Source organism: Anopheles marshallii, chromosome 3, assembly GCF_943734725.1.
Source record: "Anopheles marshallii chromosome 3, idAnoMarsDA_429_01, whole genome shotgun sequence".
NCBI lineage: Eukaryota > Metazoa > Arthropoda > Insecta > Diptera > Culicidae > Anopheles > Anopheles marshallii.
The window spans coordinates 58,016,133-58,067,363 of record NC_071327.1 but is presented as its reverse complement, the minus strand read 5'-3'; the positions used below and the strand labels follow the sequence as shown (position 1 = coordinate 58,067,363).

General features: G+C 44.3%; 6 protein-coding genes across 6 annotated transcripts in view; 2 read left to right on the top strand and 4 right to left on the bottom strand.

Moving 5' to 3' along the window:
* Positions 1-16,181, bottom strand: part of LOC128712908 (protein eiger) — a 17,220-nt gene extending 1,039 nt beyond the window's left edge. The window contains exons 1-6 of the mRNA XM_053807773.1: positions 16,023-16,181; positions 14,610-14,705; positions 1,634-2,076; positions 1,387-1,543; positions 1,081-1,224; positions 724-984 (exon numbers count right to left, since the gene is read on the bottom strand). Of these exons, the coding sequence (XP_053663748.1) occupies positions 724-984; positions 1,081-1,224; positions 1,387-1,543; positions 1,634-2,076; positions 14,610-14,705; positions 16,023-16,181 (1,260 nt within the window). The remainder of the gene's footprint in view (positions 1-723; positions 985-1,080; positions 1,225-1,386; positions 1,544-1,633; positions 2,077-14,609; positions 14,706-16,022) is intronic.
* Positions 16,182-18,570: 2,389 nt separating this feature from the next.
* LOC128711155 (probable lysine-specific demethylase 4A) lies at positions 18,571-20,048 on the top strand. Its single transcript, XM_053806020.1, has 3 exons — positions 18,571-18,684; positions 18,768-19,720; positions 19,799-20,048. Exons 1-3 carry the CDS (start codon positions 18,571-18,573, stop codon positions 20,046-20,048), a joined length of 1,317 nt encoding a protein of 438 aa, XP_053661995.1.
* Positions 20,049-22,841: 2,793 nt separating this feature from the next.
* LOC128712906 (uncharacterized) lies at positions 22,842-23,541 on the bottom strand. Its single transcript, XM_053807772.1, has 3 exons — positions 23,103-23,541; positions 22,953-23,019; positions 22,842-22,851 (listed from the first exon to the last, which is right to left on the bottom strand). Exons 1-3 carry the CDS (start codon positions 23,539-23,541, stop codon positions 22,842-22,844), a joined length of 516 nt encoding a protein of 171 aa, XP_053663747.1.
* An 18,138-nt stretch (positions 23,542-41,679) lies between these two features.
* On the top strand, positions 41,680-43,610 carry LOC128714868 (diacylglycerol kinase epsilon). Its single transcript, XM_053809750.1, has 5 exons — positions 41,680-42,340; positions 42,410-42,957; positions 43,033-43,198; positions 43,261-43,421; positions 43,491-43,610. The coding sequence occupies exons 1-5, from the start codon at positions 41,680-41,682 to the stop codon at positions 43,608-43,610; spliced, it is 1,656 nt and encodes a 551-aa protein (XP_053665725.1).
* A 1,420-nt stretch (positions 43,611-45,030) lies between these two features.
* LOC128711564 (NAD kinase 2, mitochondrial) lies at positions 45,031-47,636 on the bottom strand. The gene is made up of 4 exons (XM_053806446.1): positions 47,600-47,636; positions 45,689-46,389; positions 45,219-45,618; positions 45,031-45,137 (listed from the first exon to the last, which is right to left on the bottom strand). Exons 1-4 carry the CDS (start codon positions 47,634-47,636, stop codon positions 45,031-45,033), a joined length of 1,245 nt encoding a protein of 414 aa, XP_053662421.1.
* Positions 47,637-49,531: 1,895 nt separating this feature from the next.
* Positions 49,532-50,273, bottom strand: LOC128715966 (nascent polypeptide-associated complex subunit alpha). Its single transcript, XM_053810889.1, has 2 exons — positions 50,132-50,273; positions 49,532-50,037 (listed from the first exon to the last, which is right to left on the bottom strand). Exons 1-2 carry the CDS (start codon positions 50,262-50,264, stop codon positions 49,532-49,534), a joined length of 639 nt encoding a protein of 212 aa, XP_053666864.1. The 5' UTR covers positions 50,265-50,273.
* Between the last annotated feature and the right edge of the window lie 958 nt (positions 50,274-51,231).

Here is a 51,231-nt window from a genome sequence, read left to right as displayed (position 1 = left end):
TATTGAGTAGGTCCTGGCTTTTCGTTTCTGAATGTCGAAACCCAAAGCCACATTCGTTTTCATCAAGTTTTACATTTATTAACATGAGAAGAAATCAATAAAGAGACAGGGTTAGGCGTAAATATTCAAAGTGATTTTTACGATCCTTATGTTTTTTTTTGGAATTGTTTTGTAATTTGCGGATTTAAAAAACCTTTCTGGAAGGGAACGTTTATGAGCTTTTCCATGGTGGAACAAATTGCCGATGATTAGATTGTTGAGCTAAAATTATTCCAAATCTGTTTGGATATCCCAGACTGGTGTACCAAAGTTGTAAAACTATTGTCATAAACCATCTCTCCAGTTCATGTGATACTTAAAAAAGTTAACAAACAGGCTTGAAAGGAATAAAATATACATAATGATGATTGATGATGTCACATGGAGTTGAACCCATCTCGGTATCGTTTCTTGACACTGCAGGAAATGTAATACTCCAGCACACAATTTGCACCTTCCTGGAACCAAACAATCATGACTATGGTTGGTTCCCATGGTTGGAAAAAAAACCATTTTGTGCACACTTCCAATGCGCCAGCCTTCCGAACGATCCCAGCCGAGCTGAGCGTGTTGTTTATTTTTGGAAAAAAAACGCTACCACGAACACTCCTTATCTTGCACTTTGCGTCTCCGGTCCGGTTCAATGTCCGGACATCGGAGAATCTTCATCCCATTTCCACTCACCTGCGCATAAACGTAGTACAGGCCGGGCTCGTTGACGGTAAGCTGCTCACCGTCGAAGGCAAACGTTTGACCCGACTGTATGGCCTGCTTGCTCGCGTCATCCTTCGCGGTCCAGTCGCGGTGGCGCGTGTTCCGGTGGAAAACGCCGCTGCTGCTCTGCTTTACCAGGTGCACACCCTTCGCCAACGGTTCGCCCGACTGGGCAGCGCCGGTTTTGCGCTGACGCAAACGAACGCGTGATTCCGGTGCCATTACGATTTCCTGTGCGGAAGGAACGGCGTAGCGAAAGAGAGAAGCGAACGGATCGTAAAGTGGCCGGCAACATTGTAGCGCGTCCGGTTCCGGTTAGTAACTGACCTTCTGTGTGCCAGGATTGCCAACCACCTTGGGGAATCGTTGTGTCTGCTGGAGCTGTTTTCGCATGGTTTCACCGGTTGCCTGGACGCGGCTCATTCGGTTCAGCATTGGTGCCGGTGGTTTGGTTGGGTTTCCGGCATTCAGCTAAAGGAGTTGGTGGTGAGGATAAAAATGAGAACATCACTAGTGAATAACTGATGATTCCTTGAATGATTTCCAAAAATTCCCCTAAGGGTGGCCTTAAACTGACTTCTTCGAATGTTACATTAAGCACATTCTCGTGTGTAAATTTCGTGTGCCCATTACCTCGTTGCGTGAGTGATGTCTTACGTCCACACGTGATCCATACGCCACAGGCATCGGTGTGGTGCTGTGATGCTCTCGGTGGTTGTGTATTTCATGCTGGTACGGTCTAATGCTAATAGAGCCGTACGACTGCTGACGGGAGGCTGTGTGAGTTTTGCTGCAAATAAAATCGTGCCCATAACACAAAGACATTGTAAGGTCGGCCAAAACCCACGCCACCCCACGGTCTTCCCCTCTCGCCCCTTACCGATTTTCGACGTCCCATCGGAACATTTCCCCCGAGGGCGGCGGTGTGACCAGCTCTTCCGGCCGTTGGCGCAGTTGCTCGTAGATCCGGTGCGGATGCCGGGTACGGTTCCGCCTCGGTACATACGGTTCATCGACAATCGGCACACCCTGCCGTGTAACACCGGAAATGGATCGGGCCCGACGGATGCCACCGGGCACACTAGTGTCCACACTGTCATCGATGATAATATCGTCGTCTTCGTTCGTTTCCCTCAGATCCTCGAGTCCAAGGTTTTCCCGCTCCTCATTGTCCTCCATCTCTTCGTCCTGCATACCACTGCTCATCAGACCACTGTCGTTCGTTTCCTGCTCCCGGTGGCCATCGTCGGACACATCCTGGTCGAGGTCTTCCTCCGGTTCGTACGCGTACTCGTCCGCATTGTCAAACAGATCGTTGTCAAACTGAAAGTTGAAGAGTAAATAATTGCTCAATGATTAATGTGGATTGCAGCAAAAAGAAAGAAAAGGACTAAAAGGGCAAATGGTAAAATAAAAATGGATATCCTTTTCGATCTCATTCAATCAAGACCGCCCAAACACTGCCTCCATGAAGGTTGAGTTCATTAAAAGTTTCCCTTAGCGCTCTTGACCGTCCGTGACATCCAAAACCCTTTTATTCGGGTTCATCCGAAACAAGGAAACTGTATCGCCCAAGTGGGGCCTTTCGGATCCTTTTTCCCTGTCAACCCTGCTTTTTTACCTCAAAATAAAGTAAACGGGAAGAATTCTTTGTTTCTATGCCATGAAGCACGCCAGGGAAATAAAATACGTTTCATCCTCTGTTTGCCTAACATAATAACATAAGCAGTTATGTAAGGTAAAGCCGGATGGAAAGCTTCGAGGCGTATTTAAAATATCAAATTTATGTAAATCATGACATGCTGCGCGTGCTGGAAATTGTCTTTGGGGAAAGGCATCGTAGCAGGCGCAGAAGTTACATTGGGAAGATGGAAAGATGAGGTTTGTTCGAGCTTGACAGTTATTCTGTGCCATTTGACGTGTAATTTATATTGGAACGACATAGTACGTCACTTTAAGAAATGATAAAGGGGCCGTTCAATTATTACGTAACGCAAAAATTGAGAATTTTGGACCCCCTCCCCCCCCATTGTAACAAAACGTAACGCTGGAATGAACCCCCCTCAATTAATTACGTAATATTATGAAACCTCCCCCCCCCCCCCCCCCCCCCCCACTAATAACCAGTAATTTTTTTTATTTTACAAAAAAAAATCTACGACATTTTAACTTCCATTTTTATTTCGAACATAATACTGAAAAAAAAACATCAAGCTACTGATTTTTAAACGTTTTACTTTTAGATTACAAGTTTTGCCAAGTGGCTGCATAAGTTGGGACATTGACATAAGTCAATGCTGACGATTGGGACAGCATCATTGTTTACAACCCAAATCTCAAATCTTCATCATCTGAACCCAACCATATATCCTCCTGATCCTTGATCGTAATCACCTTCTTTTTACTTTAATTTACGTCGTGTTTGGACACTGACGACGATTCTAACAACCGATCTTTTGTGGAATGAATTTGATTATGTTGGTTCAGCATAACATGTGAAGCAAAATATATTTCGCAAATTTTACAAACTCTGCTTTGTAACACCTTTTGTAATGAAGGGCAATATAGGTCATATGGCAGCTCTTGTTGATGATGGAAGAGGTTTAGGTAGGATCTTTGCAGTGTTAATCGAGTTATTAAGGAAGAGTGAAACAAACGATCCACTCGTTTCGGACAAACTTGGGTACACGGCTTTAATCCCATCTGCAGTTTGATTGATGCGAATCGGAGCAGACATTAATTGCGTTGGCATTATATCGAAATAGCTGCTTCTGGGTGTGCTGCAACATTTGCGATTTGTACATTTCACTATTTGCAAAAAGTACTGTGAAGTGCATGTGATGAACACCATTCTGCATCACAGCTAAGTATGAAATCAAACGATAACTCAGGGGAACTTGGGTCAATATAATCCGAAACTACGGGGAATCCACCGAATGTTATATCGTTCCATATTTCTGCAGCTGTTTCACCTGCACACTTAAAATTCTTTTTCTCTAATTCCAAATCAATAGTTCGAAGTCTTTCATCATGGGTTCCGTAATAGTACCGTAATGATCATGAGGTAGAACAAGGCCTGACAATTCTCGAGACAATGGCGCCATTCTTCTTTCCAAATACAAATACAAACAAAAATGATACAAAATGAAGAATCAGAGACTAAATTTAAAGAGAAATTTACACTTAATGTATAATGTATAAAGGTGCGAATACAAATCACACAACTAAAATAGACCCAACCAGTGAGGTCGAAACTATGCAGCAGTGGCAATGATGAATGACGAAAAATAGAATCATCAATAATTTAGCCATCTAAACAACATATTCTATGTAACGTAACATAAAGTTGAACCCCCCCTCCCCCTATGTAACAAACCGTAACGTTTGAAGGAACCCCTCCCCCCCCCTAACAGCGTTACGTAATAATTGAATGAACCCAAACAAAGCAATAACAAGTTTCTTGAATGATTTACATATAATTATATCTGTGGCGGATCAATCCCATGGAGGCCATGGATCAATCCGCACTACTGTCTCACTTAGAACAAGTTGGACGAGAGGGGAGGAGGGAGGGGGGGGGGGGGATGGGTTCTGAACATATTTGATAACTGTAGACCGGAGAAGACGGGAGGAGAGGGAGGAAGGGTATCAATTTCTCCAGAAGATTTCTTCCCTGTAGCATACGAAGAAAGTTTAAGTGACGCTTGTCGAGCCCATTTCTGACATAATTCATACACTTTTCCCTACTAAACAGCATCTTTCGGGGTCCTTCACATGGTGAGGCCCAAGGCGGCTGCCTACCCCACCCACCGTTAGATCCGCCACTGAAATATATGTACGATCGATTGCTTAATAAACTAATGTGTAAAAAGATTAATTACAAATGAGGGAAAATACTTCGAATTTGTTTGCTGCCTCAAAGATGTGCATTGATTAATAGCTTCGTGATCCTAGAATATGTTTGCGATGTTTCAATAAATTATCCGCAGCTTATCAAAAACACCATTCGACACCGTCGTATGTGCCGAGCGTGTTTTTATAGTCGAAAACTCGATCACGCTACTTTCAATAAATAACTGCCCTGCCTGAAAATGTGTTTGGGAACAATTTTATAATTTTAACGCTGCCATCAATCTTCTAACGCATTAGACGGGAGCAGGTTAAAATGGGGAGGGGGGAGGGAGAAAAACTCCGTTTAGAACATTTACCGAGCGTACGTCAGCACACCGTAATTCAAGGTAGACAGACCCAACGCAACATGACCTTGCTGCGCAACATATGCTTCTCTGTTTGGCGGGTTAGCCGCTCGGTGGGCCTTGTGAACATGGTCATTTCATTGGTCAGCGGGGGTTTTCCTGCCGAGTGGCGTAACGAAAAAAGCTGAAGAAAACCGTCCCTTTTTTCTCCTTCATTTGCATATCAACAGCATACATCATTCGCAACGGTAGATCATTCTTTGGCGGGCAGAAGTATGCGTACGTGTATTAGCGTCGTGATAAATGACACACGCGACATTAATTCACTCGACGGTGGGGTTTAATTTTTCGAGCCTTTCATAAATATTTTCTCATTGCTTTCGCATTTCGAGAGAAACAAAAAAAAAATACGCAAAAAGCAAGAAAACACATTTCAGTGTGCACCAGCCGGTCGCCCACCAGCAGCATTAATCATGTGCAAATGATCGTGGTGCAAATTATAAACGTTTTCGAAACGGTAAGCCACGCTGTTTCTTTTTTTTTTGTTGTAGCGTCTGTCCCCGTCAGTACATCTGCGTCATTTTGTTGGTGAAATGGACAGGCGACCGACCCCTCGGTCGGTGATCATTTCACCAGTGGATGGCTTCGCTTTTTCGATTTTAGATCGAACAACTACAAAGACCCTCGCTAATTAATGGAGAGTTCGGAGAGTGCTTTGCTGCTAAAAATACAGTAAACTTCGCTGCCTACCGCCAGCGCTGCACTGCCCAGATCGGTCTGGTATTTTCAGCGTTCCAGGCATCAACCACCTGCCGTTTAATGAACTCGGGAAGCTGACAGAACCGACCTGATTCAAACTGTTTCGCCAACTATGCTGACCCAACATTCTCCATTTGCACGAGCCAAGAACAGAACGTAGCTGGAGGAACGGATGGCGTAAGGTACGAACGGTGGGGGAAGGGGGAGAGGGGGGGCGTTGTTTGCTGACGAACGTTTGTCCCGATTTGGTCCGGAAGGCAGGAAGCGCAAGTTCGAGCATAAGATCAAATTAGACGCCGTATGGTTTCCTTTTCTATCGCCAATGACGAACTGAGCGGGACCGTAAAATAAGGAATTCCATGCAAGTCGCTGGGTTTTGGGAGGTTTATGTGGAGCGCTGTTTATGGTGGCGAGTTTTTTTTCCCTGCCGATCGAGTGAACTGGCGCCAAAGTTTGGATTGAAACTATTTGAAACACTTGAGATTCGCTTGGTGGGGAGGAGTTGGTGGAGTTGTTTTTATTATGCTTTGAGATGACCAACGGATATGTTACGGCCAGTGGCAGATGGTACTGTGGATCATGAAGGAATTTTAATTGACCGTCCTGCTTGAGTAGAATGTATGGAAAAGAGATAAATTTGTGCTTTTTTTAGCATGAGCAATTTTTTTTTTAGCAATTTTATGCAAATTGTGTTAACAATTCTAGTGCGAGTAGAAATACACTGGTGGATTCAAATACCAATTGAATTTGTGAATGAATTAAAGTAACTAAAATAAAACTAAAATAAATATGTATAAATAGATAATTAATACAGTCTTTTCCTGAGTTAAGCGACACTCGAATTACGCGAATTCGAGAAACGCGAATCCCAAAAACTTGACAATTCGTGTAATTTTGTATGTGGAATTGAAGTTTGTATTTGTGAAATTCCAAATTTTCCCAAAAATACGTTACATTTTGATTATAAAAAAGATTAATTTTGGAAACAAATTTAGTTCAATTTTCGAAATGAACGTAGAAATATCAACTACTAATGTGCTTCGTAATGTGAAAAGAAGAAATCGATCATTGAATACCAACTATAAACGATATTCTGAAGGGAATCCGAGTTACGCGAATTTATCTGGCACGCATTATTCGCGTAACTCGGGAAAAGACTGTATAATAATACAAAGATATATCATTAAAATAAACAAATAAACAATAATATCAAATAAGGTGGCACAAAGTTTCTTTAAAAATAACAAACAACAGCCTATAATGCAACAAGGGAAAGAAACACCTTAGCCACCCTTATTTATGATCCCTTACCACAAACTCAACCCTACCGCAGGAGTAGCAAATTTATGCACATACAACAAACCATCATGTTTACTGTCTTGCGATACCACGACCTATGTTTACCAGTGTCCATCATCCAAAAAATAGTGTTATTTGTACAACACATCAGCCATCAACAAGGATACTATTCCTCACTCCCTTTGCATTGGAGCAACTCCTGATTGAACAAACAAAAAAAATGATCCGTCAGCAGTAATAACTTTACCGAAACGAGTCAGTCCTCGACTCATGCTGACACTGATGGGCCTGACCCTGTTGCAGTTGCGACCGGCCCGTGGAAGAACACTGACTCGAATAAAAATTAACATAAAAATTAAAAACCTACAAACCGCGCGTCCATGACCATCAATTTTACCGGTTTTTCTTTCGCTTGGTTCTGCCACACTATCTATGGGGTGATGGGAGCAATAGGAAAAGACACAAAAACACACAACCCCCCAACACACACACCCACCGGCTCATTGAGCAGTGTCAACCACTTGCTTCTGGTCGCTCATATTCGATTAGTCGGCGACGCTACTAACACGTGCCCACGGGCTTAAACAGTACGTCCGGACAGCAGTTTGTTACCAGAGTTTTAAAAATAAGACATCAAAGTTTTAGCTACACACTTTGCCATCATTCGCTCCATCCCTGTTCTGTTTCGCTCCCTGCTATGATGTTTCTGCAAGGGTATGAAGTAAAGAAAAAAAAACGACGCGAATCCGACTAGGCGGCATCCGTAAAGGAACGATAAATCTCCTCGCTTAATGTTTCCCATTTGCTGTCACCGTTGCCTTTCACGGGGAGCATGAGCACGGGGAGTTCGGGACGGGATGTTGGTAGGGTGGTAGAATGGACTTTTTCCGTATGGTCAGTTTTGTGTGGGTAAGCAAAGTTAGATAAAGTGATGGGTTTTCGGTGCAAAAAGACGAGAAATTCGCAGCCATTCGATCTCTTGCATGACGTTCTGTTTCGATAACTTCCCGTTGATTACTACGACTTGTTCGTTGAAGTCGGAGTTGTTGGAGTCGCCATAGTTACGGTGAGTGAGTAGTTCAAAGCTTTTCGTAAGTATCTTACATCCAGTTTAAGCTGGCCAGCTAATCCCTTGCTGTCACACCCTTTCCAATTCCTAATCTTGGATGGGTGCTTTCTCTACCGTCTAGTGATCTTTGCCCAATGTTGGGCCACGAAGCACACGCAACGTGTTTTGCCTGTTTTTCCTTTCTTCTCGATCTCGATTCTCACATTTGTTTACGAATCGCAACTTGTCACCCGAGTGGCGCCTCGAGCGTTATTTATGTGTGTGAGCGGGTCATGTAGCGTGTAACGGACCCGGCACGCATCACCACCCCCTCCCCAATCGATCGCCGCCCTCTGCGATGCAACAGATGCAGATGTCACCAGCTGGGGGAGGGGAGCGTTAATCATCATTTACCATTTTGTTTTCTCTGCCCGGTGCGAGACGGTGCCGGCAGAGTGTGCGGTGCAACACTCCGATCGCTGCGTGCAATGTGATCAATTAAATTAAATTGTTTGAATTAATTGAAGTTTGCAGCCAAGTGGAATTCCATTTGCCCACTTTCGCCCGTCAACAGTGACGCGAACTGTACCTACCGGTCGCCGATCGACGTCAGTCGGCGTTGATCGCAAGCACCGACCCGAACCGAGGCGAATGATCTTGTTATTTCGTTTCAGTTGTGATAAAAATAACTACAAATCATTCATAATTTTATCCCGGCTATAATCGCACGTAGAGCGTCCGGAGGGATAAAAATACACGTTAATGGCAAACGCACACCCATACACGGTTACACTAACAAACTTCCAATTTATGGATGCTTGTGGCAAACACGATAAACAGCCCACTTGGGCCGGTATCGTTGTTGGACGCGATCGAAAATAGATCCGTACACCTTTCTTCACAATCTTGATGGGTTTGTTTACATCGGTTCAACACACTCTTGCCCATACCGATCGGTACCGTACGAAAAGATCATTTCCGCTACGGATGCGGGGTATCTTTAGTGCATTCTCGGGAATTCGAGATGTTTACTGGATTGGAAACGATTGGATGATGATTAACAGAGACAGCAAGGTGCAAGTTAGGGATAGTTCTTGGTTGTCAGCTACTAGCCGCCCAGCAAACGGACAGCAAGGGAACATAAAAAGCGTGTCAATAATTTCACGCCTTGCATCGCCATCTATTCGGCTTGATAGAAACCATTCAAGAGCAAGGCCCGGTGTGTCACGTTCTGTCGTTACCACCACCCTCTTTTCGATGGCGCCGATGCGGGCACCAAGCGACCACGTTTCGTGGTCACATTCGTATTGTGTTTGTTTTCCTTTCTTCTATGTCCAATCCCCGATTGTGCGCGATTAGACGACGCGCGTTAGAGCAGCGGACGCGGCAAGCGTTATAAATCAATGCCATTCTGTTGGTACCTGTGCCGGCAGTTTGGCCGTCTATAGCGAACCCACTGACGGCCTTATTTGGCAGTATGCTCAGATCACCGGTGACCTAAAGAGTGCCATGATTTCAATATCGATCATTGGATGAATTATGATCATCTGGGTCGGATTCTGGCCATAAGTCACAGCTCACGAGCATGAGCGGGATTGTCGGAGGATTTATTGTCGCGTCCTTCTAGTGTATTGTGTTCATTGTTTGCGGGTATTGGATATGAACTAGATAAGTGTTACGTATTGTTGTGATGTGATGGAACATTTAGACGACACGATTTAAAGGCGAGTCTTCCTTTTCCCTATTTTGGAAGGCAGATTTTTAAACTCAACTCTACTTAGTTATGCAAAAAACGTCAATTGATTGATTTTGTCATAATCATTGTTGTATATTTAGTGATTCTTCTTGTATAATCCAGTAGGAACTTCTATGACTGGCTGCACTACGCTCATCCGTCCATATTAAGAGGCTTACTCTCTCTCTAACTCTATAGTGCCTCTCGACTTCTAAGAGTCCTATTGGCGATTTTGTGATGCGAAGTTAGATGTCAAGGAGAGTATCAACAGATGACATAACTTAACCATAGAACTTGCAAACATTTATAGGAATTTAATGTACATGAGGAAACCGAAATCAGATAACAATTTAAAGAAACTGTTGTGAAATAGTACAAAATATCGTCAGCACCTAGAGACATGAATTCGATTGAAAATATGCAAGCAGAAGAAGTATTATGAAACAATTACTAACGATTATTCTGTACCTATCGAAGAACTATAACGAACGTTTAATCGTAAAAGCTTGCCGTTGGAGAAAGCTACCAATCGGTAACAGCGATTTTAATCGGAAAAAGTAGACTGTAGCCATAGGACTACTGCGATAGCATTTGTCAAATTTGGCTGCATTTGCAAACAACCCGTGCGTGCGAAGCCAGTGGTGTATTAGGTAATGGTACTGGGAGAGCGGCAGGTGGTGCAATGTTAGCGACACCGATCTTCACATGACAGGACCGGTCCAAAATCCCATCCGGACTTTTCCCCCGTAGCAAGGACTCACTATTCGACTACGTGATAAAATTAAGTCTAGTTTGCCAGATAACGCAGGGACGACTTTAGAAGGTCGTTACGCCAAGAAGAGAGAGAGAGAGATAGGAAGAGAGATAGAGAGAGAGAGACTGGTCCTACATGATAGGACCGGTACATAATTCCATCCGGACCGTTTCTCCGTAGCACGAACTGATATTTTATTTCTTGACATTTTTAACATAACAAAACTGTAAAAAATATAGTTTAGTAATTAAACACGAATTACACAAATAACTTACAATTTTTGGCATTACAAATTCAAATGAAAACACAAAATAAATGCTTAGAATATGTGTTTCCATCGCCAGCAAGCCTTTGCTGATCGGAAATCTTACCGATCCACACCGCGTTCGGGATTTTTTAGCTACTTCGATCGACATATCGTAAAAGTTCATTACTTTTCCATACATTTTACTATATCTCGTTATTCCTCTACTATTTAGTTCCCATCGAACCGGAAACGTTTCACTGCAATATTTCATGAGATACGATTCTATGATCATAATAGCTTTCCGATTAGTCACAGAATAAGCCCTTTCAGCAGTTTGAATTTTTTTTCATTATTTACTACAAAATTATTAGAGTTCCGCCTCTGCCTCGTAGACCATTTTTTCTAATTAGTAAATTAATTAAATATCTATGTATAATTACACCTAAATATCATGGGAGTAGTTAAATTACCATACAAAAAAAGATTAATACAAATATTAATACAAACCCTTCATTCCAAAACTGAAGAAAAGCTTTTTCTAAGCTGACAGTGACAAAAGTTTGAGCGACAAAAGAAAGGTAAATTAATCACTGACTGACAAGCCACTACAGTGCAGCCTACGGACGATGAACAGCAGAACATTCTTCCGCACCCACCTGGGTCCGTGGGTTGTGTGTATGACACTCGAACGAATCTCGCTGTTTGCGATTCATTATTCGGTTTCCCCTGGGAGTGTGATGTCGACGTCCAGTTTAGTTTGTCGTGCTGTGCCGGGGCCCATCGTTTGGTAGCGCACCGATAACGATATTCTGGCGAACCCCCAAACGAACTGTCAATAACGACAATCAGCAAACTGTGCTGTGCGTTCGGCACTGGGACCATCGCTGCAACCGGGTATTGGATTGGTTGGCCGGTTGGTTCCGTTGCGTCAGTGTTGCCAAAGGCTGCCAGATCAAAGCCGAGCTTAATGCGACTTCCTCGTGCACTCAGCTCGTCGCGCCCTCGTGTGTCCGAGACGCGGGAAGAAGTGTGATCGGCGCAGGAGGAAAAAGGTCATATTGACCAGCAGGCGCCCGGGAAATGTGTTGGTATTGGTCATTTCTAAGCAATACACTTTCTTTCTCGAATGACGTCGTTTGCGGTCCAGTGTTATGGGCAAGGGCAACTTACACTGTCTAGAACAAAGTGCTGCAAAACTGCTCCATTTATGTTTGATATGCAAAACGAGCTGCACACTTGAGTTGTGGGTATAACAGTGTTTTAGTTCTAGAGAATTAAAAACACACAGAAATAAAAGTTCTTCCATCAGCAAACGCTCTCTCTAGAGGGTGGACCAAAACCCGCATCGTTTGGTCGCTTAATTTATGAGCATGTATGAGCGAAAGGTAATGAAACCACCGTTCACACCCCAAAGCGAACATTTGCTGATGCCGTTCCGAGCCCTAAAGATGGTCAAAGTCAAGGACATCGGTGCGCATCAACGCCGAAGGTAAACTCTCAGGCGGTGACGCAAATCGGGCCACGGTGCACCTTGCTCTTGCTCGTGCTCGTTCCCACCCCCTAAGAGCAGATAATCGTCGTGTGGGCGTCTGATGCACGGTGTTGCCATTAAAATTTGTCGAAAACAGAAATGCCGGGGAAAATGTTGCTGTTTCGGGCCGTGCCATTACATCTGACACCGGCAAAGCGATGGGATGCTTGTTCGTTGGACGCGCGTTAGTCGGTGGTAATGGCTGATCGACAGGTTCGACGAAAGGTTTCACCCGGCGAGCAACAACTGTGCGAAAGGAAACATTTACACCATAAAACGTACGCTTAAATCAAACACGAGGGCAAACAAAAATGCACCGCAATGCACCAGGCGGGCCCAGTTGGCACCAGAAATAGACCAGCGCGGAACGAATTTGTTCGTGTGCGATGCACACCGCTAGCGTTCGAATGCAATTGGCGTATTTATTGGTTGGTTTAACATCTCCATAAGCATCCAGTGAAAACACAAAAAATCGATTGGTGGACCTAGATGATGAAGGGGAAGTGCAAGTGTTCCGTAAAGGGCATAAAGGGCTTTTAATTAGCTAAATGGAGTAGCACGTGGAATGACACGTTCTGACTTGCAGGGCAACGAAGCGTTAATGTTCCCAACAACTGTGGCTTACCGAAAGTGTGAAATGAATTTTATCAGATGAAGCTTTATATAAACTCACACTTCGTTTGGGTGCATGCTTGACGTATTGTTCCATATTATCTGGAATGAATTAAGTGTGCGCCTCATTGGTACGCCACACGTGGCCGTGTCAAATACGCTCATTAAACACACGCTTTTAAACCTTGACTGAAACGCGTGAAAGCGCATGATTAATCGTTAGAATGCTCAAAAACTTCAGGGCCTTAGAATTGTGGTTTGATTCACCTTCAGGTTCCAGGAATCGGAAAATCGGCTTACCTTGATCTACATTCCGTTTTCAATATTTATTTGAAGACGAAAAAACCCCAAAATAGCTTGCGACCGGTTCCGCAACCTTGCAACGGATTCAAACAAATTAGCCCGAAATTCCATTTTTCACCTAATCTTTCTTTTTGAAGTTGAAAAATGATCGCGATGAAAACATTATGACACCGATTTCCGACCGTGTACCGCGTCGGCAAAGGTCACAATCGACAAAACCAGGCGAGGTTTCCGCGCGCGTTAAAATGGCCCACTGGCGCAGTGTTGGTGTTGGGGTGGACAGTAAGCGTTTTATTCGCCCATTGGCAGAGGAAAGTGCCGCCATGGTCCTATAGGCCCTCGGGAAAAGCAAACTGTCATGTGCAGTTCATCAAAACCCATCTTTTCTTCCTGTTCCTACTTTAACCCAGCTCGACCCCTGTAAGCCTCGGACAATGATGTGTAGGAATTCGGATGAATAGCGCACATAATGAACGATTTGATGCTATCGTTCCGCTAACCCGGGTCGCTCGAGATTGTGGACCCGCGTACATCCCGCAGGAAATTTGATATCAGCACGGACCACGGAATGATTCACCCGGCAAAGCGTTTATATGACGCCGCCAACATCGGGACCGTTTGCTGATTGTATGCGGGAATGGGACGGAAATTCAATTTCATGCTAGCAGGGTGTAGAATTTTTGACACACACTCACACACAAACATTACGCGTGTGTAGCATGTAAAGTCGGGCCCCGATATTTGGGCGTATCGAACGAAGCCGGGGCGTCGAAAAGGATGGCAAAAAGTTTGCCCAAAACTTTCTGCAAGTCATTACAATACTCGGAAACTGTCTCGCAACAGCACCGGTCGGGTGAAGCTGACGGGCGAAATCGGTTCGCACTGCCCTGCAAGCGACTAAAGCATCATAAATAGATCACGCTGCGATCCCCTACTCGGGGACACATTATCATCCAGTCCGGTTTCGGCAAACGGGTCGAATCCCGGAGGGGGAGGAGTGGGAGGGATTCGCATTGTGCCGTGTGGTATGACATTTTGGAGAGGCTTAATTTAATGGACATCAGTTCTGTTCTCGCCCACGCCAACTACAGCTGCTACAAGCCGGCGCCACATCTTTCCCCCGTGTACCGACAAGACTCGTCCCGTATTCAACGGGGACGGCATGGAGAGCGGAGTTCATTTCAGCTCGGCAGCGTGTAAGAAACGAGACTAACGCAAGCTGTGGAAGCTGCTAACAATTTTGGAGTGCTTTCGTTTGAATTGATTAAAGCACCATTTAGAGTAAGGCTGGCTGGGAATGGGTCTGTTATGAACTGCAGACGTCTGGCCGTTTTTGGTAGGTACATAGGTAGGTTTGGTCTGGTGCACTTGCCTCGTAATCGGTGAACTCGCGGGCACGTTGGTACAGTTGCATTTTCAGGTCATCGACTTCCTGTTGCAGTGCGGCCGTCTTATTCAAATGCCAGATCTGTGGAAGAGCAACAAGGTACCAAGGTCAGTTGAAGTGTGTAATACAACGCGATTAAGGAGTTGATGAATGGAAGGGAAATGGGAATTAAATAGGTCTTGTTTTATGATATTATGTCTCATGATTGCCTGTATTGCACCAAATTAGGCTATATTTTGTTTTGTAACGAAGTGTTTAAAGCTAAAGATGTAGTCGATAATTGTCTATTTCACAAGACAAATCTCAATAGGACCAGACCAATAGGTCATCCAGAAGAATATTTAAAGAGAGGTCATTCAAATCAGGAATCGACTCTCAAAAGGATTCATGAATCCTCAGAGCAATGGCGGGCTAATCTCATGTTTGGCAACTGATGATCGGAGGTGGCTGTACATAACGGACAAGCTCTTATACGGTGGAATCCTCTAAGACTCATTGATATTTGACATATTTCAGATTCAGATTCAGTTCAAAGATTCATTCTGATTCATGAACCTGACCCTGAAGACTCACCCAACACTACTCCCTTGTACAATACCTAATAGCTAGCTATTCAACTAAGAAGGCAACCTAATTTAAGGTTAGCTCAAACGAAGAAAGTCATTGATAAAAGTTGAATTCAGGATGGACTTCCAATTATGTCTTTATCATTAAATTAAACTTATTATTATCAAGCGTTAACTGTTCACTGAAAAGGGTCTTACAATACATCACCAAAAGATACAACTGGTTAATATTAAGCGCATTTTCACAAAAAAAACAACTCCGATTTGTATTTTACTGTAATCATGCCTACAACTATAGACGCTATTCCGACAGATTCGTTGATATACGATCAAATTTGTCAATGTCTATGTGTACGGTTTGCTAAAATGGAAAGTAAATCATAGAATTACAGTTCAAAAAGTAAATTTAAGACTGTTTTTATTTCCATTTCGTGTGGATAAATTGACTCTTAAATGACTCTTAAATTCGAGTATCTTCCTTCAAATTGTATTACTTCGAAATGTTTTACATGGGAACAATATTTCTGTCTAGCTCTGGTTTCAGTAGGTTGGCAGAGAATAAGAAGGAAATGAGCTCATGTTCTTCTTTTTGAACTAGCTCTTGAGAGAAACAATTCTGCGAGAATTTCTTATCGGCGTGGATGTCTATCTTAATATCTTCTGTCTATATTATTGTTCAAGGTTATGTACAAAACCATAAACAGTTTCCCGTAGGAAACAGTCACAAAGCAACTTACAACGGAAGTTTAGAGTGCATTTAGCTTGGCTCTTTTATCTTTACTAATTACACACGAATACACAATGCCACTGGAACGTGGGAGACCCTGCCTACCTGCACACCGATGAGCGCACAGCAAAGGGCCGCCGCTAGAATGCATCCCAGTGCAACTAATCCTCGCTTAACGGTGGACTTTTGCGCGCAGCGTGCTTTCAGCTCGTCGGCCGTCGCGTTCGGTAGATTGAGAAACGGTTTCAGCGTTTCCGCCGTCATGGTCGAGGCCGTGTACTGTTCTGTTCGATCCCGATGACCACACTTAGCAAGCGATGTGACACATCGGACCAGAGAAGCAGCAAGATAGCACAGCAGCAACAAACACTAGGCGGGGGAAAAAACCCTTATTGCTAAAACCCGCGCACTGTTCGCTTTGTTCTGTCACGTTTTATTCTGTGGTGTTCGGAGCTGCACTTCGTAGCGCGATGCGCGAAACTCGAGCGCCGTGCGTCACTTTCGTTAACACACGGAAACTTTCTTCACGCGGGTTAGGGCGTCGACGAGACTGTGGCCAGGAATGATAAGTGTATCGCACAAATCGGACGCGAACAACGGAAGCAATAATTAGCCGCACATTCCAACGCGCTCGATCGCTGTTAAGCAACTGAACGTTGCGACCAGCCGGTTCGCGGTACAAAAATGATCTTAATTCCCATCGAGACGCGCGAGGACTAAGATGGTGCTCTCGTTCTATAGAACGTTTCTCTCAAGCCCTCTCGATCACTCGCGCTCGTTCGCGTTCCTTTGCTCATTTGGTCGCTCAGGGAAAGGCCATCGTGATATGCTGCCTCTCCCGTCCGTACTTCGTCATTAAAGTGATTCAATCTGGATGATCTTTGAGGGTTACGATTGATCAAACATCAAACGCAAGGGGATTGTGTGATTTATTTCTTTTTGGGTAAAAACGTTGTTCAATGGTTGTGGCCGTTCATGAGGAAGCTGTTTGAGTAAAGAAATGAAATTGTATTAAGTACGCGCTGTGGACAATCGGTCTGGTATATAAATTATCTTTCTGTTCCTCACATTCGTCTCGGATGAGTAATAAATTCATCACACAAGTGTTCTGCTATCTGATCTAATGATGTCTACAATGTAAATAATTTCCAAGCGCGTAACGAATCTTGCTGTGCGCGGAAGAGATTTTCATCAAAAACCATGTGTGCTCTTATTGTAAAGTAAAAAATTTAGCCTCGCTAACCCTTGATCGTAACCTAGCGACCATAACCTTGGCCAACTCCCGCCAACACGGCCTTGTCTAGCGTGGTCTAGTGTACTAGCTGCAGCAATAAAGGGCGCACAGTTTTCATGGGCAAGATCAATCTAAGATCAATCCAAGAATCGTCGAAGCGCTTAATCACTTCCCCAGATGACCGGTTGGCGCCTGACGCGAGTACGACAAGTGTACCGACAGCGTTGCTCAATCAAAGTGTATCATTTTCGCGCGCTCGAAGTGCTCGCTCCGCACGCCGATTGCGACGCATGTTCGGTAACACCAATGGATCGTAAAAAATGGGATTATAATAATAAAAGTTAATGTTGTTTTTCGTTCCGCTCGGGCATGGTGAATCTGCTCGGCAGGAATGTGTATGAATTTTTACTTGACATTCTTGATGTCAATGAACGCAAACGTGCTCATCCGTTTTCAGCGGATGTACGCAGTTGCACTTGCACTGTTCATTAGAAATGCTTTCGTATCATCTAACGGGGGTGATTGTTTGCATGCGCACATGCTGCTACATAGTGATCTGAAAATAGCTCAACAGTTCTGCAGGCTCAGTATAAATTGTGATCTATAGTACTACATTGATAAAAAAAACCTCTGAAGCAAAAACGATAACATTGCATGATCTGAATGCACTTGATATATCTTATTGAACTTTGATTGTATTGATGGTATTGAACTGCAGTCTAAATAACTAAATGTATGTTGGACAGATTGGGTCCACGAGGTTAGCTTTATGCACATGTTCAGGTGCGTGTAATAGAATTTAAATGGAAAATAACGGTAAATAAAAAAGCTTATTATATTTCAATGAAAACTTCCCACTGTGCAAGAGATGTATCTGAAAAGCTCATACATTGGCTCAAATGTACATCAACTGCCGTAAATAACTGCTGCAAAAGATTAAAAAAATTGCCTAGCTGATAGTTTATTAAAAAGTTGACAGAATTGATTCTAAAGAATGTGAATTCTTCTTACAAGCTCACAAAATTTTAAAGCAAGTCTTGAGCCTTATATTATAAACGTTTCCACGCTGTCCGACTGCAGTGGAGTTTACACGAGTCGTGAAAGTATTTTGACAGCTGGCACGAGCAAAAAAAGAAAACAGAACGTTCTCATCGTTGTGCAAAACAGTGGCGCACAGTTTACAGATAAATCAGCTATAAAAGTGGAAAGTATAGAACTTAAAACAGATGTTTCCTTTTTACAGATAATGTACTTCTAGAAGTACACCCTTGTGAACGTCCAGGTGCAGCCCATGAGGCAGGTTTAAGCAGTTTTATGGTAACAATTCCTCACACAAGAAGAGGAAGAAACAACAAACCTAAACAGCTCGCGTAGAAACAATATTCTCTGGGGATGCAGTAAAAAGTGTACGCTACAATCATGAGCATACCGAGAATAATGGTCTTTAGGCCAACCTGGGAAGAGTTCCAGGATTTCCCGGCCTACATTGACTATATGGAGTCGAAGGGAGCTCACAAGGCTGGTCTCGTAAAGGTAGGCCCTTGTTTACAGTTGCGTTTGTCAAGCGCAGCATTTGTAGCAACATTTGTTTACGTTTGCCGATCGTTCCACTCCAGGTTGTTCCGCCACCGGAATGGGTCCCGCGGAAGCAAGGATACGACATTAAGGATATCAACGTGACCATACGTACACCGATCTCGCAGGTGGTATCGGGTAGACAGGGCCTGTACCAGCAGCTAAACATCCAGAAGCGATCGATGACGGTGCAAGAGTTTTACGAGAAAACGCAGGAGGAGCGTCATGCCACACCGAAGCACTTTGACTATGCGGATATAGAGAAGAAATTTTGGAAGAACATAACGTATGTCGCTCCCATATACGGTGCGGACGTACCGGGCAGTTTGACCGATCCGGATGTGAAGGTGTGGAACATTAACTGCCTCGGGACCATACTGGATTACGTCAATGCGGACTATAATATTTCGATAGCAGGTGTAAACACGGCCTACCTGTACTTTGGCATGTGGAAAACCACGTTCGCATGGCACACCGAAGATATGGATTTGTACTCGATAAATTACCTGCACTTTGGAGCACCCAAGACGTGGTATGCCATCCCACCCGAGCATGGTCGCAAGCTGGAGAAGCTGGCGGAACGCATGTTCTCGTTAAACTACCAGGAGTGCAAAGCGTTCATGCGCCACAAGATGACGCTCATTAGTACGCAGATGCTGAAAGCGCACGGCATACCGTTCAACAAGATCACCCAGGAACCGGGAGAAATAATGATCACCTTCCCGTACGGTTACCATGCCGGGTTTAATCACGGCTTTAACTGTGCGGAATCGACCAATTTTGCCACCGAACGATGGATCGAATACGGCAAACGGGCGTCCGTATGTAATTGCCGCCCAGATATGGTGAAAATTTCAATGGAAACGTTTGTGCGTCGCTTTCAGCCGGAAGTGTACGAATTGTGGTTGCGGGGCGAAGAGTATGGATACCATCCCGAAGATCCAAACACCTTATGCCTAGCACCGAAACCGATGTTGCCCAAAAACTTTAAAAGGTAAGTAAATCGCACGTAATATGTTTCTACTTGCCAAACGATACGATAACGATTTGTTCTTTGCCTTTCTTTCCGTAGCAAATGCACTGATGTGTCCGTTCCACAGAAGCGGGGATGTGCTCCGTTGAAAATGGAGAAAAAGAAGGTAGCGAAAAAGACGAGCGAAAAGGCAAAAGATAGACTGAAATCCGTCTGGAGCAAGCTGGAGGGAAGGGAGTGTGGTGTCGCGACCGACCTGCTTATCGATGGGCCAGTGAAAAGTAGCGCTAAACTAACCGATCGCTTCCACACACGTACGATCGATCTGATCAACGATAATGCCGTTTAGTGGTGAGGAACGCCGAAAGGATGGGGATGCAAACGTTTACGATCCTCGGTAGTGCATTAGTAGCGCACACCGTCGCTTTTGTGCTAGCCGGGAAAATGAAAACGACGTAATATGGTGTTAGTTTTGTACTGAATAACACAACACGTCTAATGTAATGGTTGAAAATGGAACAGTGGTCAGAAGCAACCGTGCAAGGCGGACGGTACTCGCCAGAAGCCGTGCTTGCGCATGCCCTTATTGCTGTGCAATTAATCAATAGTTAGGTCAATTTTGCGTTACTAGTATTTGTATTTCATGGCCCGGTCATAAATAGTATATTTGATAGTGCACGACTGAGCAAACGACACGCCTGGTCTGGAGGCGCAGGACTAACTTTGGGTAATTCAAGTCACAGATAGCCTGATAGGTAAGGCAAGACAGATCGTTGCCATCAACGGTTGTTGAGCTAAGTTACAAAAGAATGGTAAAGTATTTGTAATGCATTGTTCGACCCTCTAGATAAAGCAGATCTCACAACCGATACCGATCCATCTGGGTCGAATCGTGCTGTACGTCAGTCCTAGGAGAGTGATGTGTGCGTGTGTTTTCCCCTTATTTTGTTCACAACACTTCAAAATCCTCAACATGGGTTTACCGGTACCGGTGGTTCGTGATATACGACCATGAGACAATTATATGCAGTAATCAAATCTGCCCAGCAATATACAAACGAGTAATGTATGCCGCCTCCATTTTGTCTCCCAGAGTGGGATGTAACATAATGAGAGATTGTTGCACTACACTAGAATGTATGTCCGTTCATCGCATATTGGCCGGGAAAAAGGCATAATGCTGGAGATCGGCCACTGCATCGTTAAGCTACCAAAGTGCATGATGGTGGGCGCACGCCACCACCAGCCGGGGGATATCCATCGATGGAAAGGAAACATATTTAATGTATACATTTAAAGATGAGTTTGAGTTTAAGCTTAAGTAGCATATACTCATTGGCGCCCTCGACCGACTGTGGGTTCACAGGTTCACACGCATAGAAATGGGGGAGGGTGGTGGTCAAGGGAAACCTCGAACGCGACACGAAGCGCCTAGCAATAAATAATAATCTTTTATGTTCTACCCAAAACACGGGAAGCTGTTTTACGTTTCTCAACAAGGGCATTCAACATTGCAACGGGACAGTGGCAGAAAATCAAACGACAGTTACAGAACAAAGTCCGAAACAACCAGTAGTGTCAGATCGACGAACGATACCTCAATACCGTTCCCGGGTAAAATGATGATATTATTAGCAGCAATATTAATTACATACTACCATACATACATATATATATATATATACATACACATGCACGCTTAAAACAAAGCATTGTCTCACAGTTTCAGTTTCAATTTTTTGAGTGTTTTTCTTTGCGATTAATCATTACATTAGCCGATAGCAATGGGTGTTTATAAATAGTATGACCGTTAAGGTTACGTTTTAACACTTTCCGGTTTGTCTTGTTCGTTTTGTTTACTGTGGTGGTTGAGTAACAACGTTTGCCAACGGCACATAATCTTTCATATACATTACATTAGAGCATAATAGTGTACCATAAAACATGGAAACATGACAAACATGCATGCTTTTCAGACGGAAGTAATATTGTTATATGTTTGCAACACACCCTCGTCCTTCCCACCGGACACGTTCGGAACTTGTTTCAATGTCAGCTTGTCAGCAATGAATCGGTTTACGGTGTTCATTAAAGTCTTATTTCAGTGTTGCGATCCGTTACATGTAGTGTTTTAACACTTAGCGTGAACGTAACGTATAGATTACTTGCGCAAATTAGATTAATACATAAAATTAAAGCTAATAATACGAATCGTTTGCTAACCGGTTTTGGTTTCGTACTCGGTGAAGGAGAAACAATTTTTAAACCTAAAATTTTTGTTTCGATGCTCCGAGAAGTGTTTGGAATGGATTTACGCTGCTACAACTAAAGCTAAAAGTGAGTGAGACCGTTTTGTGTGTGTGTGTTTGCGAAATGAATAATGAGTCCTGCCAAACCTAAGACAAACAGATAATTCTAAATACTTGTTCATGTTCCTGCAAACCGTACAAGAAGAGCCGGTACCCGGTTACGGATGGTTTTTTCATCTAATCTTTCTCCTCCCGTGCGGTCTACCCTAAATACAATGACTCCCGGTTTCCTACGCTGCCGCATTTCCTACTTCCCGTTGCCATCCAGTCGCAATATAGTACCAATAGATAAATTTAAGTAACATTTCAATAGTATTTTCAATCAATAATTTAAATTTTTCATAAATAAGTTTGTATGTTTTCTTCTTCTCGCATTGTTGCGTGGATGTATGTGAGCTTTGTATGTTTACTTTAACTTCCAAGTATGTTAATATTAGTCTCTTCGCCAAAAAAAAACGTGTCCGTTTTTTGATGATGTGAGACGCACTAGTGCGTATGGCTTAGCGCTGAAAGAGTACAGATTTTCCTACATGTTTGTTCGCCTATAATAACGATAAATGGGAAAATACCGTTGCTAAAACTTCTGTTGCTGCTACTGCTGCCTGCTGCCTGTTGCTGACGTTGCTGTATGAAGCGTTGCTGGGCGTACTGGGCGAATAGATTGGGCCTTAGCTTCCATCGCCAAACCATTCATTTCCATCTGTTTGTTCCACCAGCTTATCCTTCAATGTGACACGGGGTTTATTAGTATCCTTTAGTACTGGGGCGCTTTGCGGTTTAAGTTTAGTTTCGTTGTACATTTAGCTGTCCTTGTTCCAAACGGTGTTCGCCCTTTAGTTCCAGCTAAACCACAAAAAAAGGCAAGTGAAAAAGAAAACGTTTTAGAAGCCGATTTTTAATTAAAAAGAAGACGCTTGACTTCCTGCCACGAAGAGGATACTTACAATTGAGGAAATCGTTGGTTGCGTTTACGTCCCATGTTGCAAAGCTTAAAATGGCACAAGGACATATCTGTGGCGAAAGATAAGACGTCCAAACGAAACAAAAGCATTAACACATTTGAATTATCTCAATAGGCAGCGGCGTCTACTTACAGTGATTATTTTTCTTATCATTTTTGCTCTTCTGGTGCGGTACTTCCTTTTGCACGGGTTCGGTTTGGGCGGAAACCTCATGTCCGTAACCGTTCAGATTGCGTCCCGCACCGGTACCGTCGTCGGATCGGCCAAACTCCTGCGGTAATTCGTCCAGCAGCGATCCTGTATCGTCCAGCAGCGAGTTGCGTGCGTCCAGGGCGAGCTGTTGCTGTTCACGTTGCGCCTGCAGGTACGCTTCCTCGCGCTGTTGCCGTTCGGCCTGCACGGACAGATACTGCAGGAAGCGGATCTCCTGGTTGTGGAGCCGCTGGTACTCCTCCGCCAGCTCGTTGTAGATTTCGGCCGGTGCTTCCGGTTCCGCCGGCCGGGCCAATGCACTGTGCGGGCCCGAAATGGCCACCGCCACCAACACTATCAGCGTCCAATGGGTAATCATGGTGGCTGTCGTGTGCTTCCGGTCGCTAACCGGTTCGCTGGTCCGTCTGGAACGGGGAATGAATAATGGGCAAAATGTCGACATTTAGAATAAAAACTACGCAAAGTTAACAGCCTGCATCAGTAAATAAAGCTTTCGTAGTCAAACTTCCACTGGACTGTCGTGTTTTGTTAGCCTATTGCCGTCGGGTGCCTCCGGGCGTTCAATTAGCGATCGACGTTTGCCAATCCACCCGGTTTGCAGGGGTGTTTGCTATTTGTTTAACCCTGTTCGAGCGATGACTATCAACATCAAAGTTTAAAGTACTGGCTTCCCTTCGTAGAATTAACATTTTCATAAAATTAACATAGAACATACAAGAATTGCTCGGCTTGCTCTACCCAATTGTTACATCCGGTACATTGCTATTCATTGTTTCGTTGTTTTATCCCGAACAGTGCGAGCAAACTTTGAAGTTTAAGTCATTTGATTTTCAAACTCACGTTGCATAACGGTGTGTGCGGCCCTGCACTGAACAGGATGCACAAACGCAGTACGGTTGCACCCGTACTTATATAAACGCACGTTGACAAATGGTTGACCTTGCACATTCAAGGTCTGGCCGGCACAAGATTGGCCAGGCAAGAATGCTTGGGCAATGGTGGAAAACTTTTTCCCATTGTGGTGCAATCACGTTAATGGTGGGAACTTTAAGTACTTAAGTACGGCAGCTTTAAAGGATTGAAAAATAATCAAGCAACGTCATTTACACTGTGCAAGGAAAAATAAATACTTAATTATGATTATTAATATTTTTAATTATAATTAATGTATTTATTTTATTATTATTCATTAATCAATTCTTATTTTTATGATAAACAGCTACTCGTTTCCATTACACTACCTGTCACTACTGTGAAATAGTAACATTAAGTGATTGGCTCCTGGAATGTGCAGGATCGAACTTGCATACAAGTCACACGCGAGTAGTTCAACCAATCAGCGGTCAACTCACCACCACTACGAACGTGGCTCCCCAACGGCACGTGGCGGGTCGTTCGCTGCCACGGCCCAGCGGTATTATCGCGTGTGTCCAAACACTTTTGTTTCTGAGCATTCTTCCTATTGTTTCTTTTTTGCTCGTTCTCCTCCTTTGTACTGTCTTCATATTTCCTTCCTGCTCTTGGCTTTGTCCGGGTTTTTGGGGGTGAGCCACGCCTGCTTTTGCATTGCGCCACGGACCACCACCGGATGCTCCATTTCGGGACGCGATTCACCATTTTACAGCCGCCCACCGTGGAAGCGACATTTTATGCCGCACTATGTGTGACTGGTGGGTAATTATGCTTCGGGAGCGAGAGGTTTAATGTACTTTGGCTTTTCTTTTTTGTTTTTTTTTCTGAACTTTAGAAACCGACAATTAATCTCCATGTTCCAAGGGATAAATTGGGGATCATTACCGAAGAGAACGATTAGTAACAAGCATTACTGGTCTCGTTTGAATAAAAGCATAATTTTCAAGATAAACTAAATTATTAATCCAACGACATGACTGTAATCGAACAGGAGTGCAATTTAGATCTTGTTAAGAAAAAAGCTTTTTATCAATAGTTTGGTATGAAATCATAATAATCATTCCTATAAGCAGCATTAATTATGTATATGCATACCGCATCTTACCTACGCACACTCGTGTAAGGTAGCTAGAAAATTCAAGTCATTTTAAGATTGAGTTACCAAAATATTCAGTAAACATTTCTTGTTAAGTCTATAAGGGCCCCGTGTAGCGGAAGAAGTGAAACAACCGTTCAGAACACGTGCGTTTGGAAAGTTTTTAAAGAGTTTTCCTACCGATCGTAGCATAACAAGCAGCACGATTAACGCGGATTGAGTTTCAAGCTTCAGCCTTCACATGGCGAGTGAATGTGAAAAACAGTTAATTCTTGGAAGAATATCCGTTTATCGACCCTTTAACGTGACGTCTTTCTGACAGGCGTAATCGGAGCTATGCATCGAAAATGTATCCTTTTTTCATGCGCGTATTTTTGTCGCGCTAAGACCATCGCTAGTGGGCGCCCTTGGGAGCTGACGAGATGCTGCTGCCCGATGACCAGTTGTTGGTCCTGCTTGGGAGAAGCCATATGAGCGACCTATGAGCGGACAGATAACACATCCCGCTGTTTGTCGCCCAAAAAGGACAGCGATGCATCACCCTGCCCAGCGTGCTGAGACACACGGCCTAAGACAGTGGAAAGCCTTAGCCTTCGTTTTAGATTTCCACTGGTACGCGTGTACGGCACCGAACGTCAATACAAATCAACCCCCGCAACATCCAAAGTATTGGTTCGAGCCAAAATGAAGGAGTATTGCAATCAGTCGTGAGGAGTTGAAATGGAGGGAAAACAGTGGGAAGGTTCCTACCTTCTCCAACCATCGTCCCGTTTCAATGTTTTGTGGTTTCGATGCATGGCCGATGGAGTAGCCAGCGGCGCCCCTTCGATGAGCAAACGCGCCACGCGCGCACTTCAAATCATAACACAAACAGGCCGTTACAAACTGCTCGAAAAACTGCTCGACTCGATTGTAACCATTGGTTACCAGCTCCCAGGAGTTTTCCAGGAAAATTTAACGGCTTTTGCTATTATTCCACTGCTAATGTGCATGGGCGACATGTGTTTTTGGTAAATAATTTTGGCTAACATTTAGCTCTTTACTCCCACCGTCGAACATTGTCATGGATGCTTATTCTAATGCGTGTTTTTGTTCTACGTTGCTGATTATGCCGTTTGCCGAATGAATTTCGAAACGATGGAATGTATTTTTGTCTGGTGGACACACTTCTTTCCCACCGCTTGCTTAACCGCCATCGCAGGTGAAGCGGTTCACATGCCAGCCAAAAGGCTTTCGTTCGCCAACGGATAATCCTGTACGACAGCAGCATGGCGATGGCTGTGACGTTGGATTTAAAAGAAGGAAAGGAAAAAAAACACACACACAAACCACTCCATAAAGCAACACAATGAATCGGTTCGGTTCTTGGTTACATGAGTTGCGTTGGCGGAATTATGTGCTTTCCTGTTCTGTGTCGGTAGGCAAGTTTTTCGTTTCAAGCGTCTTTGCCGGTGGAGGGTATAATAATAATAATAATAAAAAAAAACGCTTCGTATCGATTCCAGGTAAAAGCGTACAGTGCAACACCGTTCCACACGCTGATCGGTCCGGTAAGCAACAGGTTGGTGAAAAGCTTCGGACTATTTCGACCACCGTCACGCTTTCCGCCGGGATTTTCCACCATTTTGAGGTGAGGCCCGTGTGCCGTGTTATTAAAACCCATTGATCCGTGAAACCGTCGATGAATTTGCATTCATCCCGTAGCACCCTCGGCACGATTGGAAAACAGGAAAAAGGGCACCCCCATCCCCAACTGCTTTACGCTCCACTTTCCCCACACTAGCCTTTGTTTCGATGTTTTTGCCAGTGTATGTGTGCTGTTTTGTTGTTATTATTTTCTAATTCACTTTTTTTTGTGTTCACTTCTCATTTTGAATCATCAAAATCCGTCAAATCACCACGGGCCACAAGAGCGACAAGCGTTAATTATGGATTTCCACGAAACCGAAACATATGACTCACAGCGAACCATTTTAGCTCACCGGAGATTCGAACAGTCAGATAAACGATTGGAAGATGCCGTGGCGATGATTAAACAAAAAAAAAGAGTAAATTGATTAAGAAATATTCACCTGATTAAGTGGTAGGGACGAGCTTCCGTCGGAGGGCTGTGTAGTAGAAACTCCTGTCCACTACACACGCTTGTGTTCGTCCACTGCTTGATGTCGATTTGAGACAATTTTTTTGACCGCGAGCTTTAGCTGCCGTTCGCTTAGCAACCGAAACCTTTGTTGCCTTCGATTGACACCTAGCTCTTCAGCGCCTTCGCAAATCGGTGTCTGTTTATAGTTTTAATTAATTACTGTACCACACTTCACTCCTGTTTTTTAACACGAACGTCCGCATAAAATGCATCAATTTTTACATTACCAACGAACGATTGGGGTTTTTTTTTCTTCAAAAACGACTTTTTTTTTCTTCACTTTACTCGATTAGTAGAGAGTTCTTTGCGTAAATCGGCAAGAACACGCACGGAAAATTTCACTTTTCACCAACTTTCTTTACTGCTCACCGTGCAGAATGGATCGTCTGCATGTCGCATCAGGGCACTGCTTCTGCTTCACTACTTCACACAATGTTTAACTAATCTACCACTGAGCCGAGTTACGAGTGGTGTTGCTCTGTCCGTTGCTTCGTGCGTTGCTTATCGTTGCGTAGCGAAGAGCTAAACTGATGCTGACTGCAGCGCAACCACTTCTTTATATAGAGTTACCCACAGGCTGACCCGTCTTCCGAGCACGATCGCGCGTATTCGGTCCCCCTCCCTCCGCGTTCGGTTTCCCTTGCCTCGCCGGAAAGATTGCCGACCCCCGGCCCGTCCGCTCGCGAGTCCCCTGTACGTTCGTGGCTTCGCCAGCACGTCGTGCGGGCAGGTCGCGCTATCTCTGGTTCGGTTGTGCTTGGGCTCGGTGCCGCTATCACGCTCTCGCCCGGGCGTCTTTCCTAAATTCTGGCTCTTTCTAACTGGCTACTACAACGCCATCCTCGCTATCGTTTGGAGTTGGATGGCCCTTCCACACGGCTCCCCTTTCCTCTTTAGCCCTCTCAACGTTATTGCTACCTGTTGAATGTTCCAGCCGGCGCGTCGAGCTTGAAATGGTTGTGCAAGTTGGGCGTCTCTTTCCCTCTGCAAACTCCCTACGGTGATGGTAGCTAAGCGAACCGGAGTTGCTGATTCGGTTACAGGAAGCAAGGACGTGTTACCAATTTCGCCAGACATTTTGCGGCGTGGGACTAAATTTGACATTATGTTGACTTTTGTTTCATTTAAGCATTTTTTTTTCTCTACTCAGGTTGAGAAATAGTCAACCAAAATTGATTGCTTAGTCAGCGGCACAGCATATACTATTATGATTTAACTATTTTAGTCTGTTATGAAATGGAGTTGAGTCAGAATAAACATAAACTGGTAAGGCGTAATTATTCTACATCAAAAACATCAGTTCGGAAATTATGATTTATTTATTGCTCGTCTTACTCTGGAAAATTATAAACTTTTGACGTATTCTCCGTACTCGGTCCTGTTGTAAATTACACTTTAAAAATACTTTTAGCTAGTAAAAAAACAACCAAAAAAACCAAATCACAATTACGTCATTGTTTACGGTGTGTTTTTGCTTGTACCGAGTTCGTTGATAGAACATCGCCGTCCTAAGAAAAGATTTGTCATTTGTCTTTGGTCATGTTGCTGCCTTTTTTTCAGGCACGTCTATTAGTTGGCTGGTCCCTGCCCGAGGGCAGCTGCCAGCGTGGTTGGTCGTGTAAAACATGCACCGAAACCGTGAAGGGTTTGGCGGCGTAAGTTGAACGTACGGTATGCTGGAAACGAAATATTTTAAAGTTAATTTTATCACTTTCTTGCGGTTAATGTAGGGTATGGTTTGGGTGAATTCATTTTGACTCTTTTTTGTTCTTTTATGCTACACACCAGAGACTGGGCGCCTCCATGAGTACGGAGATACGCGCGTGCTTAGTAGCACGTGGTGAGTAATAATACATTTTTTGCAAATTTTAATATTGTTATCTTTGATCGTTGATTTAAAGTCCATATGTACGGAACGTAAACTTAGCCTGTGCTGGAAACTTTCATTTTGCAGTTTCTTTGAAGTATATTATTTAGATACGCTATCAGACTACACTAGTGATGTGATAACAATTTGATGATTCGGGCGGGAAAAAAGCATATCACGCGCTTTGCGTACATTGGCACTAACCATCCCCCTTTTGCTTGATCGACAGCAGTCCGTTCATCTGATTGCGCTGCTGTACGCGACCGGAGGCTCGTTTCGCTGTCTCACGCACGTGAGAGACCACGAGAAAACGCGGAAAGTATGCAAACCGCACGCGCTGTTTGTTCGTGCGTTCGATAACCTTCGACCAGTGTGGTGAAGCGGTGACTTTAGTGCTAGCACCGGAAACGTACGATCGTACGATTGCTGTGCAGATCGTAATCAAACAAGGGATTGCGTAGATTTACTTTTCGTTGAAACGATCAGTCAATAAATATTTAGTTTAATACAAAGTGATTCAAGCATTCTACCACCACGCAGTCCAGCAAACTGCGCACTCAACGGAACGTAATACTCTTATCAAAAATGCCAAATTTCTTCCTTGTTTTTTTTGAATATTTTGTTAAATTATTATTGGGTTTTTGCCATGCGGCAATTTGCGGAACACTTGCATCAGACAGCGAAACGAAATAGCTACAAAACGCGCAATAAAACGTTTCCCCCCCCCGCCATTGTGCACGTCCGGACGGTTGTGTGCGTGTGCGAGATCGCAAACATGCGATATGCTGCCCGGGCAAAGATAGCCGATACAGGTCGCGCTAGCATGCGTCCGAGGGCTGATTTGTGTGTTTTTTTTATTGCATGTATCGGCCAATGGGAGGCGCAGACAACCGAATTCGAGCTGGGGACAGGTTTGTTTTTATGATCGGTCCCACCTTTTCATGCTTGCCGCCAGGTGTCGTGCCAGTGAAATGGGTGACGCTCGGAAGGTGATCGATTGCATCATGCTGTGGTTGTTCGGGGGTCCGAGCGGGTGACCGAATGATGGCTTTCTAAATGATACGCTTGGATGGAACCCATTCCAGCGAAGAAAGAGAGCAAAGGAAAGGGTAAAAGGCGCAAACACCCAAACGATGTGTCTAATTATGTGTTTAAAAACTTGCCCATGACGCACAGTTTGTGCGGTCTTTCATCAGCTCCACAACAACTCGACCCAACTTGACGGCAGTTTCCGATTTTGGCGGGAACTCCAAAACCGGTAGACGAGCCGATCGTCTCGAGCGATCCATTTTTGGCGTTTGAAGTGGAACCGTGCGTCTGCCTTTTCGGTGTAATTAAGCATAAAACAGGCGAAACAAAACACCCCAAGAAACCAGGCCAAAGGCAATGACGGATGACGGAAGCGAATGACCTTTTCGGGTAGAATTGGGACTCCGGTTCCTTCTTTTTTTGCGTCGTACGCGAATTGGACGTGGACGCAACACTTTTTGTTTCCTTTTGCTTGCGTTGCTGTCCACGGCTGTAGTGAGGCGATGCGGCAGGATATCAGGTGGGATGCGGACAGCGGCCACATTCCGAACATTCCACGCCGGTGTAACGATCTCACCGATTGGTCAAACCGACCATCGGATGATCATTGATCGAGCCCCCGTTTTATGCACACGAATCGTACCATACGCACCACGGACGCTTTCATTAACGTCTTCCTTGTTACTCCAACGGCCATTCAACAGTGAATCCTCTCACCCCTGATGCATGAATGAACGTCGGACTCGACCTTGAACGGAAACCAGGCCCACGGAAGGCGTACGATATTTGTGCTGCCCTTTTTTTCCGCGTCAGTAACAACGCGCCAACGTGTAGTTGCGTGTAGTTCGCAACAGGTTTCCGACCGCCGAAATTGGGCAGGTTGTGTGTGTGTGTGTGTTTTTTGTTTATCGTGGTCAGGTTGGAATGATTGATGCCACGATAACGATGAGGTTCCTTCCCCCGCTCCTAACGGGCGGTGTGAGAATTCGCAAAACTGGCGGTTATTATTAGCTCAAATGTGGCTTCTGCCAGCGCGGCAGCCATTGACCCTGGAGACTATGGCCGATCGATTCGTTGGTGAATTGTTGTGTGTGTGTGGCAGCAGCTCGCCAATTGAAAGGAAGTCTGGTTTCGGCTGCTCCTAACCTGATCGGTTAGAATCGAAAGCACACGGACCTCCACAGCACGATGGATGTTTCTGGCTCATGGTACGATCTTGAACGGTGAGTAAGGTTGAATGATTGCCACTGGTAAGCGCATCCTCTTTTTAAGTTGCTTTCGTGGTGTTTGATACGAGCTTGGTTCATTCTTGATCGTACAGGAATACACAAGTTAGTCCGAACCAGTTTTTTTCCCATGTGTGTAGCAAGAATTTGGGAGGAATTTCTGCCGTCGTTCAGAAAACCAGCGGTCTGTTACTTTTAATTGATTTCGGGAGCTATTGTTTAAGGAATGCGTTGGCGTCCTCGGCCCGTATCATCCAAGACTCATACCCATAGTAGACTGTCGGACGTTGTGGAGGCCACAATAGATACGATTTTAGTGTTGGGTAAATTTGATTTCGGTTTAATAATCTGAATGATTCTTAGAACTGAATTAATGACTCGGAATCTCTAGTCCAAACATTCATGAGCATTCGTGAGATATTGAGGATTCATAAATCTGAGGAATTTTGAATCTATTATGCTCAGGTTGTGTGAGAGTCCTGATTTTAATGACTCTATGCTAATTCCGTGATTCACATAAATGGCTCTTCTCAAAACTCAATAGCAATGATAAGTTGGAGTCTGATGTTACGTTCATACTCTGCTCCTAAGGGGACCCTTCTGCGATCAAAGACGATTTGGGCTATGTCATTTTGATCCTTAAGGTAGGTCGATGTACATTTTATGAAGTTAACATACCATAGAGTCCTCTAAACCACTCACGTTCGAGCGCCTTCGTCTGCAAATCTGTTATCCCGGACGCAACAACGTCACCACTCCATCTCAATTTGGGTCTACCAAGGCTCCTCTGTCCACGTGGACAACCTAAAAGGACTTTACGGGCTGAGTCGTCCGGTGTCATTCTCGTGACGGAACCAGCCCATCGGAGTCTGGGGAGTCTAATGCACTGTAAGACAGTAAATTCGCTGTAGAGCCTGTCATTGCAGCAGCCCAAAAATCCTTCTGAGCAACTTCCTCTCGAATGCGGCTAAGAGGGTTTAGTCAGCTATGGACAAAGCCCATGCCTCAGAGACGTATGGTAGTACTATATAAGTTTTATCTAGTCCCAGCTTCGCTCGTCGCAGGACAGGATTTCAGAGTAGAGAAGTTTCCTCAAACTGAAGAACGACCGGTTGGCCACCAGCATCCTGGCGCGTATCTCAACATCAATGTTATTGTCTGTGCTGACTTTTGACCCAAGATAGGTGAAATTTTGGACGACTTCGAAAGAGTGCTAACCTATCTGTAAATGAACCCTGCGTAAGGATTTGTTAACAGGGTAGCTGGATCATTCATTATGCACGGATAGACCATATTGCTTACAATTGTTGAAAATTTAATTTATGTTACTACTCCCATTAATTGAAATGCTGTGGTTTATACATGTTTAAAATAAGTTTTTTATCTTGTGACGTTTTTTATCTTTAACCGAAAGCCAATACTTACTTTAAAACTCGTCATAATGCTTTGAAAATTAAACAAGAAATATATATTTTTTTTTTTAGAAATCAAGGGCGATGATAGCAAAATGTACATTACCTGGACCCCTACGAGGAAGTTGATCGAAACATATACTTGATTAGATTGATAGTTACGCTATTGGGTTCATTTATTTTTAGACATTGTTTCCTCCCATGCCATGTACTAGGTCCCGCGGCTTAGAGGACCGGTTGTTTGTGGCTGGAGCTGATGCACTCATACACCAGCACTGCATCGGTGCAGGCGCGTGCACGTTGTACGGCAAGGACGTCAGCCCCGGGTGGCTCTTGCGTGACCTGCGTACTTTTGCGGCAGTCGCGGTAAAATCCTATCATCCCGAATGCCGTCAGAGGTCCCGTCCCGATGTGGGCCCACCATAGTAAACACACTGTCCGGGGTGTGCAATAACTACCACCCAACTGGAACCCTTCGGTGTAATCCGGCTAATGTTACCTCCCCAAAAGATCGGCACCGATCACTTATCGCGTTGATGGCGATCGCGTCAGACGAGATTTTCAGTGCTTTTTTTTTCGAAACATTGGCAGTAAAATCGTCGATTTCCAGCATCGATAGCCACCCAACAAGTGGCCCTGATGACCTCGACTAACGGTGCTGCGATTAAAGGCGATCGACAATCGCGACGTCGGACGTCGAATGTGGACCGACGGGATCGGTTCGCGTCCGTGCAAAAATATGTCATTCGCTGACGAATTGGTTCTCGCGTGTCGGGACCCATTTGGCCAGTGGTGACCTGTGTGTGATCCAACGGCGTCCAATCCGGCGGCCGGTTCGAGGTCAAACGGTTAGACAAACTGCAAACGTCGGACGATGCTGTGGTTTCGGGTTTGTTTTTGCTTATTGTTGATGCAACCTTATCCCAACCGCTGGGGGACCCTTTTTCCTTTAGCGCTGTTGGTAAACATTGCCCTGCTTTTTGCTGTTCGCTTGGTGCGACAGCTTTTTGCAATGATTATCAGCCTCGACGTCACGATGGGTGTGGAGTAGCAGGGAGAGGTAGCAGTAGCAGAAGACACGGAAGGCTAACCGATTGGGATGACTAGCTGATGTCTATCTGTTCTAGAATCTTTTACTTTCTTGGCCTGCTGATGTGCAATCATTGTGAAATTATAGCAAATTTCTAGAACTCGCATCAAACTACATTTAAATTGAGGCCAGGAGGGTTCAATAATAGGATTGGATGAATAATAGGATTGGAATAATGGATGAATAATGGAATGAATAATATTAGTATAGAATGATTACATTATATTATAGCACATTACTTCATTTACTATTACTCATACTATTTACTTAACCGGAACCCTTACTTAGGAAAAAAACACTACTTAACTGCTTAGAAACTACTACTACTACTACTATTCTATATTATATCTTTATTATATATATCTATATTTATATATTATTTATCGGCGCAACAACGACAAGAGGTCTAGGCCTGCCATTTCTGGCGTTCTGTGACCCTGACTGATCTGATCTGACTTTATTTAGCTAGACAGTCAGTCCTGCATACGGGAGAATGATATAAACATTAGACATTATTTAACTTTAAAATTTAGCTTATTTAATTCATAAGTGTAGAATATTAGCTGTACCAAAAATGCTTTATTTTAAATTTGGCTTTGTTTAGGAGTAGTTATGAAAAAACATCAGGTTAAAAGGAAATATTAGACGATGTATAATATATTAACCCATAACAGCCCAAGAGTACGAAATCTTAATCCAACTGACATTATACTTTGTAGTTCTTTAAGAAAAGTCCAAAAACGGAGGGCTGGGACATTGTTGGGACTTTTTGGCCATCTTCACAGCTCGAATCAGTCCCCGAAAAACGCGGTTCCTCTTATACGCGGATTCGAAGATATGCGGGTTTTAGAAATTTGACTGCTAAGTAAATTTATAGAACAAAAATCTGTGCAAAAAGGAGAAAAATTGATCGAAAATACCTTACTTATTATATCATTAGTTTTAAGTTTATTTTAATTTATGGTTCCAAAACATCGACTGAATTGCTGAATGAACGAAGTGCCACGAAGGAAGTCGATTATGTAACTTTGAAATATAAACGTTTTTATAAACAGGATTCGATATATGTGGATCTTTTCCGGATTATAGCGGTCCGCTATAATAACGTATCTCTAGTACTGAGGGTAATTTTTATCGACTTTTTCTTTATTTAACTCGAATTTTGTTCTAAACGATGTTCAGAGGATTATCTTTAATCATATTAGCACCAATTTAATCATTTTAGAAAAAGGTCAGTTAGAATTTTTTGAAATTTTAGATTATTATTTTTTTAACTCATCTTTTCCCAATTCTTTGGGTGTTAAAATAATGGATTAATTGGGTTAAACTAAAATAAACGAAAATTGTATACTTCTTACCTGTCTTCCTAACTTCTTTTCGTTCAGCTTCCAACAGCAGTTGGACATCTTTGTGCGATTGCCTAGAGACAATTACGAATACCGCGAAACGATTGATACATATTACGGGCCCTACATTGATAAGTTGGTTGCTCATGAAATAATGTATTGCACGATTTTTATTCCATCGACGCTTATCGCGGGTCCCGGTGCATATCAGCCCAGCTACCGCGTACCACTATCAATGCAGCCCAACACCGTTTGCGGTTGAGCGTATCGCAAAAGCGCAGAATCGTGTCGATGCAACGCAACTCGGGCTCGTCGCTAAAATTGTAGCGATCCGAAAAGATAGAACAGTGGGGAGAGGGGAGGAGATGTGGAGGGAGGGGGGGGGGATGGAGATGTTAAGCGAGGAAGTAACGGAAATCAGCAGGACCGATAACCTTCGGCCACAGTTACGATGACAGCGACGAAACACTTTTCCAATCTTTGCCGACTGCCCATTGGGTTAAAAGTTGCAGTTGCATTATCAAAGTTACCATTGGGTGATGAAGCGAACCTGCCACATGACAAATGACAGTTCAGTTGAAACGATTCTGCCGCGAAAATCAACCCACATGCCTGCTGTCGGTAATCAAAAGTTTTCAAATCAAAACGCTACTAAATTGGGGGATAATAACATTAAAAACAGCGGGCTCTCAAGCTCCATAAAACACGGCAGCATGAATTGTTACCGACAACAGTTACGACGCAGTTAAAATGTGTTTCCGCTTTTTTGCTCTTGGTTTTTGTGCTATTTTTATTCGCCTGCTGCCTCAATGTTCTTATCACTAATCACAGTGATTGCCGGCGTCAACCGAAGTCCCGAGTGAGTAACTAAAAAGGGAGTGGAAAGTTTTAGTATTTTTCATCCGAATATGCGACGCACCTAGTGGGATCATCGCGTATTTTCCAGTTAATAGTACACCCATTCTCGCCCAGCACTACCCTTATCACACCACCTCGGGTCGATCGCTAGTAACGCGTGGGCACTGGTGGGAGCGATTAATCGTGTTGGCCCGTACGCTGCAAATCTTCAACGAAAATGATTTGTGATGCAGAGCGAGAATGATGTACACGAAACCGATTAGACAAGCACTTCCATTCTTCAATGAAGTCGTGGACGTGTATTGTCGAAGGCCATCAGCCGCTTTACGAGGTACGAACGTCACGAGCCCCCGTTCACAGATGTTTCGTTCGCACCGCTGGCGGGCCAAGCTGGCGGGAGCAACGACTTCCGACTTTGCCTACGCTTGGCCGCTTCTTATCATGCCGCCACGGATGTGTTAAGGTTGAAGGACTAAAGCGGGGCGCTCCTGCACGAAGGTGACCAAACCGAACGGCACCGGATCAGACCGGGCATGACATCAGTGCCGGGTGCTGTTGCGAAATCATACACTGGAGTAGAAGGGGGAAAAGAGAAAAGAAAATCAACTTATTTCAGTGTGATCGTCTGAGCTGCCTAAAGTTCTCTTGAGGTACGATTGTACAACAAAAAAAATTAAACTAAAGATTATGTTGAGTTTAATTATTCCTCAGTCGCAATGATTGTACACTTCAATTTTGCTCCGTTTCGTTTTAGTTTTTTTTTATTCTTGATGGAACTTAGTTGGAAGTAGTTTTTTAAGTAGAAAGTTCATAACCTCCCGTTAGCTCCTTAAGCATGGCCACTTTACGGCCACTGGTTTAATTTTTTACACTCACGATCTCCAATGTCCTATATGTCTTCTTTGACTAAGGTCCTGGTCTAATTCCGATATGTTTCTGAAAGCATTCTATCTGCATTACTTCCGAAGCATTTTAGTAAAGTTAAGTTACTGACCGATCAGCCTATTTTTCCTCAGGAAAAGTAGTCCGCAACTGATGCTCAGATTGCAAAGTGTCATGTACAGTGGAGCGCCGGATTATTCGGGTGCCATTTACCCGGGTGTCTAATTATCTGTGCAATTAGAAACGGACAGTTGCTACGGATATTTGACATATTCCCAGCAACATCGTTGACAGGAAAAATGAAAGACCCAATTTCGATAGACAAAATGAGCTCAAATTCTAAAAAAAATAACTAAAGTTTCTTTTGCATAATAAAACACACAGGAAAAATAAATTTTAAACCAAAATAGCCCTATCCATGATACATTATACACTATTTGTTATAAAAAAAAATGCAAATGCCTGTCATCAATGTCATACCCGATTATCCCGCAACCGTCGTGTCCCGATGAGCACGGATAATCGGCGCTCCACTTTGTTTGTATCCTGTCTTGTGTATTGCATACCTTTCAGGCGTACTTCGTATTGATCACGTACACTCAGTTTATCTTTCATATTAATTCATATCTGCAACAGGGTATCGTTTTTAGTCACATTGGAGTGGAGTCTAACCGTATTTGAAAAAAATATGGTGTAGTCCAATTAAAATGCTCTCTTCGTACAAATCTTTTCTCATATATCCGTGTGATGTTGTTAGAAGTGTAGGCAGACTGCCAAAGGATACTAGGGGGATTCCACTACCTCATTATTTCATAGGGACACATTCAGAATTCATGGAATGTTCCCATCTCTTCATGAAGAGACATTGATATATTGAAGCGATTTTGCAAAGATTGACAAATGAAGTTCTCTTTTAGTTTCGGTAACTTCTTCAGGAAAACTTAGAATCTTATAAGTCCAATACCTGGTAATAGGATAACTATTTACCAGAACCTAGTTTAGGTTAATAATTAACAATAAGAGTGTCGTCAATATTCAGTAGGTCTAGATTCTAAAGCCTCGAACTACGTCCAAGTCTATCCGAGGAGCAGAGAACTAGAAACGCATTGTATAAAATACCCAACGGAAATTCGGTATTAAAGTAATTTACGTTTAGGTTGTTTCATTTAGGATGCTTATTATTAGACAATTTTAAACTTAACTTAGAATCCTACCCACATATTCGCCGAAAATAGCACAAAAAAAAATTTGCTAAATGCGCGATATCCAATTTGACTCACGTCTGCTATGAAGTTTTGTTTTTGTTTTGCTTTTTATACGGAACAACAAAACCAGGCGATTCATTATTTATAAGCCCTGCAAACAATGATGCTGCCATGTGGATGCATCATCTGCCCACGGGTTTTCAGTTTTAGGGTTTTGTGTTTTACAGGAATAATTGCTTCGCATTTTTGTTGTTGTGGATTGAAGACACCGACAGGGTATCGCTTCCCAATGTCTTTAGCGTCATCGTGTCGGTTTCATTCGCAGCAGCCCTTAAGCTTTGAAAGAATAATTTTTGTCCTCCCCCTCCCTGTTCCTTCCAGCATAAGGGTTGACGTGGGATTCTTGCGTATGAACATTGTCTTATGCTAATGAGAGTATAATTCCTCGCAACCACCGAATCCAAACTGTATTCAGCGGGGGTTTTAAATAGGTGAACATTAACGATTTGTTCTACGTTTTCGTTGCTGCATTTGTGATTGCTCCCCTACCGAACATCGCACCTACTCCCCCACCCCATTCAACCGTGCGATGAAGACTTCCTTCACAATCGGTGTACGGGATGAGTCAAGGCTTCGTGTGAGTGGCACGTGAATGTTATCAGAGCGAAAGTGTGTACGACCGTCCCGGTTACCATGGGACGGGACGAGCCCATCGCGAACCCGAGCCCGTTACTGATTGTCGGGGCATGGGGTGTTGATACCGTCCGCTTGATGATACGCCGGCGAGTGACCGTGGCGCCACATCAGCTCACCGCCATCGCCCTGCCGTGCGTGTTCCGCCCGATAATCACGTTTGTGGCCGACAGGTAGCAATCGAATGGCCGAAATTCTAGCGGTCATTCGTTGGCGGCCATAGTGTCAGATAAAGCAATAAACTTTATTCCCTGTTCGAGTGTGCACCGCCATTCAATGGGCACGTTTTACCCGGGCCTTCGATCTATCGCATGCACGTGATCGTAACAGTGAGGGAACATTCGGCAGGAATGGTTTATTCTCTGCAGCGCAATATCGTTGTCAGAATTAGTTCTAAAGAAGCTGTCCCAAAACCCCAAGCGGACCCCAAACGCTACTGACGCAAACGACAACTTCCGGTGACCTCATTTCGATCTCGACTTTCTTACGCTGGAACGGATGAGTTTCTCCGACCCAGAATGAAGCTCGGGAAAAGTCAGAAGCCAAGGTTGTTCCTGGTCAGCACGGTTCACCGGAGGTCGCTTGGGACGTAAAGCATCAAGACCTCTAACGTATTGATTTTTTTTTAACAGCGGTTGTGTGATTTTGAATTGCAATTAACATCGCGCCTGACCGGATCGGATTGGACCGGGTGATATCTTATCAAAGAGAGAAAGAAAGACGTCGATTGTCGAATTATGAGCCCCGAACAAGTAGCGAGCGGTGCGCGCAGTGTAAGCTTCTTGCAAAGATGAATTACGCATCCACAATCTGGCTGCTGGTGAGTGTTGGACAGCCTAAAAGACAACATTTCCTATCAGTGCTACACTTGCTAGAATGTACAACTGAATGACACGATCGTGTTCTTGGTTGCTTTCTTCCCGCCAAGCGTCGCTGTACACGCTTGAGTAGAAACGTGCCTGTCTTTTTGGTGCTTTAGCCCGATTGATTACGTTAGCCTCTCGACCTGGGCTCCAATTTGGGAGTTTGTGACGATCAGCGATTTGAATGTTAATGACCTCAATATTGACGAGCAGTTCGCTTCTTCTTCTTCAAATACGGCCACTGTTTTGGCTTTAAATGCTCGTTCTGCGAATTCATTAAGATAAGCTCGGTCATTACCGGCCCGGATCGTCAATAGATGGCTGGGAGCACATCGCCTCGGACGGTGTTTTCCACGTGAATGAGTGGACAGATATGTGATTATGCTGGGGTCATCATGCTTCAGGTCAGCCACAATCTGATCGGTGGAAGTTGGCAGAATCTTCATGAGCCGATAGAGAGCTGGAGACGTTTTTTTGTGTACGTAGATTAGCCAAGGTGCATTGTCCGGTAGAGAGAAGCCTATTAGCATCGCAACATCGTATGCTATTCTTATCACACCTCTTGTGTTAATACTACCACGGAGAGCTAAAGCTAAATTGACGAAGTGCTAAAGCCAATGGGGCAAGTTTTGTTTAATTTAGCTCTGTTTGGTCAAAAATATAGCCAATACATTTAGGGGTTTCTTAAATCCTAGGTCGTAATATTCATGGAAGGCAAGGAAATTGTTAGTATTACTTTCCAAATATGATGATTATTTCAGAGTTATAAATATAAAACATAAAGAGACACTAAAAGTTTCAATTATGTGATGAACTCTTGCTGCGCTTATTAAGAGCTGCTTTATAGTTCCTACAAAGCCATGTCGCTGAAAATGAATGCCTCTTAATCTGAATAGCTTTAACTGCGATTCTGCTCAATTTTTTCCTTTTTTTGGGTTACATTTCTACTTGTTCAATTAAATGTTGAAGAATCTAGTTCAAATATTTATTTTAGGTTTTTATATATAAATCCTCTAAGTATTTACTTGAATGTTATTCTCAATTATCGATTGACAGACTTTCTGTTGTATGTCTCTCAAAATGTTTGATGATGAATTGTAAATTAATAAATTATCTGATAACTTTTGTAATTGTGTACACAGTAATTAATGTTCCAACTCTTCTATGCAGGGGCAGTAAACCCTGGTCAAATGACGTATGATTTTTTCAATAAATGTTTACTTCCGTTTTTCAATTTGAGATTATTCTAACTGTTTTGACGATTTGAATATTTGATACTTGATTTTGGATGATTATGAAACAATTTTACTTCTCTGAATTGTAAATAACATTATTTTAACAAAAATCCATACAATGAACCGTCAACGCGATGTCCGTACGACGTCCCGTAGTACACACCTGGTTTTTGTTTACATACATCAACGGTTCGTTCCAGCACAAGCGAAAGCTGAACTGCATTTTCTACGCCGTTGCCCTTACGCAGGCTAAGTGTGTCAGTATTAAAACAAAAAAAAAAAACTAAGTGTTTACTGTTCTATACGGGTTTGTACGTTTTGTTAGCGTCACGTTTTGTTGTTCGATGGTTATCATCCGCTCTTGGATCTGCAACTTAGCAAAGGTTGTAGAGTTACTGCCACAATACCACCACCAGCCAACGAAGAGCTGGTGCCATCAGCATTTGCGTTGCGGTGAAAGTGACCAGGAGGTGTGCAGCAAATAGTATTAACACCTGCGCATCCATACACATTCCAGCGCGATAAGACGCAGTAGGTCCTAGAATAAAAGCATCGCAGTAACCATACGCCCCGCAAGCAAGCACTGGGAAAAGCGGAACGGTCGTCTCACGGTCTGGCTGACCGCGAAGCGTCCACTTGATGCGCTTTTCGTTTCGTCCGGTTTCGCATAATAGTGGCGTAATGCTCGATTTCAGCTTTACGCTGTTTGTGTCCGTACTGCTCGGGCTCGGTTTGATGTGGCTCGCTGGGCGGTACTTCCTGAAGGAGGATGTCGTTTACATACCGGACAACTGTCGACGGCATGCGTGGAAATCGGTAAAGCTGTTAGCGCGAAGCTGCGTGTGTTCCGTCTGTGATACGTCGATGTCCTCGAATGGACACTTTTGTGAAAGTTGTGGCGTTTGTTCGGACAATGGGTGCGTCCGGAAGGCGGATGAAAAGTTCCCCTGCAAGCAGCTACGCATACGTACCCGTGCGGACGACGGTTCAACCAGCCGACACCTGTGGGTGCAGGGTAATTTGCCACTCGGGTCGGAATGTTGCGTCTGCAAGGAGGATATCGACCAGACAAGCGAGCTGGGTCTGTTCGGACAGCGGTGTGCCTGGTGTCAGCGGATGGCGCACGACAAGTGCTTTAGCGAAGTGTCCTCCACGTTGTGTGATTTCGGTCCGTTCAAGGAAATGATTTTCCCGCCGAAATGTATACTCGCTGCGCGCAGTAAAGTCGCCCAGAAGGTACATCTGACGGGAATTATCCCACCCGAATGGAAGGCTAATTGGCGACCGCTGATCGTTGTTGGTAAGCGTTGTCATGGCGATTGTAACACGCAATGCACACTTTGTTATCGTTCGTTTCGTTCATTTTCAGCAAATTCGAAGTCCGGAAGCAGTGGTGCCGATCAGGTTGTGGCTCTCATGCGTGGCATCCTTCATCCGCTGCAGGTATTTGAGCTAGGTCAGCATGGACCGCACGAGGCACTGCAGTGGGCTATTCATGCCGCGCCGACCCGTTGTCGCATATTGGTTGCCGGTGGTGACGGCACAGTAGGCTGGGTATTGAACACCATTTTGCAGATGAAGGTAGAGCCACATCCGGAGGTGGCCATACTACCACTCGGTACCGGCAACGATTTGTCCCGTGTGCTTGGCTGGGGTGCTGAAGGGCCGGACGAGTTCGATCCGATCGATTACCTCACCCGCATTGCTCAAGCCGAAACGGTACAGCTCGATCGATGGTTGGCGGAAATTAACACACACTCTAGCTTGGCAAGGTTTCATGTGCCCGGGTTTAGCCAGTCGCGGCATTTCTACATGTACAACTATCTTAGCGTCGGGGTGGACGCACTGGTGACGCTGAATTTCCACAAGGCACGCGAAAGTTCCTTTTACGTTTACAGCAGTCGTTTTGTGAATAAGGTAAGCCGAAAACAGCAACGAACGGTTTTACAAATTGATCAATGCAAGCTAAATATCTGCCTCTCCTAATCGCAGCTCCTGTACCTTTGCTTCGGAACGCAGCAAGTCGTGCAGCAGGACTGTGTTGAGCTGGAAAAGCATCTCGATTTGTACCTGGACGGTGTGCGCATTGATTTGCCTTCACTGCAATCCGTCGTCGTCCTTAACATCGATTCGTGGGGAGCGGGTGTCAAGCTGTGGGGTATGTCACAGAACCGAGCCTTCATATTTGACCATCTAAAACGTATGCATAATTAATTTCAGAAATGAGCAAAAATTCACCAACGCACAGCATTATGAAGGAAATTCATAGCATTTCCGATGGCATTTTGGAGGTGTTCGGTGTGGTTTCATCCTTCCACATTGCCCAGCTGCAGGTGGGCCTCAGCAAACCTGTTCGCCTTGGGCAGGCCAAAAGTGTACGGGTAAGGGTGTTTAGAATCGATAGTTTTTTTTAATGAAGAAATGCTGTTAATTTAATCGTTCTTCCTTAGATTGTACTTAAACGGACGCTTCCGATGCAGGCAGATGGTGAACCGTGGATGCAATCGCCCTGTGATATTAATATTCAACACTACGGCCAAGCAACAATGCTGAAGGACGTAAAGAAATGAAGCGAACCAGTCGCTTGCAGTTTTCCCAAAACTGCCATTGTGTACCGCTTGTTCGGCTCGGACCGAGCGCCATCGAATAGCGGAGGCCGTTTTGTTAGGAACGTCACCTAAAAGAATCTCTCGTAACTCGCTCCACGTTTTTGCCGTTGTGTTGCGGCTTTGGGTAATTGCTGAAAGGTGCTCAGGTTAATGTCCATTGTTGAATCGTGTGTAAACGGTGTGTGTGTTTGTGTGACCCGTTTAGATATGTATCTTGCGTTTGCTTAATTAAAAAAATCAAACCATATTCCAGTTGTTCTATCCGATTGGTCCACTATTGCAATATAAATAAGTAACTATATTTAAAAAATCCACCATACTTTTTTAAACCGTTTCCCGATTGTTACAGCATGGGAGATTTGTTAAACTTAACCTAATTACTAAGTCCTAACCAGCGCCAACTAACTCGCATCGTTGAACGCAACTCAACTACGTATTGATCTCAATCACACACACACACATACACACTCACTTAACTACGACGGAATTATCAAGACCGTGTAATCTCGCTGCAAATCTATCGCAAGAGGAAGATTTCACATACGATCGTACGGGTACGGATCGTTCGGCTAGGCTAGTTTAGGAAAGAAGGCATACCAGTTTTTGCTTCCAGCTACCAAATATCAATAATATTTATAGTATAGCTCGAAGGTGGCCAAAGGTTCTAGCCGCCACACACCCTTGTGCGAGCGCTGTTCTCGCATAAGGAAGATTCACTGATAACGGGTTTGTTGATGGAATTTAAAGGGAGGAGAGGCGAAATAATTATACAGTCCACACTAATAATTTACCATTTTGCAGCGAATGAAAAGCGTGGAAAGCGTGGAAAGGGAATTAGCATTAAGATATGAACTCCACCAATCGCAAAGGGGGTTTTAACTGCCAAAAATGCAGACCCCGAGATCTGATCTGTGTTGTAATGTTTCCAGCGGGCTCTCCGTGAGCGGTGTTTGCCTAAAAAAAAAGGACTAACAAAAATACACACAAAGGATACGTTATTTATATGTATAAAACAAAAATGATACCAAATTTATTACACTTTCTACTTACAGTAATTACGTACGCTAACGTGGGAAAGGGGTTCGATAAATAAATGCACCATCTGCACGCCATCAGTAGGAGTGCAGTAATTGCAATAACTTACACAAAAACAAGGTTTTTCGTGCCGGACGTTTTTGAGAAAAGGTAGATGTGAGCGGTGCCTCTGTGTGAAGCAGAACCCACGGTAGAACTTCTTTCACAAGTCCGGCAAGTTACGGTAAGGCTTCGAAATCGAAATCGAGTAAAACATCGTACAAATAGAAACAACAGGTAAAAAGGTCGGATCGTATCCGCATCGTGCTCGAAAAACATTTCACTCGCTGTCCGTTTTCTCTTATCCTCAGTCATCCATATCGATCGTCAGTAGTGAATCTTCCGGATACACTTCCAGTAAGGCACGGGCACCATCGTTAAAGTTGTACGCAATACTACCATCTATCACGAGACCTTGGGAGATGTGAGCGAAATGCAAACGATTAACCAAGTTTGTAATATTACACACGTCTTGTAAAGGACACAACAACTTACTTGCATCGACACAGCGCGATTTGACGAATATTTCTTTGGCGAACCCGCGCGATTCTAAACCTTTCGGGTTCGGCCACACCCCGACACAGATTTGCTCCCGTATCGAGTAACACAGCCGTGGATCGTCGGGCGCAAACACTAGATTATCGTTATACTCCTGAGACACGGACTCGGGATCGATGGTGTCTAGGGCACCGGCTGCAGTTCGCCTCCGTACAATCTCTAGCAGGTCTTTCACGTTGTTCGTCGAAAGCCGGTTCATACTCGTGAGCCACGACGTAGAACCAGTCCCGGTACTTACGCACAGACCGGAGCTTTTCGTTTTGGTTGTAACTTCCGAATTATCGATGCGCAGATGCAGATGGGACACGCGGGCCGAAAGCATTTCTCCGATGAAAACCTATGGGACACAGAGAGGGACCGCATTGTTAACGCATCGGAAGAAGGATCGCAAACGGTGGTCCAAGTACCTCGTTAAGTGCAAGATAGGGTAGGATGCGGCTTTTGCCATTCGGGGCCGTCGACATCACCTCCTTATGTTCGACCGGTTGCGTGTGGAACTCGTGCAAATCCATCGGCGACGGGCGCTCGGTTGTGGCCGCACCGACCAGTGTGGTACGGATGCGGGACCGGTGCATCCACCGGAAGTCTTTCGCTATGATACGCCGGATCGCTTCATCCACCTGCACTGAGTACTGCTTGGGAAGCATTAATCGACCCTCCGAGCGGCGTGGATCGGAGTTAAACCCAACGACAGGCGTTCGCTTCCCGTTGGATAGAAAGAAAGGACTGGCACGTCCGGCGGCGAGCAGAAACGTTCCATCGCCACCAATCGGTACGATCAGATCGGCCCACTGCAGTGCATCCTTGTGTATCGTAATACGGTTCACTACCTGCACCTCAATGCCACGCTCCTGAAACGACCGTACCACCTTCCGTTCGACGTCTTTATGCAGATGGTGGTAGTACTTGATGGCGTCGTAATCGGTGCCACGGTCGCGAATCTTTTGCTCCAGACATTCATCGCTCAGCTGTTCCTCGCGGATCTTTTCAAACTCTAGGCGCGTCAATTTCGACACAATGAGCACGCGGCGCAATTTTTCCTTTGCGTTACAACCGAAATGGCGTTGCGCTTTCAAGGCATTCTGGAGGTGCTGTGTGGGTTTGGATCCTGAAAAAAACGCACATCAAAAGGAATTGATTAGTTACAAATCGAACTGCGCTGTGAAAAAAATTGTCAACAGAGTGCTACATCAGAACACAATTTTATCACTGATCCCAAACACAACACACATAAAATAGATAGCAAAACAAAGATACCTCCCACCTGCTCAAATACCGTCACCGGCTGCTTTGCACACATTACACCGTGTGACAACCCTGTTCATCATACCACGGTCCTCCCATATCTTATCTTGCTCATCTCTTTCCCAGTCCTAGTGGACATAATATTTGTGCAGAATATAGTGCGTCTGCTTCGCAAAAGCTTGCTGATCAGATTAAAACATGTACCACTAACGGGTACGAGTCGTAAAACCTTTAGCTTTAAGGCCAGTACGATGAACTACATATCATTGGCGCCATCAAAATTTCAACTGTATTGCCTCCACCGATCGATAACTAACCGATCACGCTCTCGGGATGATTTCATTGATTGATTGGTTGACATTGATGCGGGAGTATATGTGTTTTTTTATTCCATGCAATAAACATCTCACAACCCGTTCCCTATCTATTGCCGGAAGAAGAGAAGCCAAACAAAAAAAAAAAAGGCACATGCTGCTGCTGTTGCGTCAAAACATGACGCATCTTATAAATGATGTTCAATGTCTGAACGAAGGTTGCTAGATTGCGTTGAAACGGGATCAACTAGGGGGTTTGAGTATACACCCTGTTTGTGCACTCGATGGGGGGTAAATATCTTCCGCGAAATCTGCTGTCCAACACGCCGTCACCGGATCATACGGCCACGCGTTTCACTGAGCTGTTGCTTCAGCGAATTGGGCATTGGGGTGTGTTCGTTCGATGAGATAGGAGCACCAGGCCAGGCAATTCTCGACAATCGAAACTGATAAGATTGTGCCATTCGGTGGTGACGTTCTCTCACTCCCCAGATCGTGTGCTAAGACGTCTGGTGAAGAAGATTTTTCCTCATTGTGTTTTTTTTTTCAATGGTAAATGTGTGCCTTATTTTAATCCCAAGTCAAATGCTAAATATGGATCGCATTAATAAGAATAGCGCCACCGTGTACAACAACAACAACAACAACTCCTCTTACACGTTGCTTGGTAACATTGGATTAGAAGCATGTTTCGATTAAACTTTTGCCTACAAAGAAAAACAGGAAGCAGGAACCGGTTTTTATTTGCAGCGAACTCACCAGTAACATTCCGCAAAAAATAATTCAAGTGGAACATTTGGGAACGGCCGTGCTTTCTTCGTACGAATCACTTCGTCCTAGTAGGCTATTATTTATCCGCAGGAGTGTACACACAAACACACGCTCTACCATACGGGATATGGGAAGTCCTTGGCTCCAGTTTAATTTCTTTTACATTCAACAGTATCCAACGTTCGACGAAAGCGGGCACACACTCGGGGTCTTGTTTTAACCTTGAATTTGCACTGTGCAACCAGATTACATTGCACTGACGCGGATGATAATGTTCGAGAAGTGCAGCATTCACAGCAGCTGAAGGGGGAAAAAAAAAGATACACACACGTCGCGGATACGGCGTTCGTCTGTACGGCGACCGTTTGCTTGCACACGCGTCTCGCTACTGATAAGGATATTCGACGTAAGCACACAGGCCCTGAATGAAGCTGGCTTTCCCACCGGTTTTCTGAGGGCGATAAGAAGATGTTGTTGCTGCTGGATTCCTTCGCTTCCGATTGCTTGCTCCGCGTCGGTTCGGCCGGTTATCGTAGCGGCAATGGGACGGTACAATGCATTGAAACTTCACCCCCCAGTGGAAAATTCCTTGGTTGCGCTCTACCTACTTTGTGTAGGTTTTCACAGCATGTTTTTCCGTTTTTCAGCGCTGGACACACGTGTTGCTTTATCGGCAATCGGCATTATCGGTCAGGTGTGTTTAAACACGGCACTTATTGTTTCGTGCTCCATCCGAGGGAGGTAAATATTTATAGATGGAAAAAGAACCGGCACGGTTCGCGAATTGTCGCCACTGCGGTCCCTTCCTACCATGACAAATGATTTGAAATGTTGCGCACAGTCGGAGGTCGGCGCAATGAATTGACAGTATTATCCAATATTTATTTCAAAGTTTGTGAAACAATTTAGTAAAACAGTATTACAATTAAATTAAACAATTTTCATTCGGAGAACATTCGTTGTAAATAAAGAAAATTAAATGTTCCGATATGTCGCATGGTGCCCGCCCAGTGTGCAAAATAGGAGCAAGTTCACAGAGTACGTCGCGATCCAAATTTCAAACCCAGATCCACCTCCGTTTTCGTATGTTCACGCTCCGAAGGGAGATAACCGACAACTCGCTTTATATTGCTATTAACAATCTGCATGAAAACAGTTTAGGGTGGAATACTCTACATCTTTCATTAGTTAAAGTGGAACAAGCTTGACATTCGCTTACCGGCAAACTTTATTATCAGATTCGAACCCAATTCTTTGATTAGCTCGGCTACCTATTTGGTTAGATTCCTTCTAAATAGACTGATTTAAAATGCTACTCACTCTATGCGGTTCCGTTTCGAAATGCAACACTAGATTGGCTGAAGAAAATATAGCGAAAAACGAATGCAACGCCCGCTGCTAATTGCTACACGCGCCTTATTCTCACAAGGATCGCGGGTGGTAAAGAAATTCACGTGTCATGTCTGCCATTCTTTTGTTGGTTTAGGTGTTTTATTACCGTTTACGATATAAACTTAGCATTTGTTTTCGGTTTTAATGTAATGTTAAAGGTTTTGAAGGGGCAGCAAATGCGCCTACACAAGCCGCGACTGAAAGTGCGCACGCTACCACCACGAACTATTTACTCGCGCACAAACGCACGCCCAGCATAGGTTGTGGTGAATGTAGGCAATCAGCAAACCGCGCCACATTCTTTCCCGGCACAAGTTCTGATAAAAAAATCATCCATTCTACCAAAGAAACAACACGCCCAAACACGGGAGCAATCAGTTTGGCTTCATGTTTTTGAATGAATGTTTGCTTTGCAACATGACCTTCGAAGGATGTAGGAGGAACGTGAACACTAACAGAGACAAACTGATGGGAGGGGAGCATTTTTGATGTTGTGTTGTATGTATAGTTAACGCAACCTCGCAACAATTACATGGTAAGTTCCATGATCGCGTTAACGATATCATTCTCGTTGTTTTTCAGCGCTCGGATGGCCTTAGCACGTTTCACATTCGCCTGCGACATCACCAGATCGATGTCCTTGTCGTCGATGCCGGTGTCGTCCACCTCCTCCTCATCCTCTTCGGCGATCGGGGTGACAACGTTCGTCGAGCTGGACGCTTCGCCCGCGGCCGGTGTCGCTTCGGGGGCCTTGAACTTTTCGGCCGCAGCCACCTGGGCCTGCTGGGTGAGATCTTCGATCTTGGCCTCGCCGAAGATGATGTAGGTGTCACTGTGCGGGTTCTTGTACACGTCCGGGTTGTTTATCACGAACAGAATGTTCTTCGACTTCCGGATCGTTACTCGGTTCACGCCCTGGACCGGTTTCAGACCAAGCTTGGACATAATCTTGCGGGCTTTCTTCTCGCCGCGGGACTGTTTCGCTTTCGAGATGTCTGGAATTTCACCGGCGGACAGTTGTGTCGTTGCAGCCGCTCCTGAGAATGTACCGGACGAATTGTTAGTCGATACCAACTTGCAACCACCAGGGCACGATTGCAGGCAACATCTACATTGAACGATTCTTACCCGCATCCTCCAGCTCCGGGATGGAATCCTCGGTCTCTGTGTCACTGAGAGCATCTTCCAGCTTGGCTTCTGTGGTTCCGGTCGCACTCGAGGCGGCGGCCGCGATTTCCGTGATTTCAGTCAGCTCCGGCATGGTTCAAAGGTGAAGATTAAGCTAGAAGTAACGGAAGGGAATATATTAATGTGAATCACGGCTTTACTACCAGCAATCGTTCATATGCTGCTTCGATCGATGCGGAGGGAAAATAACACTTCCGGTATCCACCGCGCAATAACTCTTGTGTCAAATAAAAGAACGTAAAACATGACTGTCATGCAGAGAACGCATTGCAAAGCGCTGAAAACCGCACATGAGAAAAATACACACACACACACGCACGCATGTACATACAATCGCTGTGGCTGCGGTTTTCGTTATCGGCTCGGACAATGTCAACATTTCGTCAAACAACATAAAACGGACTTTCTATCGGATCCAGAACATTCAGAAAGAGTAACATTTTCTATGATCCATTTCAACACCCAGCATGTGATTGCCTTGTAAGCGCATAATACTGCCGGGGGGAAGCCGGCGCACTGACTCAACCGGGAAAGACACAGAGCACGGCAGATCCGCATTCAGTAATTCGACGGTAAAAAAGCAACAACAAAAATCACTGCGGGCATTTTGACCACCCTGCTAACCAACGCATTTAGCAACCGTGCACACATGGAACCATTTTGCGGGTTGAACTTTGTTTATTTTCGCTGAAAAACACTACTTACACCAGTTTTCTCACACGGTACGAAACGCGGTAAGAGCTCGAGAATGAGATGCCGGAAGTGTAGTGGTGTACGTACGAGCTCGGAACGACAAGTCCAAGCAGTTCCGGCGATGGAATGTAATCGATCCGATCCGTCAAAGGAACGTTTTTGACAGCTGATTTTAAATGTGCCGTTGCTAGATCATACAAAGCGCATAATTTATTCAAGCAGTGTACGTATTGATTTCTGAATTTTGTTTAAAAAACCATTCTGATGGAAAAATTAAACGTTTGAAAAAGCATGTCTCACAGGAATATTTCAAATGATTTCTAAAAATTTTACAGCACAAAGAAACA

Coding starts and splice junctions, on each gene's coding strand:
- LOC128714868 (XM_053809750.1), top strand. CDS start 41,680: ATGCGCTTTTCGTTTCGTCCGGTTTCGCATAATAGTGGCGTAATGCTC. Junction 42,958..43,032: donor GCAGTCGTTTTGTGAATAAG/GTAAGCCGAAAA, acceptor TCCTAATCGCAG/CTCCTGTACCTTTGCTTCGG. Junction 43,422..43,490: donor GGCAGGCCAAAAGTGTACGG/GTAAGGGTGTTT, acceptor GTTCTTCCTTAG/ATTGTACTTAAACGGACGCT.
- LOC128715966 (XM_053810889.1), bottom strand. CDS start 50,264: ATGCCGGAGCTGACTGAAATCACGGAAATCGCGGCCGCCGCCTCGAGT. Junction 50,038..50,131: donor CCCGGAGCTGGAGGATGCGG/GTAAGAATCGTT, acceptor CATTCTCAGGAG/CGGCTGCAACGACACAACTG.
- LOC128712906 (XM_053807772.1), bottom strand. CDS start 23,541: ATGATTACCCATTGGACGCTGATAGTGTTGGTGGCGGTGGCCATTTCG. Junction 23,020..23,102: donor TGATAAGAAAAATAATCACT/GTAAGTAGACGC, acceptor CTTTCGCCACAG/ATATGTCCTTGTGCCATTTT.
- LOC128711155 (XM_053806020.1), top strand. CDS start 18,571: ATGAGCATACCGAGAATAATGGTCTTTAGGCCAACCTGGGAAGAGTTC. Junction 18,685..18,767: donor ACAAGGCTGGTCTCGTAAAG/GTAGGCCCTTGT, acceptor GTTCCACTCCAG/GTTGTTCCGCCACCGGAATG. Junction 19,721..19,798: donor TTGCCCAAAAACTTTAAAAG/GTAAGTAAATCG, acceptor TTCTTTCCGTAG/CAAATGCACTGATGTGTCCG.
- LOC128711564 (XM_053806446.1), bottom strand. CDS start 47,636: ATGTTCCACTTGAATTATTTTTTGCGGAATGTTACTG. Junction 45,619..45,688: donor CCTATCTTGCACTTAACGAG/GTACTTGGACCA, acceptor TGTGTCCCATAG/GTTTTCATCGGAGAAATGCT. Junction 45,138..45,218: donor ATCGCGCTGTGTCGATGCAA/GTAAGTTGTTGT, acceptor ACATCTCCCAAG/GTCTCGTGATAGATGGTAGT.